This window comes from Chaetodon trifascialis, chromosome 5 (genome assembly GCF_039877785.1).
Source record: "Chaetodon trifascialis isolate fChaTrf1 chromosome 5, fChaTrf1.hap1, whole genome shotgun sequence".
NCBI classification, from domain to species: Eukaryota; Metazoa; Chordata; class Actinopteri; order Chaetodontiformes; family Chaetodontidae; genus Chaetodon; species Chaetodon trifascialis.
In genome coordinates this window covers 25051398-25112541 of record NC_092060.1, presented here as the reverse complement: position 1 = coordinate 25112541, position 61144 = coordinate 25051398, and the positions used below count along the sequence as shown (strand labels likewise).

At 41.9% G+C, this 61144-nt stretch overlaps 2 protein-coding genes and 1 pseudogene across 3 annotated transcripts; 1 reads left to right on the top strand and 2 right to left on the bottom strand.

The window, feature by feature from the left end:
* Nucleotides 1–1182: 1182 nt before the first annotated feature.
* elovl6 (ELOVL fatty acid elongase 6) lies at nt 1183–18888 on the bottom strand. Its single transcript, XM_070963250.1, has 4 exons — nt 18631–18888; nt 4148–4279; nt 3517–3668; nt 1183–2866 (listed from the first exon to the last, which is right to left on the bottom strand). The coding sequence occupies exons 1-4, from the start codon at nt 18711–18713 to the stop codon at nt 2424–2426; spliced, it is 810 nt and encodes a 269-aa protein (XP_070819351.1). The 5' UTR covers nt 18714–18888; the 3' UTR covers nt 1183–2423.
* A 1554-nt stretch (nt 18889–20442) lies between these two features.
* On the top strand, nt 20443–22726 carry LOC139330990 (uncharacterized; annotated as a pseudogene).
* A 22773-nt stretch (nt 22727–45499) lies between these two features.
* Nucleotides 45500–55903, bottom strand: pitx2 (paired-like homeodomain 2). 2 transcript variants are annotated; one of them, XM_070963434.1, is made up of 4 exons: nt 55453–55903; nt 52903–52972; nt 47974–48173; nt 45500–47143 (listed from the first exon to the last, which is right to left on the bottom strand). In XM_070963434.1, the coding sequence occupies exons 2-4, from the start codon at nt 52946–52948 to the stop codon at nt 46586–46588; spliced, it is 804 nt and encodes a 267-aa protein (XP_070819535.1). In that variant the 5' UTR covers nt 52949–52972; nt 55453–55903; the 3' UTR covers nt 45500–46585. The 2 variants fall into 2 exon arrangements, with proteins under 2 accessions (XP_070819535.1, XP_070819534.1); XM_070963433.1 differs by lacking the exons at nt 52903–52972; nt 55453–55903 and adding an exon at nt 48672–49250.
* Between the last annotated feature and the right edge of the window lie 5241 nt (nt 55904–61144).

The window sequence follows — 61144 nt, the reverse complement described above, 5'->3', positions numbered from 1 at the left end:
CATTAACTCTACTTCCTATTGTCATTAAACAGGATACTATTTTGTCTAAGATGATGTTTTCTTAGGGCTGCACGGTGGCGCAGCAGGTAGTGCGCGTGCGTGGGTTCTGTCCAGGCACTCTGGCTTCCTCCCACAGACCAAAAACATGCTCATTAGGTTGATTGGTGACTCTAAATTGCCCCTAGGTGTGAGTGTGAGTGTGAATGGTGTGTGTATGTGCCCTGCGATTGGCTGGCGACCGGTCCAGGGTGTACCCTGCCTCTCACCCGTTGACAGCCGAGATAGGCTCCGCCCCCCCCACCCCCCCGCGACCCCGAAAGGGATAAGCGGCATAGAAAATGGATGGATGGATGGATGACATTTTCTTATTCAGCCTGCCTTACATGTACTACAGTACAATTCTGCCCTCAGTCTTTTCCTGTGGTATTTTAACACAATCAGAATTTGGTATTTACATGAGACATTTTGAATTTATTTTTCTAGCAGGTAAGCTTTGATTGATTGAAGGTGTGCTTATGTATAACTCCAACAATAAACAACAGGAATGAATAAAAAAAAAAATCCTTTAGATGATCAAGGTACCAAAATAACTAACAGAAAAGAGCAGAGAGCCTCTGTCTATTCAACAACTTTTTTGCACAAATGCACTTCTTCTCAATGATCAAGGTTTACTGCACAGTTGCACCTCTAGGGGGAGGCCCGGTACAGTGGATGTCAACACTGTATGAATGCAGGGCCAGCAGTAATTGTGGAGTGGTTAATTGTTTGAGCCAGTTAACTCAATTACTCCAGTCACGTATGCTGTTTATAGCTGCCACGAGCCAGTTTTAACCAGTGCTGACACATGCCACTTTATTGACTCAGGTGAATCCAGAAAGTGGAATCACTGATATGCTGAGGGGCTCACGGCAGGTATGCAATTGAAGTGTTTGTAATTACTGCAACATAAGATCCACTGAATCCAGTTTGATTTGCAGGCAAGCACATGGCTTACTGATTCAAACAGCTGAACAGACTAGATATCTGGAAGTGATAATCACCCTCTAGCCTTTCTAAATATTGCTGCTTGTAAATCTGCCACATAGCCCCCAAAATGGCTTTGCAGGTTCAGCACCAAAAAAGGATTAAGCGTGTGCGATACCAAGATGTCACAGCTGAGACAAAAAAATAACACCACAGGCATGTGTCACATTTTTTGCACTCTTTGTTCAACGTTAAGTTTTTCAGCAACAATTGTTTTTGACATTGATACAGTGCAAATGCACAATAGCACAACAGACACCATTAAGGATACATACTATTTTTTAAAGTCAATACAGCAGATTTTAACAATTTGCATGTTTGATTTTTTTCTTTTGCTAAACATAAATGTTTGTCCTCCATTTAAGCCTTCAGTGTCCAACATACAAGTTTTCTTCACTGGTAGGGACCCTTTAACACAGAGTAGCATTTGGAAATCAATGGCAAGTCATTTTCCAAGTGTGGTCGGCAACTTCTGTAAGGTCATGTCAAGTGGTGAAGCAGGGCACTGTCAGCATCTGTTTCCCATCATGCCCAGGAGCAGTGTGATCATCTGAGTCAGACAGTCCAATCAGCATCATTCATACTTTTTATCAACTATGCAGCCATACTAGATGAATTTTAGCCATACTGTAAACCGGTGCTGATGTTAAACATGTCTACTTTGTCTTGATATGCATATTATATTAAGGAAGAGATAACCTAAGACCTGAGAAAATATCGCATTTTGCAATGTAAGACACAGAAGATACAGTGCCGTTCACCCCATCAGTTCACATCAACCGCCAACACTCAGCAGCTTCACACTCACCAGTTTCTCAAACTTTTTCATTGACAGATCAAAACAAAACAACGAACACTGACAACAGACGGACAAAAACATACTCAGATGGCTTAAGTTAATGCTGACTCCATCCATCTTCATATGTACAGATTAATATTCTTTTTTAATATCAAGTAAACATATGTTTGTGGCAGATGTATTTGTTTCAATCTGGTGAAATTGTCCTTTTGTTATATTGTAGGTTTTAAAAATTATTCTTGGTGAATTCAAAAAGGGGCTTTTAAACTTCAGGCGGACAGCTAATGATGGCTTCTGATCATGGCGGTGCTGCTTCCTCAGCATCCCTCAATGGAGACTTCACCTCCACTGAGGCATTTTAGATCTGCACATTAATAAACACACTCAAGCACAAACACCAGCCATCCTCTTGACCCTCCCACCCCGACCCCATCCCATCCTCTCTCCCCCAGTCACCATGCCACCTCTCCATCAATCCATCTTTCATTCCAACAACCCTTTTCCAACCCTAACAGATCTCTCAAGTCACTGGTCCCTGCTCTCCATTTCCAACTCCCTTTTTCTTTGTTACCTCCCTTCTTCCCACACTTATGGCATGTGTTTACTCCCTCTTCTTGGTGACAGCCGTGGCCGATGATTTGGACTTGCCGAAGTAGGCCTCAATGAAGAACTGGACAAAGAGCACAAAGTAGCTGAGGTACATGAGGGAGGACCACACAATGTTCTGCATGTGGGATGGACACTCCTGGCCCTGCTGCATCCACGAGTACACCAAGTAGTTGACCACACAGCCCATCAGCATTTGGGTGATCTGGGTCAGTGTGATGAACATGGCGAACTTGCGCGACAGCTTGAAGCCGGCTGCCCGCAAGGCGTAGTAAGAGTACATGACGGCATGGACCAAGTAGTTCATGGTCATGAACCATCCGCCACCGGCCACCATGTCTTTGTAGGAGTACCAGGAGTACAGCAGCACGGTGATGTGGTGGTACCAGTGGAGGAAGATGAGCTTCTGTTTCCTCAGGACAATGAAGAGGGTGTCACCTGCGGGGGGGGGGGGGGGGGGGGGGGGGGTGTCAAGAGACATGAACGGGAGGAAATATTATTACATTGGCTTATTTTAAATCACTGGCTGTTTTTCAAGTTGACCGCAAATATGGAGAAAATATTGGCTAAATGAACTGTGAAAACCTCAAAGCTGCAATCAGAAACACAAGTGACAGCAACAGCTGTATTCATTGCATTACACATAATAATGCTAACATTTACAAGTGTTTAACAACAAAACAGTACAGTTATTGTAAATGCAAACAAAAGAAATCAAGTCATATTCAGAAAAGAAGTTTGTCTTCCCTTACGTTTATCTTCAGTTTTTATAAAAAATATCATAGGCTAATGTACAGCAGCATCCTATGAGTATGTGTTTAGTCTAACATTGTGTTACACTACAGCTGACAACAGTTAAAATGAATAGATTACTGAAACACTGTAGTTGCAACACGCCTTTGCTGTTTGGCAGTATTAAGTCTTAGCTGCAACATCTGGAAAAAGCACCAGCTTCATGCACGACATCTCAACAATGAGTCCAGAACCTGAATGAATGAGAATCTTCACAGACAACAAGTCCAGAACAAAACCTTACTTGGTGGCCTGTTAGTCTATATGAGACATGCCATACAAGGGTCTTGACTTACCCAGCTCTGGTGCTTTACTAAGTACAAAGGCATATGCCCAGAACTTGCTGACAGGCCCGTTGTAAAAGCTCTGGTCACAGACTGACTGTTTAAGCCCTTTCGTCATCAGGATGTATGTCATGTAACTCCCAGTACGGATGGCACCAAATATGCTACAAGGACAGAGAGACAAAACAGATGTAAGAAATCATGGGAATGGGAAAATGTGTGGTTGGTTCATTCCTGCGGATAATACAGGAAGTCCATGTGTGTCTGTATCAGCTGCAGCTTTGTCAATGCGTTAAAATATGCAGCACTTTTTTCCCTCTGGTACAGATCACCTTTTTATCTAGACACCTCACGTAGTCTAATGTGAATTAATCTACATTTGTAGTTTTTTTAAACCATCCTCCCCAAATTTAATGTTACACAATATCTACTCTACTGTACTATTATCTGCAAGCATCCATCACTGGTGGTGTCTGATGTGACAGATACACTCTGCATTTTGCATGGCAAAGGCATACTAGACAAACAAGATAACAAATAGATTTTTATAACTGCAAATGAATATATTAATTTATTTGGGTTGGTCTTCATGTTAGAAAATTGGTATCTATTGCTGCCATTAATAATGTTAAGGCTTTCTCACCTGAATACAGCAAGCGTGAGCGACCATAGCACCAGAGGTTTCCTCAGCTCAAACTTCTCCCTCTGTTTCATGACATGGCGGCCCCCGAGGATAAAGGCAGCATAGAGCGCAGAGAAGAGAAAGGACTTCTTCCTGCAACACAAAAAGTAAAGAGATTAGCATGAATCTTTTTGGACTTTGGCCATTACGTACACAGGTTAATGTGCTGGCTGGGTTTAGCCTTTTTCAGCAATGCAATGCTTATTATTCATTCGATCACATAATGCTAACATCAGGCAGCTTATAGCTAGCTGCGTAACAGAAACAGAACATGGCAGAAAAACCTGGCATGTGAACAACAAACGGCAATTAATCAATTACTCGTCACAAACATTTCTTGGCCACATAACTACACACTTCATCACAAAATGATGACATCTAACAGCATGCGCTCTGAGCGAGACTTTTCCTTTATGGACTCTGGTTAAAAGCATTTTGGCAGTGGTTACTAAGGGAGAATTGACTTTCATGCATGTCCTTTCAAACCCAAAAATTCAAGGTTTGAAAAGAAATGTATAAAATCAAGCATCTGCCTCGCTAACTGCTTGTCTTCCACCAGCACAACTATAGTAAGTGCGACATACTGTTTACAGAACACAATAGCTGTACTGACTTCAAAAGCAATGCCTAAAGCAATGATTTGATGATCTGTGTCCAGCTCCAACTGTCGCTAACTGCTTAGCTTTCAGTTTACAGTCACTGCTTCAATTCAGTTCCAACTTCCACCATCCTTTGATGCCCATTTGTCTTAATTGACTTGTCAGAGATCACTGCTGTGCCACATGAAGCGAAGGACTTGTGCTGTAGCACCACCTGGGCCAACATAACATAGAAAAAAGCATTTCCCAGTCCATAGCACAGTCACAAAGTGCAGGTGGTCAGACTTGACAGACTGGATGCTGAGTAGGACCAATAGAAGATTGGGGCATGCTGCCTAAAGCTAGAGCAGCTTGGTCCAAAAACACTGTTTGGTCTGTTGGACAGGGAGCAGAGGAATAGTTTGGAGCAGCATTCGCAAAAAAGTTGGGTAAAATAAACTTAGGAAGGTACCATAAGGCTGTAGATACCAATGTCCAAGACAGTAGACATGCATTAGGGATCTCAGTGACCCGAGGTAGAGATGTGTGTGATTGCAGAAAAGAAGCGCGTGCAATAACACCATCGAAAAAAATCTGCTCTCAGAGGACAGTGCATCAGGAATGAGGCATTCTGGGAGCTCTGGGACCAATAGCCCTGGGAATGGTGAGTTGCATAAAACTAGCCGAAAGAGTCATGTTCCAATTTAATGATGTTGTTCCTGAGCTGCTCTTTAGAGGTGATACAAAGAGGACATGACGTTAAAATGAATCATCAAATTAAAGCCTATTACTCACTGGAAGCCTGAAGTGTGTAGTACTGTATGATACAAAAGTCAAGTTAAACCTCTGGATAGAATCATCTATTCAAGGTCAGTTACCTCTGTAAGATACAGTATGGTAGCACCCTGGCACGCTAGTTAAATGGTCTGTGCTCTACTCACATTACAAACCAAACATTTGTCACAGAGCCATGACAAACAGCAATCCATCCTGTCCTGTTTTGCCGCCTCAGCATACCACAGTGACAACAGCACTTGGTTTTGCTCAGATCAGGTGTGTAGCAAGGTAAGAAAGAGAAAAAGATGTGCAATTCGCTTGGCCACGTGGCTGTGTGATACACGGGGGATGGACAACAACTAACAGGAAAAACTTTTGTTATCATGCAACCAACAGCGCTTTGGTTTTGTTAAGTCTAAATTTATTCAAACTGGAAGGGAACTTTTGAGATCCGAGTTTGTCATTTTTTTCTCCAGCTTTGCTCACTGAAAGGAAAATGCTGCTCAGAGCGAGAGGCTTAAACTACTGCTGTCAGAACAGCAACTAACCGTACAAGTTAATAAAGGACAAAAGTGCAATGACAGAGCAACTTTGTTTCAAATAATGGACCCCATTGTGTGCCTGTATTCAGAGAATGAAAGATGCCACCTTCCTGTTCTTGCAGGAAGCCCACAAACTGATTTAGGCCACCTCCGCAGAAGAAAGGACAAAGCGGTCCAGTCAAAGTCGAAAGGAGCTGCTTTCACAGAATGACAACAGGGTTGGACTGCAGAATGACATCACTGTTTCTCAGCTACACATGAAGGAGGGGAGAACAAAGCAACAGAGAATACGATGGCCTACATACTGTACTGAGGCCGGGAGGAGTGGAGAGGAGCAACAATCTCTGCACTCCCCTTCAGCATACTGCTGTCCAAGCTGGAAGGTCAAAGGTCAGAGTGATATATGGCCCAAGCCATGATTCTGCAGTGAGCAGTAAACATTTTACATCTAATGACATCCTGCATTCATTTCATTTTTTAGAGTAGTGAATCATGTATAATTCAAGCACCGGAACAATAAGATTTTTGATAATAAATTCATCATTTCGAGTAACATTACGTAGCTTGAGATAAGAAATAACAGATTCTCCATCTTACAAATGAAAACTTTATTTCATAAGCAATGACAGTCGCGCAATTCAATACACACAGCAGTTTTGCTGCTACAGCCTTGCTTGGTCTGATACGACCAGTAGCACAGCGAGGCTGACGTTAGCTAATGTGTAAAATGTACAAAGGACATTACTGAGCCAGTTTCACCAGTATAGTGCTGTAAGAAATTTATGAAGTAGAAATTCCAAACATCTGCAGGTCACGGCTTCTTAGACTCAAAGATTTGTTTGCTTTGCCACACTTCACATCATTCTAAACTTAATACTTAGGATTTTTTTCTGGACTGCTGTTCAGATAAAATAAGCAATGCAAAGATACAAATCCGCTGGGCACGTCTGACATTTTACGGGCAAATGACTGAAATTTAAAAAATAATGTATCAATACAAAATAATTGTTCGTTGTAGCCCTATTGTTGAATTACTGTTACTCTGTGCAACAAGACTTAGAAATCAACTTAATGTTGTAATTACATTATTATTTATTCACCCTAAGCTCAACCAATCACAGCTTGACCCACCTTGTTGAGCTTTACCTTAAATGCTTCCTTTATATAACAGAAGCTCTGAACTGAGTGACCTATACCTGCTTATGAAAGGCATTCTAGAACTGCCCAAGACAATTATTTTTTTTAATTATTTTAAAAGCTCATGTACCTACCTTTGATGCAGGAAGTGTAAAAACTCAGCAAACTGACTTGAAATTATTGTGCGATTCAACACAGCAAGTCTCAGCTGCTTCAACATGTAGTTTTTGCATGTAAGACACTGTCAGGACAAAGACTATTGCTATGGAAAACTACCCCAATGATAGAAGCAATGTATTTTACTGTCCAGTCCCTGCACAGAGGTATTTGGGGGACAGTTTTATCATCATCATGTACAAGTAGACTAAGCCAAAGGGTAAGATGCACATTGCCGACTGCAGCATGTTTGGAAGATGGATTACACTGCTGTCAGAAAAAAGGGCAAAGAATCCCAAGAGCATGGTCAAAGCTGACAAGTTGGTGGAGGTGGTGGAGGAGGTTCTGCTGTTGTCTTTGCAAAGGCTCTGAAGTGCCAGCTGCAGCCAAGAAGTGTCTGCAGTCACAGGAATCTATTTGAGACATCAGTGTGAATTCACATCACCCCTTCATGCTCCCTGGTGCCTCTAACAGCTCTATTCCTGACCTGTATTCAGATTTGCCCAGAAATAATACTTCAAACAGGATTTTCCACCACAGGCTGCACAAAATAAAAACCTACATGCAAGTGACGAGCAATTTTTAGACGATCCAAGGGCCAAAGAAACACTCACTGTTTGCAGATAGAGAACGACTGACAATCTGTGAGGAATATTTGATCGACGCCAAGCATTTAACAAAATGTTTCACAGGTGCAGGTGTTCTGCTTTTATAGAACACATTTTCTGTCTTTGTTTTCGAACAAACATGTCAGATCAACTTCAGCGTCCAGACACTGCCCATTTACTTCCTCTTTTACACTTTCTGGTGGATCTTTACTCAAATTACAGCAGCTACTGAAGGAAACTGAAGGCTTTGTTGTTATTTAGTGAAACGACAGCCACAGTCACTCAACAGTATGAGAGGATGGATGTGTACTAGAGAAATATGTAGACATCATTTCTATCATTGGTTTTATTTTCTCCTCTGCTGAGCTGCAGAAGTTTCGACAAGAGAAACACCACTTTCAAAGCCTTGTTTGAACTGATGAATTGACAAATGCCAGGTCAGTAGATCTGAAGCACTTCATTTGGCTTCCAATAATAATTTCCAACTAATAATGACAAAATTGTCAAACAATCTGGCTGAAGCTTCTTAAATGTGAGGAGTATTGTAAACTGAATATATCTGGGTTTTGGACTCGTGGGGGCGAACAAAAGACAACATTTGATGATGCCATCAAGGACTTCAGAAATATTTAGAAATGATACCATATGTACTTGGAAAAATCTGCAACAGGAGCATCATTTTTACTCCCATCATCAGGAGCAAAAGCTGATATGATGATTTCCATCAACAGACAAAGAAACAACAGACTGAAGAAGCCCATGAAATCATATGTCAATAACAGCAATCAGTGAATACAACTGGAAAAAAAAAAACAAAGATAACAGAAAAAAGCAAATTGAAAGTAGCACTTACGGTCCAGGCTGGTGTCTACAATATACAACTTAGGGAGGTGTGGCAAGAGGCTTGACTCTGCTGTTTGTCAAAGTGGGCCGAGGCAGCACAAATGAAAAACTACAACGTCAGAGCTCTTTTGGGGAGGATCAGCATGGAGTAATAACAGAATCAGCAGAGATTTCTTGCTTGCTACAAGGTTGGAAACCAACTGCTTTCCTCCAGCTGAGACTTCTTTCAAATAACACCAAGCAGCAGTGGCTTCATTTGAGAAATATGATAGGTGCTCCAGATCCACCGCATAAATTATACATGTCCAAAGTGTTTACATGGATTGTTTTTAATGTCCATAAAGCTTGAAATGCTTTCTGCTTCTTAAGAGAATTCAGGGTCATAACATAAATCACAAACTGTAACCACTAATTTAAAAGATTGTGATCTATGTCCACAATGAGGACAATATGCAAGAGCTGCTCAGTTAGCTAGGTAAGGAATCTCAGGCATGTCTTTCTCTCATGTGTGATTGTTATCACAGGCTGAGACGCTGTGTGAGACGCTGGGCGTTGGCCCAGATTGCACTGTTGCCAAATCTCGCTGAATATCTCGCTGAGATGTCCAAAAAGAAGGTGTTCATATCTGATAGAGCAAAGAAAATAAAAAGACAAAGCCAACAAACCAAGACTCTGGCACTGCCACTGCAGCCAAACAAAACAGTAAACACCAAATAATGTCAAAATGAGGGTTCCACTCAGGATGCTGTTTTGCACGCTGCAAAGGTTTTGAAAAAGATATCCAGATAACTGCTTTTGAGAAAAGGCATCACATCCCATAAACAACTGTACAGTTAACTAGCAAGTCCAGACATCATATAAAGTATTATAATACTATATCACAATAGAGGTGTGTACTGCATTCTTGTGGATTTAGGTGGTCGTTGCACAGTGCTTGCATATAACCTACTGTTATAGTACAGTACATAATATAATGATGCTGATCCCATAGACCCTCCCCTCCCCCACTGACAGCGTTGTATAAAGCTGCTGGATAACCTGCTGTGGAACTTGGATCTGTATTAGCTTGTCCAGGAGATTTCAACCGTTACGTAATCCTTAGTGTGCAGTCTGAGGATGAGTCTGCTCGCCTGTGCCAGTGAGCTAGTGTCTAACTGTCTCACCAAAGAGTGTGTGTGTGTGTGTGTGTGTGTGTGTGTGTGTGTGTGTGTGTGTGTGTGTCAGTCACATATGTATATGCAACTGTATGCACAATACAGTGTGTGCAGACACTCAGTTCAGTCCAGGGTGTGTAACTCTATTCCCTGGCACTATTGTCTGTATCCACTACAGTGGAAAGGCAAGCAGAGTTACTGTGCCAAAGTGTAGGATGAGCAGCAAGCCACTAAATAAGACCGAGATGAGCTGTAAGTAAGATTTAGCTATTACAGCATAATCTGTCATTCAGGAAGCACCCAGATATAAACCAAGTAGTAACGCACCCACTCGGGCTTCACCTTATATTTGACATTCGCACATTTGCTCAAACGTGGGGGAAATGTTAATATCCAAACTATAATGACCTGTTCAAATTCACAGCGTATAAGCACAACACACAGTTTGAATTCTTCACCTTGTGATCCAGTAGAGGGCGCTCTAAAGAATCCCAATCAGCTTGACGTTTTGCATGCCTTTTTGATTTAGCAGTAAACTACGGTAATGTTTTGTTGGTGGACACTAGCAAGCAAGGCCGTCCTGACTGGCCAATCATGAAACCAAAGCATCTGAGAAGCAGTTCTCCACCATTGGTAAAAAAAGCTGTCTTACTCTGAAATCACAGAAAATCTGCTAGCTTGCCTGCTGGCTGGCCACTTGTGAGGCAGCGGAGGTAAGAAAAGTGTACAATCTCGTCTGCCTGCCCACTGAAAGTCTGGTACAAACTAGATGGAATATTATTCTCATATGTCAATACTTTTATTAAACATAATAATAATAATAATAACATTCGATTCCTGGAAAAATGTGATGTTAGATGGACAATTTACCCATTCAGAAAAGAGAAGAGTACTTTTCATGAGTGATAATTATTTCAGCCTGTTAAGTACTTAAGAACATCTTGAGTCCTGCTTATTTTGAGCAGTGAGGCTAATGGCTTGTAGGAAGATTGCATTGAATAGCACTCAACAGCATAAGCGCAACGTACAGATTTTCACCGAATCAATGCACCTTTATCACATCTCCTTACTTACATCTGTGTTCAACACATCTTTTTCTCTAAAGCTTGCAAAGGCAGTCACTGCTTATCTTTTCACAAGATACAGTGATAGAAGCCAGGACAAGCTGTAAGTACACTTATGGCGCATTTCCATTACACAGTTCCAGCTCTACTCGACTCAGTTCTACTCTACTCTACTTGGTTTGGTTGAGTTTCCATTACAATTGAGTACTTCATAGTACCTCCTCAACGTAGGCGGGGTCGTCATACCACGGCTGCGCGAAACTGCCATGACATCAATTTGTACGCGACGCAAACAGAGCCGACAAACAATGGAGGACATCGAGGCGATGTTGTATTTGCTGCTTGGTTTGTGGCTTTTTGTCACACACAAACCCAGAAAAGTCTGGACCTCGTCGACGGATCACAGTGATATTTTACGAGCAGCCATTTCCCTCGAGTGAGAATAAAGAATTAAGTCAGCGGTTGCTGTTGCCCGGCGTTACAATGGAGGGGGCGGGATTGTTTTTCCGGTGTTGGACGTCGCAGACCCTTGACGACACTCTCTGGCCAATCAGTGGCCGACAGGCTGTTGACGTCACACATATAGTATCGCTTCTAGTAGAGTCGAGTCAAGCCGCGCTAGTGGAAATGTCCATGTTACCTAAATCCAGCAGTGGTTACTCTGCAGAGTTCTGAGCACTGGTGAAGCTATGGACTAATGTTTTGATGAGCAGGTCCATCATGTTTCCATCTTCTGCTCTATAAGCATCAAATAATGGCACACATATACAGGTCAAGCACAATGGAGAGGGGCAGTAATGCAATTATGTACTGCATGCAAGCCATGCCCTTCCACTTGAAAGCTGATGGAGATAATGTGCCAAGACAAGCTGCAAAGCACTGCTACAGCAGAGAAGAACAAGACCAATGTGCACACTGCAGGTTTCAAAATATTTTTAAAAACCAGGCAAAAATGAAAATCCTGGAAATTCTTGAAGAAGATATTTTGGTGTTAGCTGGGGATTGTTGGGAGTCAAATTCCTTCTATGTACACACATACTTGGCCAATTAACTATACAATGAACTGCTCTTTCCTTTCCTTGCATCTAAGCTTTTCCTTGACAGTAGGATGAAATCTGAACATGAAACCAGAGCGCAGCGACACTCCAGGCAGACCTCAATTCCTGAGAAGCCAGCCCACATCTTCATCTCTGGCCTCAACAGTCGTGAGAAGGAGAGCAGCCTCGCAGACATCAAGCCTGGGGTGAACTCTGGGTTAACATGGTCAGAAATCATCAGCATCATCGTGCGTTGTTCCTATTAAAATGGCAGCAGCATGCAGAACCAAGACTTTGTACATTTAACTGTATGACCATCAAGAGGAGCTTCAAGGGTTGCACTCGGGAATAATTATTTCTTTTCTTCATTTAGCAAAATTATAGATGTCATTGTTTGCTTTCATTTGTTTTGTTACATTTGATTTAGCACAAAATAAAAAACTGACACCTGAAAAATAATTTCTTTAATAAGCATCCTGAAATGGCCTCTCATTAACCGCAGCCCCCTCTCCTACATCTTCTGCACTGTAGCTTTGAATTATAGCTTAGTTAGTTGCTTGCCAGTGATGCAGGCATCTGGAAATGTATTATTTCATTGTTTCTACTCAGTGGAAGCCACTGTAAGTCAGCAATTCCTCAGCGATGTGATGACCACTGAAATGATACCCTGATGCCAAATTCAAGACGAGTGTATCGGTCTGATCCATCCAAGAGCAGGGCTCAGGAACTCAGACAACAGGTTGGACTCCTAATAAGTAATATGAGACTCGGAAAGGAAGAGACTTATCTCCTCAACTCATCATAGAAACCTGACCTTCAAGACTACTCAATGAGCTACGATACTTCTGAAACAAAAAGCAACTGATTAGCCATGATAAGCTGGATGTACACCACCATGAGAACAAAGCTCCTGTCCTGGTATATCCCTTATGGAGCCTTCAAAAGTATGAAAAATCTCATTTTGACCAACAGCAGTATTTAAAATGTGATGGTAAAAGGAGTCGAGCTGCTGAATTATATAAACAGACGGAATAAATATTAACAGAGAGAACACAAAACAGACCGCAGCAAAGGTTTCATTGCTCATTCTCACTGCATCATTCTCAGACTCTGCGTCCCTTGTTATCAGTCCAGGGCAAAACCACAAGAGATCCATCAAAAGCGGCGAGAGCCTCAGGGATGCTATCTACCCCAGAGGCTTTTCAGAAACAGAGAACACAGATTCCAAGCAACCTGCATGGTAATGACGAGCGATGACGTCTGTGAGGGTCCAGAGTGAGTCAGCAGGTTAAAGATGTGTGTATACAGCAGGATAAGAGCTCTCTTTTGGACAGTAAGGTCGCACTGCAAAACATGGCAGTCTTAATGCAAAACAGGGCATTTCTAAACCGCAGCAGACTTTACCCTTCACACATCACAATCACATCAAATGCATTACTATAGAGGGAAAAACACAGATCCCAAATGCACTTACACAATGCAAATGCTGTTTGATATAGATAATCCTCAGCAGAACGTTACACAACAGTCTGATATTCGATCATTTTAATGTGATTATTTTCAATGACATTTTTCCAACACGTCACACAGTGAGCAGTTCAACGAATGGCTTTAAATCCTGTTATTTCTCAACATCATTCACTGGCTTGTTAGTGCTATACTGATGACAGCAAGCTGTAAGCAGCTATGCATGAAGCAGACGATAAGGTCTCAGTGTTCATAAAGCAACATGCCAGATGTCAGAACTCTAATAGCCACAACACCGCCACCTCCCCACATCAACAAACTGTTAATGCATCACTAATGTAATTTGAAAGGAAACGACAAGTACACCAGTGTTTATATATTAGAGGTTTAACACCCTTTATTTAGAAAAAATGCTCAAAGTACATATGTAAAACTAGTATTTCATACAAGATGACCCACTTTGGAAATAAAAACGCACCATGCCTGTAACTGTTAATAAATGCATGCAATAAAGTGGAATAGGACAGAAAAAAAATGTGCATGAGCCAAATGCAAATCAGTGTATTTTATACTTTAAGTGAATTTAAGATGCAAAGTTTAAGGAAAATGCAAAGAAGAAGAAGAAAAGGTAACATTTATATTAAGGTACACATATTCATCATTGACTAGCTGCTTTTTAGCTTGCATATTAGCAGCATGTCTTATTCTGCATGATCATATTCTCTCTATTCTCATAAGCTTTCCCTCAATAAATTTCTAATTACTTCTTATTGATAGTGAGCTGAACATGAATTATGATCTTAATAACCTAGAGATAACATTTAATAACCCTGACCCCCAGAATAAGCCATTCATAAGTGCTTTATAATGACTAACAAAACACCAATATGCTACTAATATGCATGCTAATAAGAAACTAGGTAATGGTGAATATGCGTTTCTTAATAGGAAGTCTGACTGCAAAAAAAAAATGTAAAAATAAAACATAGGAGTCATGGACTTCATGCCAAAAGAAAAGTGGGGTGGTGACAGTAAACCAAAAACTACTGGCTGGATTATCTTAATTCTGCAGAATCCCAGGACTCAAGTTCCTGTGATAAGTAAAGCAAACTTTCTCTATCAGGCTAAAATTATCATATCAAGTCGCCGAGCAAGCTATTCCAGCACTATCCACTCTATCTTATCTGTAGCAGGGCGGGTCTTTTCTTGATCAGCCGTACAGTTGAAGGATATGTGTTGAGCAGAGCGTGCAGCTGACACGCCATTGTTCAGATGTACCTGACTTCACTTTGCACTTTGACTCTCAGGTCCCAGGTGCTGTGTGATGCTGCTGACACCTCTAAAATAACAGCAAAGCACTGACGACAGCAGTATCAGATGTAAGTTTTTTTTTCCACCTTTCTAATTCCATATGCAGAAACTGCTGTGATATTTGGTTGGAAATATTATTTTTTACACATTTATTGCAACTGCTGGCTGTGCACTATTTCAAGAGCAACATCAAGTCTGGCAAACTGTGTCACCTCTGCCATGTTGTCTGCGTTGTGGAAATGAATGCATGCACTATATGCATATCTATCTGCGTTGATGGCACATTCATAATGTTTGTTATAGGCGGGAAATGCTCATGTGGTCGTTAAAAACAACATCTAGGTCCATGTCCACTCCTTCCTCTTCCTTTTCCTCATCTTCTTCCAGCTAGCTGTTAATTGTCCTTTCTTCACAATGCTGAACTGTCTGCCGCCAGTCTCAAGGGAACACATCAGATCAGTGTACCAGTCTCCATTCATCCCTGCAAAACAATGACATGTACACACAGTGTATTTACAGTGTCCACAGAAATGTCTGTTCTGAAACACATGCAGCGCTTTAGCTACAGACTGTCTGTGCAGGAAATTCCATTCAAAACATCTTACTTTGCATGCATCACCATTAAAAGTGATGAAAAGTGAGCTGCACTGAAAACAAACACCAACAAACAGCAAAAAAGTTTTTCCTCTTTAGACGGTGACAATAAAACCTTGCTAAGAGCAGCAGTAGTCTGCTGCTTATTTCAGCTAGTGCTAAAATGGATAATCTAGCCGAATCAGCCCCTAAAAACTTGTACTGCTCGACTGAAACAGGAAACTAATCATCGCTGCATCATCACTGGTGCTGAATACAACAGCCTAGTGCCTCTGTATGCTGATTTACTGTAATCACTGCTTGGTCAAGCAAACGCAATCCATGTCCCACTTTTCTGAAACAGCTACAGTAACAAATGCTAAAGTTAGATTTCAGACCTGGTGACATCCAAACTTGAAAATATCACAAATTTGTCTTACCTCTGATGTCTGAATAGCTTCCTTCGTCGTCATTTATCAGCTCAGATCCTCCATCTCTGGTGATAAGCTCTGCCTCCACAGTGATAGATGAATATTTCAAAACCTGAACGTGGGCTTTTAATCTTACACATAAATCCTGCTGCTGACAGCATTTTTCATATCTGGTTAGCACTTTTTTTAAACATCAGATTTCAGGAGGTGTGTCAAGGGAAAATCATTCACTTTCAACACTGAACGCTGCCATTGTTTCAGGCTTGTTGCAACTCTGGCCTCAGCCCAATCAGTGATGTCACAGCAGGCATTTCTCATAAGTGGTGAGAGGTGACCCACCTGCTGTGACATCATCGACTGGGGCGTTAAGTGCAAAGGTAGTTTGGACTGAACTTTGGCCTACTTCTGTGCACATGTGCGGTGTTTACAAAGTGATGGGCTGGAGCCAGCACACGGGAGTGTATCAATTACTGTAGCACTATCAATAAAACAATTTATTCACTCACACTCATTCACAAAATACGCTGCCAGTTATTACAAAACACTGTTTGCGGCGGCTTAAATGAGCTGAAAATGTGGGTGTGTGCCGCTTTCATCATATTCTTATTCTTTTTTTAAATTAACTGTTAAATCTTTACACCCAAACCTCGTGCTAAGTGGCCCCTTCTCAGCCAAAATCTAACTGAAGTGTACTTGGCTCAGTTGACATTAATTTCAGACCCTTGTGCAGCTTTGCTGAAGGGGCATTACCTCAGGTTAATTTAAATAAATAAATAAATAAATAAATGAATGAATGAATGAATGAATGAATAAAGGTGTGGTGTGCATATCTGGGATTAATGTCACTGCATGTGGAAAAGGCACTGCAGTTGGTTTTCAACAAAACTGTTCAACAACAGCTTCAGATTTCTTCTATTTTGCATGGCGATTAGCTTCAAACTAGTTTATTCTCATCTTTTTTTGTAAGTCGTAAAAACATGTCAGGCTTAGTCAGATGCTCCCTTAACGAATGTAATAAACAACCTATCAAATCCCATTTTCTGCACTTGTTGTCTCTACCAGCCATGTGCACTGGCCCAGTCTGACATCCTCCACTACAGGAGCAGCAGAGAGAAGTCAGCACAGATCAGCTGCGATGTGATTGGCTAATGCTCTGTCAGCAGACATCAGAAGATGAACGTTATTGGCTGGTTGTCAGTACCAGGGTAAGGACAGCTCCTACACACTGCTCCCATGCTGTCTCTGCCTCACACACTCTCACACACACGTTCCATTTCAAGGAATACAAACAAGACTGCCTTCAAGAGCTCTACTCAATCCAAATTTGTGTTAAAAATAATTTGCTAAATGTGACTTTTTTCCTACTGGCAGCTCAGACAGAAGCCAGACGAATGCCTCCCGCTCACCGTGTGCTGCTTTTTCACAAACCCAGTGCCACTGAATGCTTAATGAAGCCTATGCTAACTTTACGCGTGACTCATTTTGTTTTGCTTAGAACCATTTCTTGCTCAACCTGGCGTGGACCTGAACGGTATTGACCCTTCAGTGAGTTCACACAGCGGGTAGCTGCACTGGACCTGCACAGGGCTTATTCATAGGAGATGTATCAATGCACACAATCATGCATACAGCAATGTTTGCTTAACACCAGCAGCAGTGAAACAGTGAAATATCAGAGTCGGGTGATGTCGTGGTTTGCGTAAAGCCTTGCAGACACAGCCCTGGGCAAACAATGGCAGTTCTTCAATTAGTTTTCAGTTAGAGTTGCTCCAAGGTGGCTTCATGAAATATGTTACTCAGCTACTCAGCTAGAGCTAGTTTAGTAATCAATCAGTTAAAAGTCAATGAAAAAACTCCATGAGCTTTAGACTGAAAATCAGACTCTGATGACTGATTGATTCATGGTTTCAGTCATTTTCTAAGCAAAAACACCAAACACTTTCTGATTCCAGCATCTCTTATGTTTGGATTTACTACTTCCTGTTTCCTATCGTTGCAGAAAATGAAAAATCTTTGGGTTTGGGGTTGCTGGTTGGACTAAACTAAGATGTTTGAAGGCATGTTCATATTCTTCCTGATAGGCTACTTTGATGCCTAATGTTAAATGATAATGGAAAGATGAATCAATGATGAAAACAACTGTTAATTTGGAGAGTACTGTTTTGAATGAACTGACAGTAACATGCAGTATTTTCCCCTTACCTTCTCCTGTACTACACAATATCTGCAGTCTGTCAAAAAGCCTGTATTACAGCCTACTTTTCCTAAAATAACAGTAAGACCATCTCTTCAGAGGCAGACTGAGGGGCTGTAGTTCACCAGCCCGGGGCCAGGCTCGGTTCAGTATGCTACTGGGCCAATCACTGTCTCAACGGGTGAGGCAGCTGTAGCCATGGATGACCTTTACAGCAGTATCGCGGTAACTGACGCCGGGAGAAGAAATCACAGGAAATCAAGGACAAATCCGACGAGTGGAGAGATGGATAATACACCAGCGGGGTGTCAGGGTGAAGTGTGGCGGCGCATCGCTTTCACACGCGGCCTGCGTCAATTTGCTCGTTTTAAGAGGCACGAGCGGCAATGTGCGGATGTTGACAGACAGGCTGATATAACAGAATACTGCGAGGTTTAATCCCGGCGAGAGAGGCTGATACATGTGCGCCTTTGCAGCCTCCCGTTCACATTCGACACGTACACACCGCGCGGAATGCGCGTTTACCGGGATTAAAATCGAGTCGCTACCGTTACATCGCCATGGAGCCTTACCAGTTCTCCTGCATCCATCGGATGGCTTCGTCCTCGTTGAACTGTCTCTCGAATTCGTACTCTTGCAGAGCTAGCACCGACATGCTCTCTGTGTTTCTGTTTGCGCTGATGAAACAAGACGATACTCGGCCGTAGTGTTTTTATTTAGGCTGTTTCCTCGCGACCCTTGACTCGCATCGCTCGCGCTGCTGTCAGTACCTCGCGGTTGTGCGCGAGCAGCTCGGCAGTGGCGGCACCTTCCTCTTCTGCCGGCTGACTGAGCCTACGCCCTCTCCCTCAGGAAGGTGAGCTCCGGGTCCTAACGCCGCCAGGTTCATTCTCCTCTGCCGTTATTCTGAATTCAGTCCAAATTGATTCAGCTTTAACTCAATTTAAATTTTAAGAAAAGAATAAAAACTATTAAATGATTTGCCTCACAATTAAATAAATCTAACTCACAACTGTGTGATTTATGTGTTTTCTCTACTATGTGATTGACGTTTTCACATCTTGATATTACACCCATGCAATATCTGTGCAATACTACATATTTGTTTCTACGTACTGAGCCTACATTTAGATATTTCTCCAACTGTGTTACAGATGTTTTATCTACTGTGAAATAGTGCAAAACACTGTACTTCATTATCCGTATTTTACCATGTGCAATTATAAAAAATATAGATAGATAGATAGATAGATAGATAGATAGATAGATAGATAGATAGATAGATAGATAGATAGATAGATAGATAGATAGATAGATAGATAGATAGATATGTGTGTGCAATATATAATGGATTTTCTATTTTGTATCTTTTATTCCTTTCCTGCAACTATTGCTTGCTGTCTGTCACACCCAAATTTCCCTGGTGGGGGGATTAATAAAGTTACATCTTATCTTATCTTATCTTATCTTATCTTATCTTATCTTATCTTATCTTATCTTATCTTATCAGTCAAAGGCTGCAATGAACAATTATTTTCTTGGTTCATCATTTAGCCTGTAAAATGTCAAGCAGTGGTGAAACACACCAATGACATTTTTCCCAAAGTTCAGTCTGACATATGAGGATTGCTTGTTTTGTCTGACCAACTGTCCTGAACCAAAAGTTTTTCAGTCACTATCACAGAAGACCCAGAAGCTGCAACCATCACATTTTTCAAATTGAACACAGCACATAAAAGACATCATATGACTACTAGGTATCAGCTCATATAATGAAATCCCATAATAGACAGATATGACAGATATTTGTGTCATTGTAATGTCAATATTGAGCCACTATTACCATCACTTTTCCCAGTTTTTCAGAAAATAGATAAGAGATGTACAGGTTTGCATTGCTAGCTTGGAGCATCAATAGTACCTGATGTGCCACTGCCATTTGCACAATCATGAGCTTTTTCCAAACGTTTTGAAATACTGTACTGTTCAAATGACTGCTTTTTCAGCCTGGGAGCTAATTCTTCTGGCGTAAAGCCAAATAGGTGGAGCAAGCCCTTTTGGCACCACCTGACTGACCTTTCACCAAGATACTGACTCCGTGGCTTCTGGCACACACAGAAACATGCACACGTGACACACATTACACAATGATGCTTGCTCCAGATTTGGTTGCAGATTGTACAGTATCAGCACTGATATGCAGATGTGGCAGGCTTACCTTTGGATGGTGGACTGATGATGTTTTCTGATGATGCTGCAACTTGACTTGGACATTTACCCCTGATTTCATAGACAAACAGTGGGCCAAAATCATCAAACTCAAACATGGAAAAATAGTGTTACAGGTAACTGGTGAATGGATTTTTTTCTGGTTAAAGCAAGCAATGAACATGCTGGTCAAGGCAGCTGAAACAGAATGCAGAGGCCCCCTCAGTGAGTCTGGAGTAAGGCAACCTCCCATCAGAGCCTTCATGGATGACCTTAAAGTGACAACAACAGCTGTACCGGGAGCTAAGTGAATCCTCCAGAGGTCGGAGAGGCTCATGACATGGGCACGCATGAGTTTCAAACCTGCAAAGTCCTTGGTTCTAAAGAAGGGGAAAGTCACAGACAAATTCCGCTTCAGGCTGGGAGAACACCAGATCCTGTCTGTCACTGAGAAGCCAGTGAAGAGCCTGGGGAAGGTCTTCAACTGCAGTCTGAATGACAGAGATTCCATCAAGGCAACTAGTGCAGAACTGGAGGGCTAGCAGAGAGCAGTGGACAAGTCTGGGCTCCCTGGAAGATTCAAGGCATGGGTCTGGCCTCTGTTCATCTATGAGGTTCCCATGACTGTGGTAGAAGGCTTCGAGCAAAGGGTGAGTAGCTATCTACACAGAAGGCTGGGATTGTCACGCAGCCTTAGAAACATTGTGCTGTATGGGAGCACCAACAAGCTCAGGCTCCCTTTCAGCTCAGTCAGGGAAGAGTGCATCGTGGCACGGGTGTGGGAACATCTGCAGTACTTGGGATCTAGAGATGCCAAAGTGTCTGGGGCAGGGATTGTTGTGAGGACAGGGAGAAAGTGGAGGGCAGCCGAGACAGTCCAGCAAGCTGAAACTCAACTGAAGCACAAGGTCATCCCTGGAACAGTGGCGCAAGGCAGAGCCGGACTTGGGAGCCTAACAGTGACCAGATACGACACTGCCAGCAGGAGGGAAAGGTACAACCAGGTACTCAAATCCATCGCTGACACAATCAGCAAGGGGATCAAGGAAAGCCGATACATCCAAGCCACAGCAAAGGCCATTTACTTTGTCAAGTAAGGACAAAGGCCGGAGAAAACAATCAAGAACTGTTCTGCTGGTGTGCTCTCTACGGCCCGAGACTGGGTGATGACAGTTGACCTGGAGAGGCAGCTGAAAATTCCACCACACATCACCCAGTCCAGTTTGAGACGTGACATCATCGTGGTCTCAGAGACCACAAAACAACTCTTGCTGGAGTCAACCGTTCCCTGGTAGGAGAGGATGGAGGACGCACACAAAAGAAGAGGGAGAAGTACCAGGAGCTGGTGGAGGATTGTCGGAGGAACAGGTGGAGGACTAGGTGTATGCCAGTGGAGGTGGGCAGTCGGGGATTCACTAGTCACTCCCTGAGCAAGGCCTAAGGTACACTGGGCATAAGAGGTGCCCACTGAAGAAGAGCCATAAACAACAACATGGAGGCAGCAGAAAAAGCCTCCAGATGGCTCTGGTTGAAGAAGGGTGACCAGTGGGGGCAGTAGTACAGCATGCCACTTGGACACAGGCCAGGGTCTGATCGGCCTCAGTCGGGTCGCCTGTGAGGAGGGTGTCTTTTGTAAGAACCGAAACACCCAGTGACTCTAGGAAACAACACTGATGATATGTCCAAGGTTGAGCATCAGCAGATCAATTATTAACTCCAAATATTCCTCAACTCAAGCTTTGTCCACCAGGCCTGGAACACAAAGACCATCATCCCTGTAGCAAAACGCCTCATGCCAAATCTTTTAATGACTTCAGACTATCACATCTCTACTTAGCAAATGTATGGAGTGTTTAATGTGTAAAGACCTCTCACCTCAAATAGCTGAATTTATGAGCTAAGATGCTGCACTCATTGCTTGGATGAAGTCCACCATTATCTAGACATCTAGCCAACATCCAGGGCTCGGACATTGAGATTGTGGGAGATTACAAATACCTGGGTGTTCACCTCAACAACAAATTGGACTGGACAAACAACACAGATGCCCTGTACAGGAGGGGCCAAAGTCGTCTGCACCTGCTCAGAAGACTGAGGTCCTTTGGAGTTTGTAGGACATTGTTAAAAACATTCTGTGGTGGCATCTGCAGTTTCTATGCAGCGGTCTGCTGGGGCTGTGGGAGTTCTGAGAGGGACAGGAAAAGACTTAACAACCTGGTCAGGAGAGCTGGCTTTGTCCTGGACTGCCCTCTGGACACCATCGAGGAAGTGGGTGAGAAGATGATGTTAGCCAAGCTGACATCGATCATGGAGAACCCATCCCACCCCCTGCATGAGATGGTGGGGGCCTTAAGCAGCTCCTTCAGTAGCAGACTGCTGTATCCAGTCTGTAAGAAAGAACGCTACCGCAGGTCCTTTGTTCCTACATCTGTCAGACTATTTAACTCCAGCATCATGTGATGTAGCACTGTGTGGACACTGTCCTTCTTTCTTAATCTCTACATCATAAACCTGTTTCTGATTTTGCACTACTGTTCAAGGCTACTGTTCATATGCTCTATTGCTAATATCTGCTCACATTTATCCATTTCACCTGGTGCAATCTCTAAATTTCTAAAGTTGGATACTTCTCTCAGCTGTGCAACAACACTATTTATTATCCATATCGGCAACCGTATACTGTGTACTTATAAACTGTAGGTTATATATTGTGCACTTACATAGACCCAGTATTTCCCAGGTGCAATACTTTTTTATTCGGGTGCAATAGTATTCTCAGTACTTTTTTATGGCAGTAGATTTCTTTTAGCATTTACTATTTTTAATAACCTGTACAAATGTATATAGACATCTATCTATCTTATCAGTCAAGGGCTGCAACAAATGATTATTTTCTTGGTTCATCATTTAGCCTGTAAAATGTCAAGCAGTGGCAGCATGGTGGCACAGCAGGTAGTGCGTGTGCCTCACAGCAAGAAGGTTGCCGGTTCAATCCCCGGGCGGGGCCTTTCTGTGTGAAGTTTGCATGTTCTTCCTGTGCATGCGTGGGTTCTCTCCAGGTACTCCGGCTTCCTCCCACAGACCAAAAACATGCTCATTAGGTTAATTGGTGACTCTAAATTCCCCCCTAGGTGTTAGTGTGAGTGTGAATGGTTGTTTGTCTGTATATGTTGCCCTGCGATCGACTGGCGACCGGTCCAGGGTGTACCCCGCCACTCGCCTGTTGACAGCTGGGATAGGCTCCAGCCCCCCCTGCAACCCCGAAAGGGATAGGCGGTATAGAAAATGGATGGATGGATGTCAAGCAGAAACACAACCAATGACATTTTCCCAAAGTTCAGTCTGACATATGAGGATTGCTTGTTTTGTCTGACCAACTGTCCTGGACCAAAAGTTTTTCAGTCACTATCACAGAAGACCCAGAAGCTGCAACCATCACATTTTTCACATTTTTGCTTTCGATTGAAATCTCTGCTCATCTGCAAATTGAACACAGCACATAAAAGACATGATATGACTACTAGGTATCAGCTCATATAATGAAATCCTATACTGGACAGATATTTGTGTCATTGTAATGTCAATATTGAGCCACTATTACCATCACTTTTCCCAGTTTTTCAGAAAATAGATAAGAGATGTACAGGTTTGCATTGCTAGCTTGGAGCATCAATAGCACCTGATGTGCCACTGCCATTTGCACAATCATGAGCTTTTTCCAAACCTTTTGAAATACTGTATTGTTCTAATGACTGCTTTTTCAGCCTGGGAGCTAATTCTTCTGACGTAAAGCCAAATAGGTGGAGCAAGCCCTTTTGGCGCCACCTGACTGACACAGGTTTGCATCGCTAGCTTGGAGCATCAATAGTACCTGATGTGTTGCTGCCATTTGCATAATATGAGCTTTTTCCGAACGTTTTGAAATACTGTACTGTTCTAATGACTGCTTTTTCAGCCTGGGAGCTAATTCTTCTGGCATGAAGCCAAATAGGTGGAGCAAGCCCTTTTGGCAAAATGAATGGATGTGATTTTACTTGAAAAAAAATAAGCTAATAATAATTTCCTCACCTATCAAGGAAGTTTTTTTTTTTTTTTTTTTTACTTAAGTTAAAGTAATAATACCACAGTATAAAAAAGGATAAAAACCCTGCATTCAAAATGTAAGTAAAAGTATAAAAGCATTGGCATCAAAATATACTTAAAACGCTAATTTTGTTACTCATTTAACGAAATTGCGTACAGAATTGTAGTTCAGACAGATCACAATAATTCTGGTAATACTGCTGATCTCATAGTCATGGTCTCCAGCTATAACAAGCATGATTCAGATGATGACCCTGTTGGCCGACTTTGAGGCTGACGTTTCCTTGCCAAATTTTGAACTATATGTAACATGCCCGACGAGTCTGAACAAAACTCTGGATTAATGCTTTAATGTGTACAATGTATCCAGGACAGTCAGATTATAATGTTACCCACCTCTTACCAAAGTATCGTTAGTTACTGAACAGGGCTAAACCGGCTGTTCGGCATATACAGGCCTGGATAAATGACTCAGTGGAGGAGCTGAGTGTTTGCTTTGACCATCCTTTCTGCAGGCAAAACAAAGCACAGACAGACTATGAGAACAAAGTTGAGGAGAAGCTGAGAACTGAATTGAACAAAATGATGGGCAGGCAGCAGAAACCGAATGTCTCCATGCCCTATAATCCTACAGAAGAGGGAGGTCGTCTCTGTGTTTCAGAGGGTCAACCCCCGCAAGGACCCTGGCCCAGGTAGACTCAAGGGAAGGTGCTAAAACCTACTGCTCCAAATATTCCTCCACTCAAGCTTTGTCTGCCAGGCCTGGAACACAAAGGCCATCATCCCTGTAGCAAAAACACCTCATGCCAAATCTTTTGATGACTTCAGACCATCACATCTCTACTTAGCAAACATATGGAGTGTTTAATGTGTAAAGACGTCTCACCTCAAACAGCTGAATTTATGAGCTAAGATGCTGCACTCATTGCTTGGATGAAGTCCACCATCATCAAACAAAGCCAACACTTGCATCTGCCTTCTTTTTATGGACTTCTCTGTTAATACAGTGCGGCCCCACCTCCTCTTAAAGCACCTGTGTGATGTGAACACCTGCAGTCCGGTCCTTTGGGTCGGGGACTTCCTGAGAAAACGACCCCAGCGTGTCTGCATCAACCTCATCCTTTCGGACTACTGTCTCCCCTGTTGGTCTAAGTATACATAAATGGAGTGCAGTGGAGCAGCAGTGACCTCTCCCATATCTGCAGACGATATGGCCCAGGTCACCTGCCTGCAGGACATGAACTGTGCCTCCTACTGCCAGTACATCCTCCATGTTCTTTATGGTATTCTGCAACCAACACCATCACCTATTATAATGTCATTCATTCATTAAGTGCTGCTGTGAATTATACATCATTGTGATGGTTATGACACCTTGTATGGTGTGTGTTGTCCCATATGTCAGTGCCACAGATGAATTTCCATTTTATTTACATTTAATGGTCAACAAAGTCATCTGAATTTGTGTATTTCATTACTGATTTATGATTATTGATGGATTCATGTGTAAGCATCATTTTAATGTTGTAACCTAGGACTGTGTTTTCAGGTAAACTTGGACACTTTCTATGCACACTCTATGCAACTTTTCCGAAGTACAGTTGAGTAATTTTTTAATATTAATGAAGTGGTGGCTGTAATGTGAAGGTTGTTAGTTCACATCTGATTGATGATGCCACATTTCGTAACATATTTTCAATAAAATATATGTGACAAATAATATTTTGAATACAGCAAATCAGTGAAATATCTATTGAATGATTTGCCAATTTTCAGTTAATGGAAATGTAACAAAAGGTCATTAGTTTTGTGATTAAAGTAACTTCTAAAAGAGTTAGATAATTGATTATAGCATAACTGGTAGAAATATTATTAAAAAAACTCTTCTTTTAAAACAACTTAATACAAAAGACACATTGAATTACCTGAAAGAACTGTTGTTCTGTACTGCTTTAAAATGTACCGTACATCAGTGTCCTTCTTAACCAAACAAACTGCCCCACATAAACTTTTGGTCTATAGCTGTGGATCAATAATCAGTTCTGTTCAAAACTTAGGACAAGCATGTTATAAAAGGTTGTATCATGTCAGAAAAACAAGATAATGCCACTCTAAACGCGAGACGCGGGACAGCTCAGGTGCACCGCTACGCTCTCACGTGATATGCTCCACGCGCTGCAGTTTAAACTAACTCACCCTTTTGCAGCATGGCGGTCCGTTTAAACTGGCGATGGCGGCGTGGGCCGCAAAGCTGCTCTTTAGCTAACTGTGCTGCAGCATTTCTGTCTACATTTACAGCTTCCGCCGCCCATGAAGCATTTCATAAGCAAGCTCACCTGCGGACAGCGCTAATGTCGCTTCAGACTGACTCTGTGCTGGAAATAGTCCTCCTGCAGGATTGTGGGCAGCCTGGAAACGACGCTGCAACGCATCTCCAAGACACCTCACAGTAAGGTTCTGCTGCATGTGCTTCCATGTTGTGAGCTGCAGTGGTGGTGTAAATTTACTTAAGTACCATCCATGTTTAGCCTCCTTTACTTGAGTATTTCTTCTTAATACTCCTTTATACTTCCACTCCACTGTGTGGGAGATGTCATACTTTTCACACACACGGTCGTGGTTACTTTGAAATCCATATTATTAACACACAACATAATTCACAAATGAAGTGATAAATGATTATGGATTAAGCTTCCCAGCAGTATATATTTCTTAAACTAAGCCCCACTTTCACCAGCTGCAACATTTAAGATGATGCTGACACATAAATGCATCAATAATTATGATCTGGTGATATATGTTATTCTGCCGTTCTACATGATGAGTACTAATTATTTTTAGTCTAATATCTTTGTACCTCAGATCTTCAGTAAAAGATCTGAGTACTTCTGCCACAGCTGCTGAGTTGAGTTGTCTGAGCTCTGTGCTGTTGGTTTGCTTTGTTGTACAGTATCGGTACCGTTGCTGATGCTGCTGTCTGTATCTGCTTCTGGTCTCTGTGTTGGTGGCTGCCAGCTGTTGGCCTCTTTTCTGCTCTGATGCTGCTGCTGCTTTTTTCTTATGTGCAGTATTTGCTGTAAGATAAGATGAGACTTTATTAATTCCCCGTAGAGGAAATTAGGGGTTCATAATTGTGAATTCTCTCTCATGACTGAGCTCATTTGTCTGTTCATGTAGTTGGTTGATGCACTATGATGCTTTCATACAGCTGATAACACAATGCATTGGGGTCAAATAAGACTCATGTTTGAGTATCACTGTTGGTGAGTGTCATTTCTGTGTGTTATGGGCTAAACTGATTACAATATATCCCCCTGCAGTAAGACTGCATTAGTTTTAGCTAGGTATATCTAATAAGTGTATGTTACTTTTACAGTATACAGATGCTAATGTTGCTTTCTTCCACATCTGACATGCACAGTGATCTCTCTCTAATTTTGGCCTCGTGCCTGTTGCCACATCCAGAACAGGTTGTCACATTTACATTTTCCCCACGTTCTTCATATTCAGCTGAACATTAAATAAATAGTTAAGCTCAAAAGTAATGGTTCATGTGACAGGTTGTTTGTCATTATTATCATAATTACATATCAGCTGCTCAGCTGCTGTGGTTTATGCTGCTACTGCACTCAGCCATATTCACTGCTAACTGTATATCCACTGATGATTCCTCATCTGCTGATTGTTAATGCTACATGGCTCTTCATAGATTGTCTGCTGCAATTACGAATGTCTGTGATTTAATAAGAATTGAAGTCATTCATAATCTACTGCATAGCTTCAGTGTCCCCTGTGCTGCTTTTCATCTGGTTTGCTGGGTTTAGATTTAGTCATTGCAGTTCAGTTCGGCCTGAGGTCACCTGAGATGGACTGACACAAAGTGTAAAAGTGTGTCCACATTTCAGATAGTGTTTAGAAATCATGAACGTTGTGTCCTCTGAGCTTAAGAGGAAAAAGACCATTCTGACTGTTATCAGTACAAAGTTCAAAAGCCTATGATGTATGAGGGTATGTTTGTGCCCATGGCACGAGTTACTTCTGTGAAGCACCTTTTAATGCTCAGAGGTACATACAGGATTTGGTGCAACACATGCTGCCACTCAGACGACGTCTTCTTCAGGAACATCTCTGCTTATTCTAGACGATGACGATGCCAAGCCTCATTCTGCACAGGAGCCTGCCTTCGTAGTGGAACTGTGCATGTCCAGACCTATCTCCCTTTGAAAGTCTGTAGCGCATTATGAAGAAAAAAAGACACCAGAGACCCTCCACTGTTGAGCAACTAAAGTTGTATATCAAGCAAGACTGGAAAGAATTTCCCTTTGAAACCTTGAACAATTAGTGTTCTCAGTTCCCCAACCTGAGTGTTTAAAGAAAAGGTGATGTGACTCAGTGGTAAACAGGCCCCTGTCCCAGCTTCATTCAGAGTGAGTGTATATTTTCAGTTTGATCGTTAAATATCCTGTTTTCATACTGTATTCTATTGACTATAGGTCAAAAGGATTTTCAACTGACTGCATTTTGTTTTCCTTTAAGTTTCACACAGCATCCCAACTTTTTGCGAGGTTATATATTTCTCCCTGGAGGGAAAGGAGTTAATTATCGTCACTCCACAGTTTGTTCTGTGCAGAGCTGCAGGCATATGGCTGCTGGCACTGATGAGGTCAGAGCCTGGATGGCGACTCTGTGTTGTCAGGGATGATCGAGCAAATGATTGTTAGTGATAATGAGTGCGACCCTCTCTTCTTTATATTGACACATACATCTTGAACTGCACCAGCTGGTCAGACCACAGTGGCAACCTTACAACCAAAACTCTGTACTCGCATAAATAAATGAATAAATATGTTTGACCTGAGCAGCTGACTGAACTGCAGCTATGCTCCGGCACCTTTCCACTCTTGCTCTTTTTCTCCCCTGTTACCTAATTATGTTTCCCAGAATATCCATCTTTTAGATCTTATCTTCATTAGTTTCCCTACGGGTCTCTCGAGCGTAATTCTGTCGGCCTGAAAGGTGCGACCTCTCACCTGCCTGCCTAAACATATCATCTTAAAGTCTCCCAGTGGAGCATCTGCCGCTAAGGCCGGGCGATCTACAGCATCAGCTGGGATTTCATCATCCCTGCTGCTTCTCTCCACATCAAGTGTTGTTGGGAAGCATATGAGGGCTATGTAAATGAATTTGTGTCTACCTGCGTGCTTACCTGCATGTCTGTGTTTTGTCAGTTAGCGAGTGCACCTGTGCACTGGATCTGGACTCGTGGGTGAAGTTTGGCAGGCATGTCAGGCATCTGGAGCTCTGCTTATTGGAGCTTGATGACAGAGTGTTCATGCATTCATGAGTTGTGTACTTCTGTAAACGGGGAAGTCGCTCGTGAATATGCGAGGGAATGTGTGTGTGTGTGTGTGTGTGTGTGTGTGTGTGTGTGTGTGTGTGTGTGTGTGTGTGTGTGTGTGTGTGTGTGTGTGTGTGTGTGTGTGTGTGTGTGTGTGTGTGTGTGTGTGTGTGTGTGTGTGGTGGGACCGAAAGATTACCATCAGCATTCGTGCTGAGATTTCAAGACGAGAAGTGTTCAAGCAGAACATCTTAAATGTCTCCATGCTTTGGTTCTTGTTGTTTATATAAAATAAATGTGTTTTTGTTTTGAGCTGAAATCAGTCAATTCAGAAAATGTACAGATGAAATTTTAATAACTGATTATGTTTGAAATAGGATTGCAACTCAGAAAATATTACTATTATTATTAGTAATAGTATAGTATCACTATTAGCATAATTATCAGTTGCAAAGACCCTTAAAGGAATGAAAACAAATGTGTTTTTCTTTTTTTTTTGGTTGAAGAAACTCTTAATTATTATTTCACTAAATATTAAATCCTGACCAACATTAAACTTAAAAACCTGAAATATATATTTTTGGTAACACTAATATGGTAGAGTTCAATACCACATAAGCAAATGCACATGGTATGGTTCATATCAATGTATACTGTCAAAGCAGTACACTGCTGCAACCCTACTTTTAAGTCATTTCTTAAGTAAAAAGTGCAGCCACTTTGCTATATGTCTAGTTTTTCCAGTGAGTCTTTTCTCTTTTCTGTCTTTTCTTCATTTTACATCATTGTAAATTAAATCACTTTGAGTTTTTGGACTGAAACAATCTTCACTTTCTTTTTTATTTTATTATATTTCTTATCGTAACATTACAGGTTTTGTGGACCTTTCCACCGCAGCTCCTGTTTTTTATCTCCACTTCTTGGAGTTTGGCCTTTGGATGTTAAACACAAGACAGTGAGACAGACAGAGAGAGATTAAGAGACGAACACAGACAGAGAGAGGCTGCTGTACAGGATCAAAAACGGCTGATTTGTAGTTTTCTTCCTCTTTCGGGAGCCTGACAGATGTTCATAGAGATTCTTTTCGCACCGTCTTGCTGTTGTTCTCCCTCAAAAGACCCCAGCTGAGGTCTTGCAGCCCTGAAGCAGAATCACACAGACTGATGAAGAGCCAGGTTCATTTTGACTTTTTTTTTTTTTTTTGTCATGGTTATACATTTTATTTCAAAAGTCAGAAAGGGCCCATGCGTGTTTTTGTTGGCTGGTATATTTCTCATGATCTTGTGGATAACTGGTTAATTCATGATTAAGGATGCAGCGATCCAACTTTATCTCCCATTTTCATACATTTGCATGACATTTTCATACTTAAACTTTTTACATTTCATTCTGATATCCAGCATCAGACATGATGTTCCGTTAAGCTAGCTGTGGAAATAAAACTTCCATTACACATTAGTTCACTGCAACTTAATCCTTTTTAATTTGATTCAACTGAAACTAAAAGTTAGGCCCCTTCACCTCCTTAAACTTCACCTGCAAAGATTTAATTAACCCTCCAAACTGAGCTTGAACTTGCTATGAAAGTGTCCTCTAACTGTCTCCAGTCTGATACAAGTCTGCATGTGTGATTTGAAGTTATGTCACAGGAAGACAAAGCGCCCTTTTCTCATTCATTATCTCCTTCCTTGTATCTGCAGAGGCTTAAAAGGCCAACAGTGGCAAAATATATACAAACGTGTAAAAGCATTAGGACACCTTGAACCTCAGCTGCTGTGCATGAAACCCAAAGATGTTTCGGTAAGAAGGTAGCAGTTACAGTAATCTCACTAGATAACCCGTGGCCGTGAAACGACCTCCTGACTGTGCTGCACATTGTACTGTAAACTGCTGATGTTTATCTGTGCAGAACTGCAGTTGAAGACATGGATTTCCTCCTTTTTAATGTTACATGTTATCTGCTTGTTGCCTTTTCCTCCAAAGGAAGAGGGCTGTTCTCCCATGATCACCACCCATGTAGAATCATGCATCAATATGACACGTTCTCCCTCCTCACACAGTGTCTGTGCCCTTGTAGAATCAGCACTTCCTAACTGCATAACACCTTGTCCCCACTCCTTTGCATTGCGTGCTTTAAATACACGGTGTCCTTGAGGCAAAAACGCATCTGTCTTGGAAAAGTTTAACACGTTTCATCGGCCATCTGGTGCACTGAGGTTCTTGCGCTATGATAGATTAAGTTGGACTTGTGTGAAGTGTGCGTGTGTGCAGTTTCCCCTAATGCAGAGTAAAAGCAGAAAAGTGCAGCAGAAAAGTGCAGAAACAATTAGCTGAGTAATACTGACGAGAATGCTGATAATCAGTTAGTAGACTTTAGTTGCTTATCAAACAAAAATGCCAAAGATTTGCTGCTTCCAGCTTCTCAAATGTGAGAATTTGCAGCTTTTCTCCTTTTCATATTATTGCATTTTAAATCAAATGCTTTGGCTTTTGGGCTGTAGGAGAAGCTGTTTGAACACAGATGTCACCCGGGACTCTCTGGGCTTGTGATGGGCATTTTCCACTATTTTTGGGAGGTCATTTTGAATAAACTAACAATTTACTGAATAAGGGTTAAAAGGGTCAAAAGGAAAATTAGATTAATTGGGCAAGCTGCAGTTCTTCCTCAGAGAAGTGTTTTTTCTAAGTGATATTTGTATCACTGTGTGAACTGCATGGGCTTTTACGAGCTACAGAAGTTATGTGTTGGATGTGTGGCCAGCAGTTACCCTGTTATTGTGGTGACAGTCATCTAAGCCATTTATAAGCCTGGAGGGAAGGCTGCTCACAGACTGGAAGACTTTGTGTTTCAACAGCTGTTCAGTCTAATGTGATCTCATACAACAGCCCTGCAACATTTATGATACCAGATTTTTGTTGATACTGGTTCACTTTTATGGTCATTTTTGTGGCTGTATGTCATGATGTTGTTGTCGCAGATTGCATTAAGTGTATCACATATTTTGCCCCCCCACCCCATCGCCTGTGTGCGTACCATATGGGGTAAAAACTTTACAATATAACACAATCTGACACAACAACAGTACAAACTACAGCCCTGAAAATATCCCACAGAGACAAAGGTTCTCTGCTGTTTAAGATTTACTGCATATGTATTTGATGGTGTAGCTGTTCTTCATATTTTCTTTTACAAAATAAAGCTTGAATAAAGCTTTCCTTGTGTTTTACTAAAGCCACATGTGTCTGCACTGAAGTGACGTCGTAGCAATGGTAATTCAGTTTAAAGACCCCAACATTCAGTCATTCCAAATTATATAATTGTGGACATCAGGAAAATGTAATGTGAAGGGGGGCTTAGTCTGTTGATTGAATAAGAGCTAAAATACCAAGCAGCATGATCTTTCACAAATGGCCTGTTCTTCCTCTGCATCACGGTACTTGCCATTTTAAATAGTATTACTGTCATACCAATGATATTTTTATACTAAGATGCTTTTTTGCAGTGACTTTCTTGCAGAATCCTTTCTAATTTTAAGAATACGTAAGAGAACAATCCTTCATGTGTAATCTAAATATCATGTTTTGATGTTTTAATGAGTGATAAAATCACAGTTTCTCATTGCGGTTTTAATGTAAATGCATCATATCTGGAGAAAACATGTTAAAACTTGCATTATTGCACTGCAGTATTCAGCCTCATATTCACCAGCATGCTGCCATCTAGTGGCCTCAGGGTGATGCTCCACCTTGTAGATCCATTTCGCACTCAAAATATCTGATCTCGCCCAAACAAATTGGATTCATAATGTATGGCTTACATTACACACCGTTTATATCATATCTGAGGCTGTGGACGAGCCCGTGCAGTAAATCTATTCTGTAATATCTCCCAGCCCTCTGTGTGACATTGCCAATAAGATGGAGAATTGGTGATATGATGTATGAGTGGCCAAGGTGAATGTATTGTTTTAACCAAAAGGGCACCAGCTGCAGTCACAGAGTTGTGGCGTGGAAAGTGGAAATCTGACCTGCTGGTTTAGAGCGGATAAAAACACATCCCCCCTGACCTTTCCGCTTTATTACCCACCATGATACCTCATAAATTGAGGAGAATACAGTGCTGGTGTCACGTCAAGAGCAAGGAGGGAGCTGCAGTTGTTTTTTTTTCTGCACTCCATTTTTTCACACTTGATGTATAAGTCAGAGTATGATTGACTCGATTTTTATTGAGTATGTTTTGTGACCATATAGAGCAGTAAAACTGCAGTTAAAGAAAACAATAATGATCCAATGATGAATAAATATAAATAATTTAATCATAAATAAGGATTAACCTTAAATCCTAAAGATTTTGACACATTTCAAGAATATCTGATAAAGGTATCTCTATAAAGGTAGTCATTTGTATATTATTTTTTATTAGTGTTGCAAAAACTACTGCATTTTAATTAAGTGTATGAGGCAAGTCTTCAGAAGTAGATACTGAATTTTGTTAAAGTAGAAGTAAAAACCACCTGATTTCATTGTCAGATGAATTGCTGTCTTAATAGATTTAATTATCTCTGGCGCCCTCTGCTGGTTCATGGGGGGCCCCACAGAAACTAAGACTGAATGAATGAGATTAAATCAGAAAAAAGTTAACATTTGACAGATGTAGCTTTCATACTTTATGATATACTTTTCATACTATATGCTTTTATTAAATTAACTTTACCATCACACATCATCCAGGTGTTTATTAATAATACATAATAATAATAATAATAATAATAATAATAATAATAATAATAATAATAATAATAATAATACATGAGCTGCTTCAGTAAGATAAACAAATACCTCTTACTAGTCAGTCTGTGATCCCATTTGATAAATAATCCTATTATACCTTAAAACCAGTATAGTTGCTAAAATGTACAAATATCATTGTAAAACCTATTTACCGCAGTACTGCAGGACCCATCAAACATTCACAGGATGAATCTGTTTGTGAGATGATTGACAGAAAGAGAATTCGGCTACACAGTCTTTGCTTTTTCCTGTGAATTACTGGATATTTTTTACTGCTACTGACCACTGAAATTCAGATAAAACAGTATGAGAAGCAACCATCACTCTAATGCTGAACTACTGGACACATGAAGCCTGTGAAGAGGGGTCAGGAGACGTCTTAGCCTCATTTTAGAGGGTCACAAACCATAAAAAGTTGGGAACTGCAGCTGCAGGAGGCCGTGAGGAATACAGAACAGTACGCAAAGGTGAAAGTCACTGCTGACATCCCTGTCGAAAACATTTTTGCAGATGATTGCATTACACAGAACTAAGCAAACAGGATTAGACCTCACAGCAGTATCACACATGCTGTATAAATGACATCAACAGCAACAAATAAGAGCAGTCCATGCCTATAACTGACGACAGAGGATAAATCTGAGCCACCATAACATCCCCTGCAGAGAGATATAAACCTTCAGCTGTGGTCTACAAGATGCTGCTGCTGCTGCAACCAGTCATCTCTCAGCCAATCCTAACATGTGGCTGTGTAAGTGCGTGTGTGTGTGTGTGTGTGTGTGTGTGTGTGTGTGTGTGTGTGTGTGTGTGTGTGTGTGTGTGTGTGTGTGTGTGTGTGTGTGTGTGTGTGTGTGTGTGTGTGTGTGTGTGTGTGTCTTCCGTTTCATTAATGACAGTATATGGTGACGCCTTCCAGCAGGGATTACCACACCGTGAGCTCTGGCTCTCCCACCGCGTGCAGTAATGAAGGAGAGCTGTGGAGACTGGAGGCACAGGCGGCGAGTCGCTTTCCACCAGAGTTTACACGGCAGACGACAAATCTGGACGTGACTGTCTTACCAGAGATTAAAACTGTCTGAGAGAGACACAGAGGGAGACGGGTGGCTAGCGGGCTTTATGCACTTGTTCCGGCAACCTGCTCGTGCAATTTAACAGCAGATTACTGGCTAACTGTACAGGAAATCAACGGAAAACTATGACAAAATAGGTTGTTTTTCAAGTGTCACTTTTGAGTTTCGGCTATAGGGCACCTGGAGATTGCAAACCTTTACCCAAACATGAACGGCTAAACTGTTTCCCCTGCAAACGCTCTATATTTGTAACTCAAATCTTTATCTAATGCCCGCTTTTCATTTAATTTGATTAGATCTCCTCCCAAATCAGTTGCTCTCTGTCATCAAATGTCAAAGAATTTGGTTACGATGATTGTTTTTAGACATGAAGACAACAGAACTGTGGTAAACACAAAGTTCTTTATTAACATGATAATCATTAGCATCGGGTGCTATTTTTCACAGCCACATGCAGGTGCACTTTTGGACTGGATATCACCTGTACAGATACAGAACTAGGCTCTGATTGTTGTTCCTCAGCAGATACCGTGATGAAAGACTTGTGGCATGAGTATTGATAGTATTGGACATGTGGGATGTTGCTTTTCACTGCAGATGCTTTAAATTAGCATGCAGGCGTTGGTGCTTTGTGCATCAGGTGATGTGCAGTTGAAAAAAAGGATGGCGTATCAAGTAGAAATCCCCCTCTGGGTCATGTGCACCTCAATCTGCAAGGTTCTTGTATTTCATTTTGGCGACATCTTTGCTTCCAACTGATTATTACTGTTGTGGTTTTGAGCTTAATCTGCCCAGAGATCTGCTGGCAAGCAAACAGCGAGTGAACAGTGAATGTCTTTGGGGTTTCTTGTTGTTACTGCTTTGAGCTGCTGTAGGTGGCATTCTTTTCTTTATTCTGATCAAACATGGTGGGCAGCTCCAGTCATGCTAGCTGCCCACTTCTGCTGCTGCTTTATTTAACCATTTGAAAACATACAGTAACATGCATCACTTTGCTTTAACGGGATTTCTGACTGCTTAAAACAGAGAAAAAAATGTAATCAACTGATTATAGGTTGAATCATTATTGTGCTGCAGCATGTAGTGATAGATTGAGGTGAAGTTTGTGACTCTGACATTCATTTTTGTGGAAATATTGCATCGCACTACCTCAACTTTAACCGTTGAAGGTAGAGTGAGATTCCAGCAGCTCCACTCCCCTACAGGTCTCTGCGGATGTTCAGATCCTGTGGAGATCAGGCGGAGAGAGCAGATCTTAGAAAGATCAATACTCCTTAGTGGATTTCCTATATCAACCACGCTGAAATCCTACCATCTGTGACATATAGGTTGAGCATATAAGTCGCTGCTGGGTGGGATCCAATCCAATAAGTCGCTCTCCACACCGTCTGTTCTTGTTGGGTTGGAAATGCTGTAGGCTGGGAGAGGTGGATGAGTGGAGCCACCAGGTACACCAGGTGGAGTGTTCACTTCTTTTTTTTCTTTTTATCACCAGTAAACCTGTTATTTCACTGTTCACTGCTGCTCATCTAATTCATTTTTTTGGAGGATATTTGTCTTATTATTTGACACATACACAAATATACACAGCAAGTGGCACAACAGGAGAAACAATCATGACAGTCTTTTAATATTATATTTTCTATCTCTCTCTCCTTGACTCTTGTGTGTGTTTGAGTGGTTAGATGATCAGCCATTAATGCCAGGATGATCCCTCCATGTAGCAGAGACTAAATGATCGATTATGAGCCAGATATTATTTAAAGGAGTAGTTCAACAGCTTGGAAAATGTGCTTATTTGTTTTCTTGCCTAGAGTACAATGAGAAGCTCCATATGTCCTCGTAGGGTCTAAACAATAACTGTGAAGCTAAAGCTAGCATTCTATTAGCTTAGCTTAGCATAAGGACAGCGAGCCTAGCTCTGCGCAAAGGTACCAAAATTGTCCTACCACCACAAACAAAGCTGTTTTATCAGGTTTGTTTATTTTGTCTAAAAACTGTAACTTTAAATAGATGTAACTATTTCTTGACTGGGTGCAGTAACCTGTAGCCTCCTTTAATCTTGTTGCCACTGTGAGGTTGGCAGGAAACCAGCGACTTCAGGAGGTTAATGCATGATAGAGTCTGGCACTTAACCCCCATAAAACCACAATGTGGTGTTCCTACAAGCTGATTCTTGTACAAGATAAACAAACAAGACGCAATGCATTAATTTAAATGTCCTTTTAGCTGGAGTTTGTTAGCTTTGGACAGAGCTCACTAGCCCTTTTCCCCCTGTTTCCAGTCTTTGTGCTAAGCTAACTAACAGGCTGCTGGCTATAGCTTCATATTCCCTTTTTCAGACAAGAGAGTGATATCAAGCTTCTCATCTGACTCCTTTAACTGTGCCACTTTTTATTTTTTACAATGAAATAAGAGTGTTTGTGCAAGCACAGTGGCTTATGAAAGAATAATAATTTCAAGATGATTTGTTTTCTCAAAATTGACATTTTTTTTTTAAAATTACAGCCTGAATAAATGAAACAAACCACGAATGATACTAATTTCAGTGTATCTATTAAAAAAAAAACACGAAAATTGCAAAAATCTGAAAATATTTAAATTCTAACCTGATAAATGTCATAATATAATAATACACAATGATTGCAATAAAACAACACGTTGCACAAAAATGGAAAATCACAGCATATGAATGAAAACATGAATGTGAGAGTAACACTTGGAGAAATGAAGAAAGCATCAATCAGTATTTGTTTTTGGGGATGCAGACATTTGTGTTCACTTTACATCCATCTGTAATTAATAGTCGCTTGTTTCAAACAGCTGCTCATCATCATCATCAGAAAAATAAACCTGCAGAGCGGTTGACCACATAGTTTGCACTGAGATGGAAAAACGAATGCTAGAAATTAAAGTTAAAAAAAATAAAAAAATACACAGCTCTATATTTGCACCCGAGAAAATGGAATGGGCAACATCTGGTTTTAATAAGAGCGCAATCCAAAGAAATATTTTTATAAGGCGTAAACATTTTACACTTCAGCCAGCAGAAGAGTGACTCACAGCGACTGAACAGGCAGAGCTTGTAAGTCGTGCTGTCGATGGAGGTGCTGGTTGTGGTGAGTTATAGGCTGGTAACCACGAGCTGCTGCTGGCAGGATGGAGACGGGCAGCAGCTGAGCCTGGAAGGAGTGGACAGAAACTTGTTGATCTCAAGCCATGTGCAATATAACAAGGAAAATGCAGTAAATGACACCATTTATCTGTGTGAGGAATGGCCTGTTTCTAGGCAGTAAAATCAAAAGCTGACATTTGTTTATTGGTGGGCAGCGTTTGATTTGCTTTCCAGGCTGCTGGATGTCACTTGCTCACTCGGTCATCCATTCAACACCGAGACAGCACACTGAGAGTTATTATTTAACTTATGTGCAAAATTAAACTTAAAATTTTTGTCTGCAGTCCAGAGGAGCAAATGTGTGGGCAGTTCAGACGTCCAGCAAAGTGCAGGTTCAGTGATTTACAGATTTCAGCTGCTGTTTGCTGAATTTTGATATTTCCTTCAAGCGATGGCTTTAACAGAAGACAAAAGCAAGTTGACAGACAGTGAAACATGAGAAAAGACTTCTCTCAGAGCAAAAGAGCACAATGTTTTGTTAATTTTGTACATGAGGCACAAGTTTAAAAGCTCAGACCTGATGTTTCTTCAGTGTTCAACACTGATGACACCGAACAGGATTTTTTAAGCTTAAACCTGCATAAGCTTTGCCAAGTTGCAATTTATTTATTGTTTTTGTGTTTTTAAGGTGTTGAAAACACCAAAACGCCATTGAGTAAAGGGTGTAAAGTAGTTTGACAGTAGTTACAATTAATAGTTGTAAAATGAATTACAGCTGAATTCTAGCTCCCTTTTTAGCATTTTGCAGATGTCACAGTATTACTCTCCACAGAAACTGGTTCTGGGACCGGACACGAAGACTGGAAATAATTTGACTTTTAAATTTCAGTATCATTATCGGTAAACTGCAGTCTGGCCGGTCAGATATTCTTACACCATGCGTTCCTTTTAATGAAAATACAATGCTGCAGCACTACACTGTTTCCACACTGCACCGCATTGGATGTTTCTGAGATGCAGTCACACTATCGTGATGACGGGTGTCCACTGTAAATGCTGCACAGGATTACTTTAAACACTGTTTTGCTGTAATCATTAAAATACATTACATTAGTTCAATATTTAGCCTCTCATGAGCTCATGTATATGAAGAGCATGTGTGTGGTGAGCGTTTAAACATACATTTAACAGGCAAGTTGCCAGCTGGTAAAGTTCATTTTTAATATTTTTGACATAACATTTAGCTGTTACACAAGAGACGTTTAGTACATTAATAGTACATTGTGCTATATTAAGATGTTTTATTGAGGAAACACAGATTACTGACTTCTAGCTTTGAGCTGAATGGAGATAAATGATGTAAAGCTTCTCCCTAAGTGGTCTTCTCCATAATATTGTCCATTTTATGCCCAAAGATGCCATGTTTGTACAGCTGGTTAGACGCCATGTGATGTACGACGTTAACTCTGGAAGCATTCAGGCTTTTGTTTCCACTGGGACAAACAAAATAACTCACACTTTAAAATGTGGCGCACAGTAACGTCCACATTATTTGCATGTTTTGCATGATTTTACAGGAAGGCCAGAGGGAAGCATATTGAAGAAACATCCTGACTGTGATGTTGAATCTTTCTGAGCAGAGTAATGTGGGATTATAGCCGTACAGAAAAGTGTTGAGATTCAGTTGGAAACCCTTCAATAGTTTGCTTCTGTAATGGCGAAATGGGCTGTTATCTGAACTTTGATTTTATTTTCTTAGATAAGATATTTGGGAGAGCCAGGATTTCACCCAGGCCACTAAACTAACATGAGCCGTTGAGTTAGACGCTAGACACTTTGACAATTTCTACAGCATTTTGTAATTCACCCTGCGTGTGAAGGGAAAATTGTATTGTAAGACACGAAATGAAAAAAAAAAAAAGAAGAAAAAACTAAAACAAACAAAAGCGCTCAGGTGTAATTTTCTATCTGAAGTTGGAGCCTGGGAAACTCTTCTGCCAGGCTGCTCATCAGACACAGACTCCGGGTGGCTGACAGCGGCGAACAGAGGTAAACGTCAATTAAGACGTTACTGTAGATGACAGGCCTAAAGAAAACAGTGCTGAGAGATGCCATCTGGGGCAGACTGTGTAAACTGAAGGTGTCTGAACACGATGCCTCAGATAAGGCTAAAATGTTAGCAGCCTTAGACTTGTCAGGTTAACATGAAGAGGCACGAGGAAGACTTTAGGCAGCTGCGTGCCTGCAGGCTGCCTATTTATGAATTATATGTATTTTTTATACTTTCTCTGCACATTTATGCTGTGATTCTAGAAAATGCAGTGATTTGAACTGAAACTCTGACATATACTATCTATGGGATGTGTTTCCTGTGGCGTACAGGCTCAGAGGTGTTTCTTGCAGCTTGGTGGGTCTATTGTAGGTAGCCTTAATGCTAAATAATGCCGCTTGAATGGCATTTTTATCCAGACGGTTTGAGCATGCAAGCTCTTACTCTGCAGTGGCAGAACAAACATAAACACAGACTCATCAGAGAGCTCCAGCAGCAGTTTTTTGGACTGAGTCCCTTTTCACTCCTCTTGTGTCTGTTTTTCATGTATTATTGTGTATAATTAGGGACCTCAGAGAGCAAAATGGCTTAAAGACACCTCAAACATTTACACTGAAGCTCTTCAGCAGACACTTCAGATCGTGACCTATGACGAATGATGCTCCGGATTCAGGTCTGAAATATACAACAAGCTAAAAAAACAACCTGCATTCTCAAAGATTTTTAAGCAACGTGTTTCTTCTATCAGATAAACTCATGAGTTTCTCCTGATGGATCATTTTTTTCCACTATTTCAAGGTTCATGAGAGAAGTGCTACTGATCTTTTCAGCATGCGTAATGTGTAGAAATTGATTTGGAGAGAAAACATCTGAGATGTGTGTTTTGTTTTCATCCTTCTTTAATAGAACTTCAGAGAGCAGGAAGTGTGTGCGTCATGAAATTCGCCCTGGTTATCTGCTTTCACACGCTCTGGCCAGCCGCCTGCCCTCAAACAGCACCGAGCCCCCACTGTGACAGGACTTGATACATGCACACATCCGTGCACGTGCATGTAGATCCACGCGCAAGATGCACAACATACAGCCAACATGCATGCAACAGACACCAGCAGTGAGCAAGTCTGCATGTGCGCCTGTTCTCAAGCATGCAGGCATAAATGAACACCAGGAAGTCAATATTTTCACACAAAGGGCACTTTTCAATAGACGCCAGAGGCCAAGAGACATTTTTCATTTCGCAGTGTACATCAAACGTGAATGTTGCTGCAGTGCATCAAAGCCAATTCATTTATTTGATTATCTTTGCTTGATTGTGCTGAAAAAAAAAGCGGCCATGTCAGCTACGTTTAAAGCTCCTTTGAGGTTTTTTAGAGTTCAGCTGAGATGGACGGTTGTGCGTCTTGTTATGGAGAACTTCTCCTCGGGCCCTAGGTGAGGGTGAGAATGTGTGAGGTCACAACATGTGACCTTTAGCTGAAGCCGCTGGGCCGCCATTGGTCCAGAGCCAAACCCCCAAACCCTCAACCTCCCACCTCCCCCAAGACACACAGCAGCCCTCTCTGCTGCCTGACCGCTGCACTCATTGGCAAAGTGCTGAGACTAGTTGTGTTTGTAGGTCGACTGTCTGCATCTTCTGTGGCCATTGTCCTTCATTTATTCTGAGGCACATAGAGGAGTTCTGTCTCATCAGCCACAGCAGCCCTAAATTAGATACCTTGCCGAATACTGTGTGTGCGTGTGTGTGCGTGTGTGTATGTGTGTGTGTGTGTGTGTGTGTGTGTGTGTGTGTGTGTGTGAGAGAGAGAGAGAGATAGAGAGAGAGTACACATGCATGCAAGTATATTACATTTGGATATACAAGACAGGTTAATATGTATACTATTACCATTATTTCCCTCATATCCACCATATTTGTTTTTCTTCAGACGTGAGCAGATTGTGAAAAACAAATCCCCCCCGTGCAAAAAACAATTTTTTAAACTAAAGACTATTTTTCGTATAGATACAAATTTGGCTTTAACAACTTGAAATTGACTGAATTCCTCCTTTAATATGAAAGCAATGAGCTTTTTAAAGCTGCTTGCTTTCAGCACCAGAGTCCTGCTGTGGTTTAATTTGAGCCTGTTGCATCACTGCCCACTTAAAAAATAAACTGCTGATCAGAAGCAGCCTGCCTGCTCTGAAACATATGAAATCTGCCTCCATTCCCTCATCCTGATACATCTGACCAGACAAAGACAACCTAAAACTCCACTGAAGTAAATAAAATGCTTGTTTGATGCGCTCTGTGGGTGAAAATAAAGGGTAAATGCGTGGTTTGCGTGGAATAGGGCACACGTGCAAAAACAAGCAAGCTTTAATTTTGACCATAAACTGATATTAGAAATGTATATTCTTATCTTTTAAACCTAAATAGTTCCCATATCTATTTATTACATGCGTTAAATAACCGTGCACCTACTGAATGTTGCTAAAATGTCCTGCAATATATATATTTTTTTAAATAAAAAATCACTCAGAGATTTCTATTTTCGTTCATATTCTGCTGCAACTTCAGCAAAACCCGGCGAGTTCTCCAGAAAAACACAATAGTCTAATTAGAAACCTTGCTCCTGATACGTCGCATGCAGCATTATTACCAAACCACCTGAAGTCTCGCGCCTGCATGACTATTGAGAGATTGTTAATTATTTAGATTGGAGGTGTAACGATACACGTTTGGATATTTGCACTTCCTCGCGTTTTATTTGAATTCCCAGCGGAGTGGAGGTGAGAGCTGTGTCGGCTCGGTGTGTTTCCTCACATCGGATTTTTTTTTAATCATCTGGCGGAACAAATCTCACATTAAGATGGACTAGTGTGTTTTAGGCGTCCGGAAGCTGAGGCAGGACAAATAGGAATTTGGTCTAACCAGAGACTGATAATTGTATCTCCACTGAAACATGAGCTACATGTTTAGAAAGTTTATTATGTATATTTCTTAGTTATTATTATGCGCGGTTACGCGTGGGAAGCGTGCATTTTTCGACTTAAAAATGAGTTTGACGCGTAAGTGACTGCAGTGTCTGGATTTAGAATATGAAACGCAGATAAAGCGTGAGCAGAATATAAGTAGCCATGTTGCAAAAATAAGCTTGTTTTTATGAAATTTCTGTGCAGAAATCTGTGAGTAAACATGAGTGAACATGCAGCCGCAGCAGCTAAAAGGTGGTTGTGGTGGTTTTCATGGAAACTTTAGTGAGTTCTTACCTTTTGCAGGTTGGAGAGGAGGCGGCAGGCTAAAGGTCTGCAGTCCTGGGCGCCGTTTCAGCCAAATGAACATTTCCCTGTGGAGCCTCTTCTCTTCAGGTCACCCTCTGCTCACATGTTGATTGTGTGGATGTGTATTGAGGCCGCAGACTTGCGTATTCGCCTCTGCAGCAGCCGAGGCTTATCCCCTGTCAGCTGATTATTGCTCCGCGTTACCGACTCCATCAAAAGGTGACACTTGTGCAACAAAGAGAGCCCACTGCTTTTTTTCTTTTTCCTTTTAAAGAGGAAAGCTAATTCTGGAGGGTGAGGAGTTCAGGATGCGCCTCAGAAAATCAGATGCATTCATAGATGGAAAAAGAGAAGACTGCTTCTCCTGTGTTTGTTATTTAGCAGTTTTTGTAAAAACAACACTTGTGCTGTGATTTATTTCTCCTCATAATAATCCCCCCCTCGAGAGATGACCTTAAAGGCCTCTTGCAGCATGACATCAGATCCTAAATCAGCTCTTTCACCAAGCGGCCACGTTTGCTTTTTCCCTGGATATTGTAGTTCATTATATTGTCATAGTTGATTGAACAGAATTTGAGCACAAACAACCCACATGATCCACATCTGCGTCTGAAAAGTGCGCGCAGCTCAGCCTGCAAACGCCAAGTCGCGCCTGTTTATGCCTCTTTTCTGCGGGGAGCGTTGTGGTGTTTCCTCCCCGGCGTTCCCGCTCTGCCTGCAGCCAAGACCCTGCACTCGTCCCCCCGCCTCCTCCACTCAGCCTCGGCCCGCATACCTCTGTATCTCTGCGTACGCTTGTTTGCTCAAGCTTGTGAATCACAATTTCCCCCAGACCGTAGCGTTGGCACATTTGCGCACCGTAAAGCGTGACTCAAAACGCGCCGAGTCATAAGAGAAAACAATGCAAAGGCAAGCAGATGCATGCGTCAGCGTGGCTGCGGCTGCATTCAGGTCAGTCTGGAACAAAAAGACTCGCTTTAAAAATCCTAAACTCTAAACAAACACCTTCATGCTCAATTATATCACAGTTATATTTGAAAGATCATTAAATTCACCGGTAAAATCGGAATTAGGAAAATTGCGCTTTTTTAAAAAAATTAAAAAATCCCTTAATTAATGCATGAATTGGATCAAAAAGTGGATTCAAAGATGTGTTTCTAATAATCCCTTCACATAGCAGCCATCTCTTCTGAGCTCAAACACAGAGGGGGAAAAAAAAAACACTAATGGACTGTCGTCACTGTTGTGTGGTCCAAATCCTGTTTGTTGATTCCCGTGTTATTTCAAGCACCAGTGACCGCAGCCGAGGCCCTTGGCTGGGCAAGCAGACATGTATTCAGTAGTTAATCTGACGGAGCATCTCGCTGCTGTGTGTATTGGAGCGGCCCATTGTTTTCCTCTATAGATTAGCCGCACAAGCACCTCACATAATCGAAAGGCTATAGACAGACTGTCATTGCTTTGCACTCCACTAACAGACTACTAACACAAAGATCAAATAAAAGTCTCCCATCAGAATGTTTTTGAACAATATATTTACTTCCATTAAATAAAACACAATAGTTTTTTTGGATGTTGGAAAAAAAAAAAACAGAATTCCGTACCAAATAGTATACACAGAGCAAAAACCAAATAATTTGTCGCAGGAACATTTTTGATGCTTCTTCTTTTAAAATCCAGAATTGCTATTCTAAATCGATATTCACACAGACATTAATAATAAATTTATAATATGTTAGAAACACACATCTGGTGCGTTTTAGTATGTACATTCCCTTTTGTTTGCAAGCAAAACATGATTCCTTTTTAGGGTTGTTTTTTTTTTCTTTTTTTTCCACATGCGTTGATAAATTGAACCTGGAGAGGACTGGAGGGTTATAGCGCATTCGCCTCGACAAACAGGAGATGATCATTCAAATATATACAACCTTTTCAGTCAACAATTATCGTCCAAAATCCACCAGAAAAAGAAAGAAAAAAACCCTCATGACGAGCTATGAAAAAGAAATAGGCCTTTTTTTAATCTGTGGCGCAGCGTGACGCTCGGCCTGGACTCATCAGAAGGGGAATAAACCTAAAATCTCCCGTTTCAGTTTGACTCCGACCCGGAGTTGAGCTTGCTTCAGTGGTTCAGTCTTCTAGTGCCCTTTTTGAAAAATGAAAAAAGTAGTTGTAGTAGTCTCTTGTTCCTGTGGCCGGCTGCTTGTGATTACCCACACACTGCAAAAAATGACCACCATCACGAGCCAGTTGGTCTTGTGATCACCGTCAAAATCATACCCCCCCCCCCCCCCCCCCCACCAAAACAAACAAACAAAAAAAATGTACATCATCATGTGCGATGGAATCATCTCACGTGTTTCTTGACATGTTTGGACATTTTCAAGGTACAAGTGGCAATATCTCGAGGGGAAAAAGTCAGAATCGACCAACTCCAATAGTATCAGAAAATGCCATATAATCAAGTCATTTCCTGAAACACGTGGAAAAAAGTACAATTATCTCACCGCCAGATTTCCTCACTCCCCTCGGAGAAAAGTAACACTTGAAGCGCCACTACTAGCCTCTAATGACTTGCTAAGGTGGTGATTTTTTGCAGTGCAGCTGGGTATTAGACTGGTCTGTCCACGGCGTATTGGCAAGCGCTCAGATTAGTGGCCGGATTCTGCACACTGGCGTATCCAAAACTCGAGTGCTGCTTGGCTTTCAGTCTCAGGCTGGCCAGGCTGGAGTTGCAAGTGTCCCTGTACACATAAGGAGGGGTCGGGGGCGCGTAGGGGCACGCGGACGTGGGCACCGCCGAGTTGAGAGACGGGTTACTGAGGTTGTTCAAGTTATTGAGGCTGTTGAGGCTGGAGCCCGGCACGCCGGTGACCGCCGATGGCACCATGCTGGAAGTCATGGAGGATATGGAGTTCGGCGGCGAGAACATGGTCTGCGAGGATAAGGGGTTGACATTCATGGAGTTGAAGAAGGGGAAGCTTTTGGTGGATAAGGAGGCCGGCGTGAGGCCCTTGGCGGCCCAGTTGTTGTACGTGTAGCTGGGGTACATGTCCTCATAGGGCTGCATGAGTCCATTGAACTGCGGGCCGAAGCCGTTTTTGCAAAGCTCGGCTTGTTGGTTTCTTTCCCGTTTCCTCCACTTGGCTCGCCGATTCTTGAACCAAACCTAGAGGAAAAGCAGTAAGAAAAGCAGGTTAGGAATTAGGAGTGTAAATATTTTACAGCATATATATCTACATTTTAATATCAGACACATAATCTTTAATTTGTGATATTGGTGCTAAATTTAAATCATTCCCCCTGGATAATTTGAACGTCTGTAAATCCAAACTCTCTTTATTAATCTCTGCTTCCCTGTGCAGACCACTCCGCTTTGATTGGGTCTTTATCTGAGCAGAATACACACTGGGCTGCCCCTGCACCATCTTAATGTGGAGAGGATGTGTATTCCTCTGCAGGCTTCCGCAAACACGCTGACCTTAATCACACAACACCAGGGCGACAATCGCAAAATACAAGCTTTGCACCTCTTTCACACGAACAGGAGAACACGACTGGTATCTGCCACCGACACATGTCAACTGTTAACAGCGTAATAATGTGTAATTACACTCAATAGGCAAATAACAAATAGTCCTACTTCACTGTGAAATTACTGAAAAGATTAAAATGCGCCGGGAAGCACATATTAAAGTTTATTTAGCAATGTGTGCAGAGGATTTCAGTTATATTTAGCCCAAAAGATAGACATATACAATCTAATTAAATAGAGCTACAACCAGCAGTGTATTTAAACGAGACTCTGATTCCTTGTTTTCCAGCTAAAAACTGTGTAATACATTATTTTCAAGGAAATGTGAGCCATGCGTAAAGTTTGGTGTCCGTGCGTAATAATATAAAGGAACAGGCTCTTTGTGGGTTAACCGGACAATTGGCACAAATTACCCGAAATTATACACACGAATTGTTTTTGTTTGCACCCAAGGGAATACTCACCCTGACCCGGGCCTCTGTGAGGTTGGTCCACACGGCTATCTCCTCCCTTGTGCTCATGTCAGGATAGCGATTCCGCTGGAACGTGGCCTCCAGTTCCTGCAGCTGCTGGCTGGTGAAGTGAGTCCTCTGCCGCCGCTGCCGCTTCTTTTTAGACGGGTCGTCTGAGGAGTCGTCGTTTTTATTTTGGTTCTTTTCTTTTTCTGTCAAGAGGAAAGAAGCTGATTCAGTCACGGTCAGGCGGATTAAGGCCTGCATGCTTTAGAGAGAGAGAGAGCACAAAAAAGATCCTGAATCCGCGGCGCTGTTGGGAAATGGATGAGCTAATCGCTGACTTCACTGCGGAACAAATGCTCTGAGTCGTAAAATAAGCTTCATTACTTTTTTTTTCATGTTTGGATTTTTGCATTTCCCTTTTGGTTGACCTTTTGATTTAATCTCGACACCGAGTATTTAAGTAAATGCCTGACAAATTTTAGTTGCCACAACACAAGCTGTTTCTCATCTACATAACACAGAAACTTTTTACTACACCGCAAACAGACAAGTGTCAAGACGAATGATCTGCGAGTTAAGTGATGGCTGTAATCGCCTGTTTGCATTCATGTAAGGCTCCCTTCATTGGAGCCATCTTTTGTTTGATATCGATGTGACATCTGCGGCGCCGTGCTGAGAACATCTGCACCCCGGGCGGTTCTTACCGACAGACTCCGGGCTGGACGTGTCCGACACGGTGTGCACCTCTAACCGGTGTTTAGAGTCCACAGACCGCTGCAGCGGCTGTAAACTTGATGCCATCGCCAGAGCCGTGTGGTGTGTGGAGGCAAGTTTATTCCCTGTTAGGTGGTGATGGTCTATGTTTAATGGATCCCTCATAGAGATCATCGGTAAAAGATCGAAAAACTGGCTGTCAAAAGCAGATTAAGTCCCCTTTAGTACAACGAGGATGAGCGGAAAAGTCCGTCGGCGGAATGTGTTCAGTTCTCCAAAAAGACGCACAGGAGAGCGGTTCCTCTTGCGGTTGAGATGAAGCCCCCCTTCAGTTTTAAGTGGAAAATGCTTTAAAATAGATCACTGAGTGCTGCCATACTAGCATCGGTGGTAAGCAGCGGCTACCTCGGCTGACTATCAGAGTGACAAGGACAGGTAGGTGATATTAGATCCAGAGGCATACACACTCTACACCGCTCTCTGTTCATTTCAGCTGTTGCCTGCGCGCCGCCTATCCAACTGCGCCCCTCTCTAGACCTCCACGTCACCATGTTGCGCCCGCCCATGTTCGCTCTGACAGGCACATCCATGTGGATATGACGGTGAGCCCAGCCAACCGGGGCTTGCAGAAACGAGATATGTGTGCCAATGTGTTTATGCCGGGTCTGGCGCTTATTTTTCTCTTCCAAATAAAAGCATGTAAAGAGAGATGGGACGCACGGTGTACCCGCGGCGCTCCGAGGTGCCGTTGCGCAGCAGCCCAAGACCAAATAAAAATGAAAATAACACAGTTTGGTCTCATTTTATGAGATGGGTCCAGTGGCCCAGTAAAACGACGCCGTTCTATTGATACCCAAGCTCAGCTGCACGCTCGTAGCCTCTGTCACCGCAGTTTACTCAGGGACTCAGTGTGGATAAAGCGAGCCACCGAGCGGATTGTACTGAAAGCCGTATGAAAAAAATATGCACACTGCAAACACAAAAACCTACTACAGCCCAATAATCCCGTGAAAGGACGCCCGATTAAAGGAAGAAAAGTAACTTCTGAAGGAGGGATGTGCCAGCCGGCCGTAAAACTGTCTGTGCGCACTTGTCAACTGACGCTAACTGTCAGACATGTATGTTAAAAGGCGCACAGGCGCAGCTGGTGCAGCGCTGCAGAGCGGTGCAGAATTTTAGCGCCATTCAAAGGAAAGAAGTAATGGAAAGAAGCTGGTAAAATTACTTTAAAGGCAATCAGACATCAACAGTTTGAACTGAAGCATTTTCCCTCTCCTCTCTTCCCTATCCTCATATCCAGCTCTACTTAGGGAGATGTCTGTAGTGCGTTTCCATCACACGCTCCAAAAACGTGACCAAACTAGCCTAAAGTGGTTTACTATCCGCTGCATCCCGGTATGCAGCCTATAGGCTCAGGAAAAAGCACTGCCAGTCACACGGGTTGTCAAATGAGGCGATCCTCTTGATCTCCACAGAGTTGAGGTTCAAATATCCATTAAATCAACCCCATCGGAGCCACAGTTAACCACGCAGACCCAGTTTGTTGACGACGGATTACTTTATCTGGGTGCTTAACTGGAGATCTCTCCTCACTTTGCGTTTGGACCCCTCAGTCGTTCTCAGCCAGCACTCCCGTAGTGGTTTTTTTTTTCTTTTAATCTGATAAGACTCTCATTTGCCTAAGAATTTGTGAAGGAGGACTTTTAATGAGTTTAGGCTCATATGCCAGCAATATATATATTTTTTTTTTGCACCTATAATTCCCCAAAGAATATGTCGCGTTAAGACAAAGTAAACACGTCTAATCAAACAAATGCGACTTTAATTTTCAAGGTGGGAGATTAAGGGTGGAGAAATGTCAGCCGGGTAACAGGTGATGGGAGTGATGGACGGACAGCACAGACAGGAGGACGCGCTCGCGACAGTTAGTGCGATTCATACCTGTGAAAAATATTGATGACGCTCTGATCTTCATTTTTTGGGGGTTCTTTTTTTTTATTCCATAACACAACTGGATCATCATCATCATCATCATCACCATCAAATAACACACTTCCCATGTCCACGTGGCCAGGCAGACGCCCATTCAGCCAGCGCATTTGGACTTCGATGTTAAGAAGTTACTGGGCTAATCCCGTGAAAGCCCCTGATATATAAATACCAGCAGACCATAGAGTGTATGCAACACTCACACACACACACACACACACACACACACACACACACACACACACACACACACACACACACACACACTGAGGGAGGGAAGATACTTTCTGAAAACTCGGGAACCAATCGCCTCTCATACAGAGCAATAAAACCTTGTTTGGATGGTCCAGAGTAATTCAGTTAAGATGATGCATGGTTTAAGTGATTATCATTCATGTACAGTTTAAGAGTAATGGCTTTTATTTTTATTGATGCTTTATCGTTTAAGGCTAAGCAAATACATTTTCAAACGTTTATTAAAAGGCAGTTTGATATAGGAAAGTAAAAATAGATGTATTTTAGGAAATAAACAGAAAGCAGAATTAATAAGAATCGGATAAACTTTATATATTTCAGAATTCGGCTATTATTCTACATAAATACCAATAATAAAACAGTAATTTCCATGTGTTATTTTAGTTATTTTATGCCATGTAGCGAACTCTGCTGCTCCTTTTTCCCCTCCTTGCAGTCGTATTGTATTACTAAACTTGAAGTGGATTATCGGTTTCCTCTTCATTTCTACCTTCTGAATGCTTTATCTCTCTTCTGCGGATTACTGCGCGCAATAGGCCTCCGCCATAGAGGGCCATTAATTAGCAATTCAGTCAATATAGGGGGGAGACGACAAGGCTTTTTACATAGGATTAAGGAGACATCAGATTCCTCCATTAGTATATTCCTCCTCACGAATGGGCTTTCATTATACATTTAGTTTTCCCCGGAGTCAATCCAACAAGCGCTGCATACATTACAGCAAAACAGTTGACGCTGGTGTGTCTATGTCTTATTATCTTATTATTCTTAATCAATGGTCGTCCACACTGCGCAGCTCGGAGGCTGTGAACAGCCTGCCCTCTGTCACACAGCCCCATCAATGTCGGCTAAACGAAACCGAATGAGAGTTATTGGTTATTCGTTTAAGACCCTAACAAGACCTGATGTAATTTCCCCACCACGTTGGAGAATAATTAATAAATCCCAGACTCTGTCGAGCAAGCGGTTTCGAGCTTTTTTGTTTAGTCTCTCGTTGATTTAGATGCTATCTAGGAAAAAAAAAATCTTAGTGCTAGCAGAATCTAAATTCAGCTCTGAAACTTTATTAAATATGGCCTTTGTTTTGCCGTCATGCAGCGACCTCACTGTGCCAAAGGCCAGAAAATTGCAGATTAAAGGGTCCAAAAAGATGCGTCAGTGGTCACATATGTCCACCTTTCCATGGCCACAGATAACATCGCTGCAGAGCTTTCACTTGAGTCAGATCCGCACATGATGCTGTGTGTAACCTGCAGCTGCAGATCCACGTCCGACCACCAGGTGTCCCTCCGAGACAGCAAACAACGAGAGACACGCCAGCAGCTTCCTCACAGCGACGAGCAGAGAGGCCAGAACACCTGAGCGACCGCTTTGAACAAACCGGTGACATCCACCGCAAAGCTGCCACTGCAGCAGCTTTTTAGCAGCACACTTCACACCTCAGACTCTTACGAAGAAAACAGTGAAGGATTATTTGGGGAAAAATCCATCAGAACTGGATTTTTTTAAATGAAGAAATCAACCTTATTTTGCCTTTTAATTTAAGATGTTCAGCCTGTTTTAAGACACTTCATAAAACTAGAGGTGGGAAACAACCAAGCAGTGCCAGAACTGTTCACTTATTTTAAACCAAATCTGATTTTTAGGATCAAGACATCAGTGTGTGTCTGCTTTGGGTCACTTCTGAGGAAGGCGAATTAATAAAAAATGCAGTAAATAAAGAATAAGATATTAGCTGTAATTAATAAATATGTGTGGAAAGCAACACATACAAGAAACCCTCAACCTGTTAACCTGAAGGCCTGTAATTGTCAAGAGTGCCATTTTTATGTATATAAAATGAAAAAAAATCCTGTTTTTATGTACAGTTAAATTGGCAGTTATTTTACATTCAATCTCTAAATATCTATATATATTTAATGTTTCTATGATATGTGAGAACTGCCGTGTATTGACTCATATGGCTCAGATACTTACCTATTTGCGCGCAGGTGGTGGCCAGTTTGCGGCAGTGGGAGTCCATTATGGCAATTTAAGGAAACCGCTTCTGTAATAACAGACAAAAGAGCCATAATTAGCCTTTAAGACGAGTCAACAACCCCCTGTGTTGGTCTCTGACGTACCTGCGCAGTAATAATGTTTAGAGACGACATAAAACCCAAAAGAATAGTGGTGTGCTTAAAGCATGAGTATTAGATTGCAAGAAATAGAAAAAAAAAAGCTTTTGGTCTGGAAGAAAATATTTCAAATTGATGCAAAATTCAGGCCTTCAGCGAAGCGCAGAGCTGATGTTAGATTTTAGATGGATAGAGAAGTTGGGATGTGAGCAGGTACGAAAGTGTATTTTTATTTGGAACTTATTTCCTGTTTAATTTGACTTGTGTTCAGAAACATCTGCCCATCCTCTGTGCTCCGACATCTGCATTTCAGGAAACTCTTTGCTGGACAAAACAAAAAGGAAAGCTGATTTTTGCGCTGGAGGAAAATGACTGATCTCATCATCCTGACGCTCATTTTCTCTTGATTTAAGACAAATTCGACTGTAAAACTCCACTTTAGCGCGCGCCATGTATTGTTATATATTTTTTCCAGTGTCAGTCGTGTACAGTGTGAATATATCAAAGCCGCCGTGTTTTGCATTAGCCGGATCTTGTGTTGTGGTGCAGCCTGCAGCAGTTGGAAGTGGAGTGATTCCGTAGTAAAATCACGGGATTAGAGTCTGATTGAGATGTCTGTCGGTGGGATATTACAAAATTCATTATCGCAGCCCTCATACTACCTCGATATGAAGTTACACAGATGGGGTTTTATTAGTCCAGGCTCACACTGTTTGCTTATGATAATTCAAGTCGGGGGGAATTTGCATGCAGTCATGCTGTTAACCATTTTCCTCAGTTCTTCCCTTCACCTGCTCTACATCTTCTGTGAGGCGATTTAATTCAAAAGATGAAGATATTGGAGGTTAAGTTTTACGGTGTGTACCTGCACAACCTTTCTGCCCATCCCTCCCCTTTCTCCCACAGCAAAATGAAATAGTGGGGGTCAGGCTGGAGGGTGTGAGGTTATTGCGCGCAGCTCCGTGTTATCTAATCAGTGCGATTTAATGAGGGCTCCCTCCAATATTTCAGCCTGCCTGCTCTGCGGCCTCTGAAATCTCTTATTCATGCATTTAACTGTATTTTATTTTATTGTGTAAAAAATCTCCACATCGAACGATTTGTTTTTATCCATTTTTAATCTCTTTTTGGGGGAGACTTCAAATTAAAGGCACGAATTTCTTTAAAAGTAACAAGAAAAAAATACATTTGGAAAAAAGAAAGAAAAAACACTTAACTTCATTTAAAAAAACGGTAAATTATGTGAGAAATTTGCATTTCAGGTAAAGACAGATGGAGATTATTGCGCTGATTTAAAACATATGGAACAAAAAAATTACCGAGGGTGATAAATATTTTAAAATATATGTGACATTTACAGTATTTAATAAAATGAGATGTAATAATAATTAATATGTCCTCGTGGTAATAATAATAATGATCATTTCTGATCATGTAATAACGGTGCTTTTTGTAGTACGCTAATTAGACCTCTAAATAAATATTTTATTTCTATTCTCTGATATATGCCATGAGTGTAGATCCACTAGGAGTGCTTTATAAATATAGCTGCGTGAATATTAGCAATACTTGTGTTAATCGTCCGTTCACTGTCACTTCACGGACGCTCTGCGCTCTCACCACTAACAGTTGATGTGAATCGGTGACTCACATGGCATCGGGCCCAGTGCAGACAGAAAGCTGGCATGGCCTCACACTGGCTTTACCTCTGAAATTAACACAGTGGAGCATGAGACTGCAGCCTTTACCGGGAGATGAATCGACTAACCTCCACCATATGGTCCCGTATTAATTAAAGGCGTGAGACCGTGAACGTCGCCTCTTTCCCCCAACTTTTTTTTTTTCCTCTCCTTATATTGCAAAATGAGGAGAAAACTTAACTCATGATGCTCCCTTTTTACTAACAGGGTTAGCTGTCATTTTCTGCAAAGAGTTAACTCACCATTTACTTTGGTGGGATTTAAACCTCGGATTGATATGTTTACCCCCAATTTCATGCATTTTATTGGATTCTGCGGTGACTTTTACGCTCGGACAAATCATCACTTTGGAGCAGGATTTGATGCTTAAACACACAAATGTGTCTTTTTTCCCCTGATTATTTAACCGACATCTAAACAGCTTTCTTACAAAAACCACCGACAGTACAGGACAGTACAGTCTGGTTCCCCCCTTCTTTCTATTTCTCCGCACTGCATCACCGCTAATGATCCATCATTATCATCCGCCGACCTGTGAGGCGAACCCTGCCCTCACATCACTTCATGCTCCCTTATGCTACAGCCTTCCCTTTGAAATTCACATCAGAAACGCCCAAAAAACACGAGGTGGAACAAATTCCTCCACTTGCATTAACTCACACCTCACTTTTATTCTTTTTTAAGTGCCTCTGCTGCTCTGTTGCGCTTACCAGTTGTTGACACCGGTGAGGTTTTGGTTTTTCCAGCCGTCGGCGTTTTTATTCTGCAGCGAAGAGATAAATTCCACCGTCCACACACTCACACACACCAGCGGGCGTGTTTATAGCGAAAATACAGGCAACTTCAAGGTCCAGAGCCGCTGGAGTTTGTGTCCGGAAACGTGCTTGGATGTGGCTCCCCGTCTATGTTATCCAAAAAAAGCGAGAGGCTGCGCTACGTTTAAGTTAGTTTCATTTATGCGCATAAATAACCATCTATTTACAGTGTGAGGAGAAATAGCGAAGGAGGCGCTTTCATCCGAGTCTCCCCTTGGTTCGTCCTCTTCTGTCTTCCTCAACTTTTCCCCCGTTGAAAGACGCTCCAAGAGTGGCGCATTTTTTCCTCCTTCTTTTGAGCTCAGAGAGGGACCCCGCGTGTGTGTGAGTGTGAGTGTGTGTGTGTGTGTGTGTGTGTGTGTGTGTGTGTGTGTGTGTCTCTCTCTCTCTCTCTCTCTCTCTCTCTCTCTGTGTGTGTGTGTGTGTCTGTGTGTGTTTGTACGCGCGCTTTTAAAGGGGTGTGTTTGTGTATGTATGTGTCGTCTAGCAGAGGGCAAACTTGGAGCCTCTCAACTTTCATCAATCGCACAAAAATTCAGGATGGCATCTTGAAAAAGAAGACGCGTGTTAAGAAAATAAAAGCTCTGATGTTCCTGTTAGTCCGCCCCGGTGCGTTTACTGTCACACTGCGACGTTTGAGGTGCAGGCATGCAAAACATAGAATGGTTCATTTTGCCTAAAACCGGCTGCTTATGATCTAAACTCTGAGCGCGCAAAATAAACAAGTGAATCACGACAAATGCATCAACTGGCAGTTAATTTACAGGAATAAGTCACAGATGCTGATTCCTATAAGAGCTCATCATCATCAGGAAATTAGAGCCTAATTAACGTCAAATTAAGCTCATTGTTTGACCACTGCGCGCATTGATTCTAAAATAATTTACCACATTTCAAAAGCACAATATTCAGAATATTAAGAGGTGAGTGGAAACCAGAAGCGCATTTTAAATGGATGCAATAGGCTCGTTCGGGGCCAGACAGAGCCCTATCGCGTTGCGGATTTATGTGCAGATGAAGTGAACAGCTGGCTCGGATGCAAATGTTCTTTATAGATCCGTTTCGTTAGATACAGACTGATTTTGCACTCGCATCTTAAGTGAGGCGAGCAGACCGGACGTAGGCCCTTGCGTTCCCCGCGCCTAATCCTTCTTTTACATTTTTAGTCATACTCCCATTAAACCAGTAATTAATGCGCACATCCACACGGGAATTTCCTGGCAAAAGGGGACACTGAAGCAAGACGTGCGCATCAGCCCAACCCTTCCACCCCCCGACCAAAATTTGGTGAGGGAGGAATGGCTTGAATCCTCGTGCACCAAACACATATGTAATATAATAAATGCTTACTGCAGGCTTGTGTAGACTGATACATGTGTAATTATAAGAGCTAATGCAATTTCCACAGCTGCTTTGATCAGGCCTATTTAGTCAGGACTAAATGCATTATATAAATACCTCATAATATTCTGCAAAGGCCCAAGAAGGCCATATTTTATCACGTTTCCACTCGCGCAAACACGCGTGCAGACAGCGCGTTGGCTCAATGCAAACAAATATAGGAAAAATAAATAAAATTTGCCTATTTGCCAACACAGCTCGGCCAGTTCCTCAGAATTTGACCAGTGCGCTTCAATATCAGACGTTGTGATGTGGCACATGTACACACAAAAGCACTAACATGTGAGCGCGCACATACACACACACACACACACACGGTAAATGCAAGTAAACGACCCAGTAACCCGTGAAGAAAACATCAACCCTGCAGCATCATGCACATTTCAAATCACGCCCCGCCTGCATGGGGAGAGAAAGAGGGTGAGCGGCGTCTGGAGAGGCACGACGGCACGGCTATATATTCTCCGCTTACCTTCTTATACAAAGGGGGAAAAAAAGCAGCCAAGAGCCTCCTCTTTCTCACGCAGAAAGGTGCAGAGGAATGCCTGAAGTTCAGAGGAGGCTGGCGGGTATGAAATCTTTCGCCTCGGGGGCAAAACGGCGGCTTCTTTTCATTTCAAGCGCTTATCGATTCGCCGTTGTCATCTTTGGCGACGCAGAAGGACACTTGAAAGAATTTCTGATGGGGCTGTGATGTGAGAAACAGGGTGACCTGCTCTGCTGATGCTCTCTCCTGATTCTTAACGAGCACATCAGCCCCCCCAGCGCCAGTACAGTTGGACATTTCAACTTTTCCTCCTCCTGCATACTGGAGAGGACTTTAAAACACTCTTTCCCGGCTTTGCATGTGTATCAGCGCGCATCCAAGCCTTCACTTTAAAGAGGAGATATGAGACTCTGCCCATCAAGCCAGCCACAGCAGACACACAATCTAAGACTTAGGCCACTGTAGTTTGGCTTAAATTTAAGAAATGAGTGAACTCTTTGTTTTATTTTGCATGATTTATCTGCTTTTTTGCACATAATTTGCACTGTGAGTAATTACAGCTCCTCACACTTCACACACTGTAAACTTCACATCATCTAAGAACAGGTTGTGCTCATAATATGATGCCTAAAACACAACATATTTCCCCTTGGAACCAATATTTAGATCTGTAAGGCCTCATATGATTATTTTAAGCGGCCAAATATGCTGTTTCCTGAAGCCAAAGCAGAAATATGAAAATATGCACATGCATCATTATCTGGTATGCACACTCTGCAGAATATGGCCCAATATCTCCATGAATAAAGACTGTGTTGAAACATTGTAATGCTTGGGCTCTATTCTTTGCCAAATTGCGCTTTGACATAAACTTATTAGTCTTACTGTGAAATGAGGCCTCGATTTATTTCCAAAAGACACATAGAATAAATGGTTTACTATGACAAATGTGTTGTCTTCCTGCGTGTGCAGCCTTTGCATCCTTCTCATGCCATGAGGAATCAATTAAATTGCACTTAAATCATTTCTCCCCTCACCTCACACCATGACTTTGGAATTAATTCCTATAGGCTGTGATTAAAAGTGAATCTGAACCTTTTTCCCACAGTGAAATATTCAAGTCCTCACATTATACACTGTCATCATTCTGTTGCACCGGGAAGCTTGAGTAATGCGGATGTGAAGTGGTTCCATTATTCAGGGGTGCTCTTTGCCTGAGAAACCAGCCTGAGTTTCTTCTTTTTTTTTTCAGATTTAGCCTCAAACCACATGCGATTGTCGCCTAGTGTTCTGTCTGGCCAACACTCTGTGGCCATGTAATAAAATTTGGAGTCAAATTGGTGTTTCCAAAGCCACAAATCTTTAAACAAATCACTTTATGTACTGCTAATATGTTAGAAATAAAGTAATGGCTTGGAATTCAGTTTTATTGTGGGGTGTGACTCCTCTTTGATTTGAAAGGAGGATGAAAATAGAGAGAGAAGAGCACGAGGACGAGGAGGAAGAGGAGAGGAAGGTAGAGAAGAGAGAAAAGACAAAACATTAGATGAGCCTCCGCCGAGACAGAAATATCCTGTGTGTATTTCCATTTGTCAAGTATCACTCCAAGAACGTTATTAGTGAAAAAGCTGCCTGTAAATTAACCAAATTAAAAGGGCGGCTCTTTGATAGCTCTTGAGCTTGTTGAGCGGCTTTATGCCTGATCCTTACTATTCCAGCTCTGTCACAGTACCAAAGGGAGACGAGCTACACCAACGCTAAGCACTCCAACTCAGCAGCATGGCTTGTGGTTTAGAACATTATACGCAAGGCCAGTAAATGACTTACATGATAGGCTACCCTCACTTCTCCCGACATGCCCAGCTAACATGGTGTATATTTAAAAAGTACTCAGCTCTTCGTCTTTGTCTTCTTCTGTAATTATCCTATCCCCGGCTTCCAAAGAAAATGCTTAGCTGATGTCATTGTGGTTTTGGCCCCCCGACTGCTCTAATATTAATCCCATGCATGAAGCGGCTTCAAATGAATAAGGATTACTTTGAATTAAACTCTGGTCCATGTTTTTATGTGAACACATTAACTCCTGTCATTGCTGGTCAGTCAGACGAGCCTGTCTCCATTCCTCTTGACTTTGGACATGACATGGCTTTGGTCAAGCATGATTAAAAATGTCCCTGAGACTTGGACGGCATTCATTACAGTGACAGCCACAGACAGACGGCACAGCAGCGCTTTTATGGTGCGTGGTTGATCTTGGGGAAAGTAATAGTGGGTGCATGCATAAACACATGCGGCCTCAGCCTTAATCACAGGTGCGAGCGGGCCAATAAATTGCTCAAGCAGGTCTCTGATCAATTACATGAAAAATCAATGGGAAGCTGCCACTAACCTGCCTAAGGGGAAATCGGCCAAGAATGAAATTGGTGTGATAAAATGACTATGATGCCTCCCACTCTGTCGATAACATGTAAAACAGTTCAGCTACATGCTAACTCTGCTGTCAGCAGACCTGAGCTGGACCCAAAGGTCACAACTGGAATCAGCTTAGTCCTAATTGGTCTACTGTGGCAGAGAGAGAGAGGGGGCCTGAGGAGAGGGAGGGATATAGAGGCTGATTGAGGCGGTGGAGGGTAGCGTGGCTGAGATGTGTGAAATAAACCTTCGAATGTTGTATTTCATGTTCTCACTCATCCGGATAAATTTTATTTGGCATCATTAAGTTTAGTAAGCAAATGTTTTCAGCCTGCAGCATCTGAAAAATAAATTTGAAATTTAATCCTTGTTAACTCTAATTCCACTAATTAGCTTTTTCTGGAGCTTTCAAACACATCTCATGGTCTTCATCAGTGTGTGGAGCTTGCTCAGTTATGGCTCAGCCGATCTATTCCCCTTATATGAATCAGACAGAGGACATCTTCATGGCAGGTTTGAAAGCTCCAGAAAAAGCTAGAAAGGGGTCCTTGAGTTAAGATTTTTTTTTTTTCTATTGTTCAAATTAGAAAAAAATATCTACAAAATGGATAAAGTTCTCTTACATTGTAGTGTTGATCGGGAAAACTAACCTTTTTGCACAATTGGCTTGTAATATTTGATTAGCGTGATTGTCATGTGACGCATTTTTTTGGAATCTTGACTTGCTGATTCTGTTGCTGCAAAACAGGAAATAACTTAACATTGAACATGATGGCGTAAAATTGGTGTAAAGCTACAGCCTCGTTAATTAGCTGTGGAGTCCAATATATTGGAGCTCTCCTAATTTGACCAAAAGGCCTCAATGACAGCTGTGTGGCTGCTTGGGAAAATAACCGAGCCAATCAGAGCTCTGTAGGCGGGGCTAAAAATATGGACCTATAACATTCTGCTGCTAGCTGCTTCTTTGTTGACTGAACATTGGATCTTTAGGACAAAATAACCAACCCTAACTGAGAGAAAATGGCTAACGTGTCACACTGAATAATAAAGTGGAAACAAAATGAACTCAGTCTGATTATTGGTTAATGATAACAGTGTGGACTGCAAACATAACGAACACAACTTGTACGAACTAGCATGAACAGAGAAGTTCTGATAACAGCACATTGTTTCAGAAAGATCTGAGAAAAATAGACACAAGAGAACAAGATGGATTTGAGAAGACTGAAGCAGAAAATAAAGCGAAGGGAAGATCATAACAAATTTACAAAGGAACAAGATGCAGAT

Bases quoted from the DNA above. Each gene is read 5' to 3' on its own strand.
- elovl6 (XM_070963250.1), bottom strand. From the start codon at position 18,713: ATGTCGGTGCTAGCTCTGCAAGAGTACGAATTCGAGAGACAGTTCAAC. The intron at 4,280-18,630 runs GTAAGGCTCCAT...TTTGTGTTGCAG, and splicing joins CGATGGATGCAGGAGAACTG to GAAGAAGTCCTTTCTCTTCT. The intron at 2,867-3,516 runs GTAAGTCAAGAC...CCCCCCCCGCAG, and splicing joins TAGTAAAGCACCAGAGCTGG to GTGACACCCTCTTCATTGTC.
- pitx2 (XM_070963433.1), bottom strand. From the start codon at position 48,855: ATGATCTCTATGAGGGATCCATTAAACATAGACCATCACCACCTAACA. The intron at 48,174-48,671 runs GTAAGAACCGCC...TCCTCTTGACAG, and splicing joins GTCCAGCCCGGAGTCTGTCG to AAAAAGAAAAGAACCAAAAT. The intron at 47,144-47,973 runs GTGAGTATTCCC...CTTTTCCTCTAG, and splicing joins TCACAGAGGCCCGGGTCAGG to GTTTGGTTCAAGAATCGGCG.